The sequence below is a fragment of the Rhinatrema bivittatum genome, chromosome 3 (assembly GCF_901001135.1).
Source record: "Rhinatrema bivittatum chromosome 3, aRhiBiv1.1, whole genome shotgun sequence".
NCBI lineage: Eukaryota > Metazoa > Chordata > Amphibia > Gymnophiona > Rhinatrematidae > Rhinatrema > Rhinatrema bivittatum.
In genome coordinates, this window is record NC_042617.1 from 19,568,303 (window position 1) to 19,640,391 (window position 72,089).

Sequence of the window (72,089 nt, forward strand, 5' to 3'; positions counted from 1 at the left end):
GCGATTCAGTAAGTAAAATGTGCAGCCAAGCTGCACATTTTACTTTCAGAAATTAGCGCCTACCCAAAGGTCGGCGCTAATTTCTTCCGGCGCCGGGGAAGTGCACAGAAAAGCAGTAAAAACTGCTTTTCTGTGCAGCCTCCGACTTAATATCATGGCGATGTTAAGTCGGAGGTCCCGAAGGATAAAAAAAAGTAAAAAAAAAAAAATTGAAGTCGGCCCGCAGCTGTCGGGTCAACAACCGGACGCTCAATTTTGCCGGCGTCCGGTTTCCGAGCCCGTGGCTGTTAGCGGGCTCGAGAACCGACGCCGGAAAAATTGAGCATCGGCTGTCAAACCCGCTGACAGCCGCTGCTCCGGGCCAAAAGGAGGCGCTAGGGACGCGCTAGTGTCCCTAGCGCCTCCTTTTGCCCGTTTATACCACCGGACCTAATTTAAATACTGAATCGCACACACAGACGAGTAGCCTGTGCGCGCGCCGGGAGAGCGGGTGTTCGCCCGCTCTCCGGCGGACTTTACTAAATCAGCCCGAAAGTTAGCAGTGAACACATCACAAAATGTTGATTTCTTTTCTCCAGTGTCATATTATTGCCAACACATATGTTTTATCTGTTTTTAGTATGCACTCAATTTACGTATGTTTTTATTGTACCCTGCCCCAAACATTTTTCTGGAAGGACAAGCAATAAATACTTTGAACAAATAAAATAAACACTTGTGAACCAGACTGGCCACTGTCAGAGACAAGATACTGGATCTGAATCAGCATGGCATATCCAAAAAGGATTATCTCCTTAATCCCTCTCTGAGCTATGGTGCTAAGGAGGGCTTCTCCCTGCTAAGGAAGCTGAGCCTTCTAGGACTTTTATCTGTGAGTAACCATTTCAGACCTTCATTTCCAGGTTTCTGTACCTCTGGCAAGCCTTCAGTATCAATTACCTTTCAACATCCTGCCCTCCTCTGCTCTGGCTTGAGCTGCCTTTTTATAGCCAACTGATCAGTAGCACCACCTGGATTTAGGTAGACTATCTGCCTTTCAAGCATCTAATCCAGGGGTGGCCACCTCCAGCACTTAAGAGCCACAAACAGGCCTGGTTTTCAGGATATCCATAAGATATATTTGCATACAATGAAGGCAGTGCATGCAAATCTATCTCATGTATATTCATTATGGATATCCTGCAGACCAGGCCTGTTTGTAGCTCTTGAGGACCAGTTGCCACCCCAATCTAATCTAATAAGCCATTTGCCTCAGGGATCTGTATTGGGATCCTTACTTTTCAATATATTTATAAATGATCTGGAAAGAAATACGACGAGTGAGGTAATCAAATTTGCAGATGATACAAAATTGTTCAGAGTAGTTAAATCACAAGCAGATTGTGATAAATTGCAGGAAGACCTTGTGAGACTGGAAAATTGGGCATCGAAATGGCAGATGAAATTTAATGTGGATAAGTGCAAGGTGATGCGTATAGGGAAAAATAACCCATGCTATAGTTACACAATGTTAGGCTCCATATTAGGTGCTACCACCCAAGAAAGAGATCTAGGCGTCATAGTGGATAATACATTGAAATCGTCGGTTCAGTGTGCTGCGGCAGTCAAAAAAGCAAACAGAATGTTGGGAATTATTAGAAAGGGAATGGTGAATAAAACGGAAAATGTCATAATGCCTCTATATCGCTCCATGGTGAGACCGCACCTTGAATACTGTGTACAATTCTGGCCGCCGCATGTCAAAAAAGATATAATTGCAATGGAGAAGGTATAGAGAAGGGCGACCAAAATGATAAGGGGAATGGAACAGCTCCTCCATGAGGAAAGACTAAAGAGGTTAGGACTTTTCAGCTTGGAGAAGAGACGGTTGAGGGGGGATATGATAGAGGTGTTTAAAATCATGAGAGGTCTAGAACGGGTAGATGTGAATCGGTTATTTAGTGTTTCAGATAACAGAAAGACTAGGGGGCACTCCATGAAGTTAGCATGGGGCACATTTAAAACTAATTGGAGAAAGTTCTTCACTCAACGAACAGTTAAACTCTGGAATTTGTTGCCAGAGGACGTGGTTAGTTCAGTTAGTATAGCTGTGTTTAAAAAAGGATTGGATATGGATAAGTTCTTGGAGGAGAGGCCCATTACCTGCTATTAATTAAGTTGACTTGGAAAATAGCCACTGCTATTACTAGTAATGGTAACATGGGATAGACTTAGTTTTTGGGTGCTTGCCAGGTTCTTATGGCCTGGATTGGCCACTGTTGGAAACAGGATGCTGGGCTTGATGGACCCTTGGTCTGACCCAGTATGGCATGTTCTTATGTTCTTATTGCCAATGCCATGCTGTTTGTTTGTTTGGTTCCCCCATCCTTCTCTCTTCCATGGAATAAAGTCTTCTTTAGCATTTGGATGACAAACCTGTTTTGCAGGATTCTGTTACATATATAATATAATATTATTGTGATAGCATGGAGTGGTCCTTGGATTCAAGGAGTTTTTTTTAATCCTCTGGCAAACATCTGGACTCCAGTTTTTAACAGAAACACAATTTTATTCTTTACATAAACAGAAAGACAGCAAAAAAAAGCTGCTTACCTCAGCAGTGCTACCTCAACAGTCAAGCAATCAAACATATTGGGTTCTGGCATAATTCTTGGAGCTTCCTCCTCCCTTTAGGGGCCCCATTTGCTCCTTCCTGAGTCTGGGCTGTTATTCTTGTCCCCTGGGAAATGCCCTATGGCCCGGATTCCCACTCTGGATATTTAAAATTGACTGGGCTGGATAGCTCGTCCCAGTCCTTTAAGGTGTTTCAGGGTTTTAGTCTATTCACCCCTTCACAATTATATAAATATCAAGCAATGAAGAAATAGGAAGCCATAGAAGATCTGAAGACCCTACCTTGTTGACTTCTAATTTTCTAATACGCTGATCTTACATGAAATGCATTCCTGTAAGGGATTTTCTTCCTATTTTTAGTGACAGTATGTGTCATAGATTATGAATGACTATCACTCAGTGGCAGAGGGGACATTGGGTGAGTGATTTAGCCAGTTATAACTGGAGATGTGAAAATTAATTGCACCTAGAAGAAGTTTGCATGCATCTAATAAGTGGAAATCCCCCTGGCACCAGATAAATTTCCTTTCATGGCAATACAATGTCCTGGCTGGGCTCAAGGTGAATGCATCTAGTGATTATATCAGCATGACAAAGAGAATATTGCTTTTAGAAAATTTAAATATATATTAAAAACACATTAGTTTTTAATTATTTTTTAAACCAATGCTGTCAATTCTATTAGGACTTCACTGTCAGAAGAGACCCCCCCTGAATTCTAAGCTGACATGTTGGTGGAAATATTCCTTGAGTTATAGTGGATCAATATCTTTTAACTTTTTTAAACATCAACCTTTCCCTCCTAAAATACTGCCAATCTGACCAGCTGATGAGTAGGCACATGATGGATAAAACGTTGTATTTCAATCTGAAAGTTTGGGAACAGGTTGTCTTTTGGCTTCCTGGATGGTGTTTAGGATTAATGCCCACAAGCCAGGACACTGGATAATGATTTTTGTTTTTAGCCTAGGAGGATGGGAAGTATAGCTCAGTTTGTCTGCTCTCTGTGGTGAGCAAATTAATGGAATTGCTAAAGCAGAGGAGATGCTTTAGCAATGGATTGCATGATCTAAGGCAGCATGGTTTTACTAGACGTAAGTCTTGTCAGATGAATCTGATGAATCTCTGATTGGGTAACTAGAGAGTTGGATGAGAGGAAAGTGCCAGATGGAGTGTACCTTGATTTCAGTAAGGACTTTGACACAGTTCCACATAGGTGAATTATAAATAAATTGATTGCCCTTACTATGGGTTCTAAAGTGACTGACTAGATTAGAAACTGGTTGAATGGGAGGCGACAAAGGATAGTGGTGGATGGAGTTCACTCCGAGGAGGAGGGCAATATTATTGGTGTGCTTCAGGGATTGATCCTTGGACTGGTTCTTTACAACATTTTCGTGAGCAACATGGCAGAAGAATTGTCAGGAAATGTTTGTCTTTTTCAGGATGATACCAAAATCTGTTAAATGGTAAACAGTCAGAAAGGTGTAGAAAACATGAGGAGGGATCTAGTGAAGCTCAAGGAATGGTCTAGAGTCTAGCAGTGGAGAAATTAATTACCTGATAATTTCGTTTTCCTTAGTGTAGACAGATGGACTCAGGACCAATGGGTATAGTGTGCTCCTGAAAGCAGTTGGAGACAGAGTCAGATTTCAATCTGACGTCAGCACTATATATACCCATGCAGGAAGCTCTGCTCTTCAGTATTCTCCTCGAAAAGCAATAGTGGATATACGTGTGTTTGGATAACTTGATTAACTTGAACCGGTTGACGTGAATTCTAGCTGGAGACCACCAGTGCACTCAAACAAGAAACGCCGACACCTGGCAATTATAGGTGTCTTAACTACGGGTAAAGTCCGGCTTGCCCGTGCTTGTCTTGCTCTCGAGGTTTCTGAATTTTGGGGCAGCCGTGGGCGGGATGCTGAGTCCATCTGTCTACACTAAGGAAAACAAAATTATCAGGTAAGTAATCTCTCCATTTCCTAGCATTTAGCAGATGGACTCAGGACCAATGGGATGTACAAAAGCTACTCCCGAACTGGGCGGGAGGCTGCCCGTGGCCCACTTAGTACTGCCCTTGCGAATGCTGTATCCTCCCTGGGCTGAACATCCAGGCAGTAGAACCTCGAGAAGGTGTGGGAGGTCAGAAATTCTCCCGGCTGTACCGCCCTTATGACCAAGCGTAGGGTTTCTATGCAGAAGTGCAGCACCCTCAGGTAGCGGTTGACAGACTTGAGGTCCAGGATGGGCCAGTACATTCCCTCTTTCTTGGGAAAGATAAAGTAGATGGAATAGTGCCCAGTATTTTGTTGGTACATGGGACCGGAGTTATTGCCTTTAAGGTGAGCAATTTGGTCAGTGTGGTTTCCTCTGCCGTTCTCTTGGAGGGGGCGTGGCAAGGGGATTTCACAAATTTGTCCGGAGGGATGCTGTGGAAGTCGATAGTATCCCTCTCGAATGATGGTTAGGACCCACTTGTCCGACATTATCTCGACCTATCTTTGGTAGAATAGCTTCTTCCTGAGGATGGGTCGGCTGATTCTCATTGTGGGGTACGGCTGGGGCCTGGGCCTGAGCAGGCTCCCCTTTTGTTGTGTTTGTTCCAAAAGGTCTGGCCCCTGCCTGCGGGGTGAGGTGCTTGATATGTATTTTTGTATGGTCTAAAATGCTGTGATTCTCTGCCCTTAGATGTTCAGGGAGAGGGTAGTTGGCTTCTTTTGTTCTTGTCCTCCGGTAGCCGAGGTACTGGAGATTCGCCCCATTTGTCGGCTAACTTCTCCAGTTTGCTTCCAAAAAGGAAGGCTCCTTTAAAGGGCATTCTCGTGAGTTTTGTCTTGGAAGTCGCATTGGCTGACCAGCTTTGGAGCCAGAGTTGCCTTCTGGCTGCCACAATGGATGAGACGCACCTGGCTGAGGTGCGCACCAGGTCGGAGGTCGAATCCATGAGGAAGGATATTGCTGGTTCTAGTGTTTTGACGGGTGTGGTGGCGTTCCTGGCAAGTGACAAACAGGTGCCTGTCACCACGGCACAGCAGGCAGCAATCTGCAGTGACAAAGCTGATACGTTGAATGACTGTTTAAGGATGGATTCCTGACGTCTGTCCTGGGCATCCTTGAGTGCCACTTCTCCCTCGACTGGAATGGTAGTGAGCTTTGTGACTGCGCAGACCATGGCGTCCACTTTGGGAAACACCAGGAGTTCTTTGGCTGAGGGTTCCAGTGGGTAAAGGGCTTCTAGGGCCCATCCTCCTTTGAAACTGGACTCCGGAGCATCCCATTCCAGGTCGATCAGTTGTTGTACAGCTTGCAGCAATGGGAAATGGCGGGAGGCCTGATGGAGCCCATCTAGAAGAGGGTTCGTCTTTGGTTCCGCTGTGGCGCTTGTGCCTGGGATGGCGAGCTCCTTCAGGCTCAGAGACACGAGGTCTGGTAGCTCGTCTTTGGAGAAGAAGCGCATCTTGGTTCAGTATGGTTCCATTCTTGGAGGGATTTCCCCTTCCTCCAGGGAGTCTTGATCTTCTTCTGATGTGTCCGTGTCCCCTATGTTGAGGCTTTTGGCTGCAGGAGGCACGTCTCTGGCAGGCTGAGAGGGACCTGGGAGGTTAGGGTCCTCTGGTGGAGCCTGTGGCTGTGTCATCGTGGCGCTGGTTGCATCTGGACAAAGGTTTGCAGAACTTGGGTCTATATTGAACCCAGCGGCGTTCCCCGAGGGCCGTGTCTGAGGAAGGGCCGAGTTGGGGATAGAGATGTCGGGGTACTATCGGTGGATCCGGATTCCTGTACTGGCTGGGGAGGGCCTTGCCCTGGTTCTCCCAGAGCCGCCTCGCACTGGAGACACAGGGCTGTAGCCTCTTCCTGCTGTGCAGCTCTTATGTGGAAGGCTGGGCTTGTGCCTTGGCTTTCTTGGCCGGTGATGCCATGGTTTGTGCACGTAGGGTCGCTGAAAACACGGTCTATGTGTTTATGTGCGCGCGCCGGGAGGCTTAGATATGCGCTCTGGGTGCGCCGAAGATGTGCGTGCAAGCAGCGAAGATATGCGTGCAGGCTAGTATGTGCGCCCAAGGGGATGCAAACGATGCTGTGCGCGCAGCCGTAACTTGTGCGCCCAGCACCATTGAGCGGGTAGCTATGCGCCCAGTACCCTCGTGCGCATCGCTGTGCGCACGGCACCTAAGCGCGTGCCACTGTGCACCCAAGTAAGTTTAGCGCCCGGCTCGCCGCTGTGTGCACGGCTCAGTTAGGCGGACAGAACGGTGATCAAGGGGGGAAAATGGTGCTGGCGACCACGTGAGCAAGATGGTGACAACCCCGGAGGGTCTCCACGTGGGAGGACCCTCGAGCCATATCGGGGTCTAGCCCAGACGGGGCTGATCAACTCGATGGGACAGATGCCGGATGCCGATCTGTACAGTTGTCCGAGCCTCGGAGACCGGAGACTTAAGAACGTTTTCTACCTTACCTTGTCTCGGCGTTTCCCGGTCTGGTGCTGGGCGGTCTCCAGCTGTGGGGGTAGAGGGAAGATTACTTTCACCGCCGCGCTCGGTATTGCACCCGCTGCCTCTCAGCCACTCCCGTTCCTGGGAGCTAAGTCCACGCTGGCAACAGGCTACCGGACCGAGGCCTACCTCTGAGGGATCTCGGAAATCACCTCAGGAATTCTCGACTGGGGGAGGGACCCTTAGGTATCACCGCAGGAGAGCGGGGCTCGTTTCTAGAGGTAAGATTCTTTCTTCTTAAATTTTCTCTTTGGTTTGGATTTTCTAATGCTGTGCAAGCGTGTGTATAGTCCTGAACTGCTAAGGAGATGGAGAAATACTGAAGAGCAGAACTTCCTGCATGGGTATATTGTAGTGCTGACGTCAGATTGAAATCTGACTCCATCTCCAACTGCTGTCAGGAGCACACTATACCCATTGGTCCTGAGTCCATCCGCTACATGCTAGGAAACTAAGATTTAATGCAAAAAAAATTCAGAGTCATGCATTTGGGCTGGAAAAACCCAGGGGGGCAGTACAATATAGGGGGTGAAATTCTTCTGAGCATGAAAGAATGGGGGTGACATATCGGCTGATCTTATGTTTCAACAATTTTTATTTGCAATACTAAATAACACCATCCTGCGAGACTTACGCTCTGAGTCTTCTGCAGGGAATAACAATACATGACCTTAATTAAATAAAGAAATATAACAAGCCATCAAACTGCTGAGCTCAGTGCGTTGCCATAACCCTCCCTCCACCCCTCCCTGATCCCCCCTCCCTCTCCCAAAACCACTCCTTCCCAGAACAACAACGGAATGGTGTCATCACCATCCACAGTTCGTCTACGCAGGAACCCACAACAGTCAGTCATTCAGAATCAAACTCCTGGCCCGATGAGGAAGCGTTTGTATGTAGCTGTTCCACACTGACAAAAATTTCCGACGATGGTGCGGGGAGAACCAAGAGGCCATATTATCCATTTGCATCATTCGATGGAACTGATTCCACCACATCCAAAATGATAGAGAGTCTGCTGTAGTCCAGAGTCGAAGAATCGTATGTTTCCCAACCACACTTGCCTTCTTGAGTAGAAGGAGGGGTCCTTGACCCCTAACCTGTAAAGGGGGAATACAATCAAACAGAAACAGTTTGGGGGATAAGGGAAGCGAGACATGAAGTATTCCAGCAAGGTAGGCTGCGATACGGCCCCAGAAACATTTCATCGGGGGACAATCCCAAAACAAATGGGATAGAGAACCCAATGCCCGGTGACATTTGACGCATAGAGATGAGTCTGATAGTTTATATAAATATCTGGTATAAGGGGTTACGTATGCCCAGCTCAAAAATCTAAATTGCATTTCTCTCTCCCTCGGTCTCCCTCGGTCCTTCAGTCTGAAACCAGACTGAAGGACCGAGGGAGTCAAGGTGAACACTCCCTCCCTGTTCCAACGTGCCATCAAAACAGAACAGGGATCCGGGGAAACAATCCTTCGCAAAATTTTATAGTATTTTGATAATGAGGGAGGCTGTGGATTCTCCAGTAAAAGCACGTTATTTATGGCATTGAAGACTCTGGGAGTTCGAGATTCCTGTGATAGAGAGAAAACATTCAAAATGGCAATACGGCCCGAGTGCAGGAGGTCATGACATAGTGAGGGCAAAGGTAGCGCCGGCGCCATTTTGAATATTGGCAATACGGCCCGAGTGCAGGAGGTCGCTCCCAGACCCCCACTGGACTTTTGGCAAGTCTTGTGGGGGTCAGGAGGCCCCCCCAAGCTGGCCAAAAGTCCCTGGGGATCCAGCGGGGGTCCGGGAGTGATCTCCTGCACTCGTGACGTCGGGTGACAGGAACCAAAATGGCGCCAGCGCTACCTTTGCCCTGTCATATGGTAAGGGCAAAGGGCCACCGGCGCCATTTCTATTAACACAGCCGTGGCCCGAGAGCGGGAGATCGCGCCGGGACCCCCCACTCTACCCCAGGTAATTTAAAACATTTTGGGGGGGTTCGGGAGGGTGGGGGATTTGTTTTAAAGGGTCGGGGTGGGTTTTAGGGTTGTTTTGGTGTGCCGGTTTTCCCGCCCTCCCCCAATTTACGATTTTTTGACGATAAATCAGGGGAATTGCTATTGTATTGCGGCTCTAACAATTTTTGACGATTTAAAATATATCTGACGATTGTTTTAAATCGTCAAAAAACGATTCACATCCCTACTGCTTTCAACTGCGCTATTTTTTATTTATTATTTTATTTATTATTTTTATTATACCGAGTTTCATGATATGAATCACATCAACCCGGTTTACAATTAACAATGTGAATAACTGCAGAGAGTAACATGGTAGAAACATTTCCCAATTCGACATCAAATATAATAAGAAACTTAACAAATAAAAACATTGTAACAATTTCTTCCTGTGCGATCTGTAGGCCATCCTGCACGTCAGAGACCCGCTGTTCAACCTGAGTAAAGCGGGCTTCATAAACAGCAAAAGAATCTGCTAACTCATTTAGCTTGGCTGAGATTTTCTTCAGCTCAGGTTCTAGTGCCCCCACCACCGCAGCTTTAATGTCCGCGGCCGCATGACTTACTTCAGTGGGGCCACCGTCTTCCTCAGGCATCGGGTCGGCACTTATTTATTTTATTTATTTATACCGGCATTCATGAAGCGATCACATCATGATGGTTTACAAATAAACAGGGGTGCAATAAATACATCAAAACAGAAATAACGTGTTGAAGAAAGCAGTTACAATTAACAAGGACTATTGAACTGGGATCAGAGGAAATAAAGATAGTTTAGCAGAGACTAAATTATATACAAGGAGATTTGGTACAGCTGCTGTGTTGGATATGTTGATGGCGAGATGCATTAATTTAAGTCCAGGAAAGCTTGCATAAACAGCCAAGTCTTGAGTCTTTTTCTAAAGGTTAGGAGGCAAGGCTCCTGTCTGAGATCGGGAGGGATGGAGTTCCATAACGGTGGGCCAGCTGTGGAGAGGGCTCGATCTCTTAAGGTAATGTGACTAGTGGTTTTAGTAGGGGGTACATGGAGGGATCCTCTGTATGCGTCTCTGGTAGGTCTTGTGGAGTTATGTAAGCAAAGAGGAAATTGTAGGTCAATTGTGGTGTGTTGATGGATGATTTTGTATATCAAGGAGATGGATTTGTAGATGATTCTGAAGTGAATTGGTAGCCAATGAAGTTCTTTTAGAATTGGGGAAATATGGTCTCTTTTCCTGGTGTTTGTTAGTAAACGGGCTGCTGTGTTTTGTGCCATTTGGAGCGGTTTGGTGTAGGAGGAAGGGAGACCAAGTAGGATAGCGTTACACTAATCTAACTTTGAGAAAATAATTGCTTGAAGGATCGTTCTGAAATCTTGGGCGTGGAAGAGAGGTCTTATCCTTTTTAAAACTTGAAGTTTGTGGAAGCAGTCTTTGGTCGTTCTGTTGATGGAGGCTTTGAAGTTCAGCCTGTTGTCAATTACCACTCCTAAATCTCTCACTTGAGTGGTTGGTGGGTTGGTTGGATGAGAAGTGGTGAGATTGCTGTTCTCTGGAGATATGAGTAGTATTTCGGTCTTGGAGGAGTTTAGTTCTAGATTTAGGCTATTGAGGAGACGTTTGATTTCTTGGTGGCAGGATTCCCAGTAGTCGAGGGTTTTCGAGTATGAGCCTTTGATGGGGATCAGGATCTGGATATCGTCTGCGTAGAGAAAGTGTTTTAGGTTGAGGTTGGTGAGGAGTTGGACCCTGCTCTTTACCAGTCTCTTCAACAATCATCCCTCAACAACAATGGTCTGGAAACACTTGAACCCATCTCTATCTTAGAGATACAAACTCTTATAAGAAGAATGAAACCTTCCTCCCATCCTTTGGATACTATCCCCACCAAACTGCTCCTGGCCATCCCTGACTCCATCGCTAAAACCTTGTCGGACATCATAAACTGCTCACTCTCCCAAGGACTATATCCTGACGACCTCAAATTGGCCTCCATCAAACCTCTACTCAAGAAACCCAACTTGGATCCTAAAGACCCCAACAACTTCCGTCCTATCGCCAATCTCCCATTCATAGCCAAGATTCTAGAAAAAGTTGTCAATACTCAACTCTCCGAATACATAGAAGAAAACAAAATCCTATTCCAATCACAATACGGATTTCGCAAGTCACTGAACACAGAATCCCTCCTCATCTCCATGTCTGACTTCATATTAATGGGCCTTGACAAAGGCCAATCCTTCCTCTTAATTCTACTGGACCTATCAGCCGCCTTTGATACGGTCAATCATTCCATTCTCACTTCCATTCTGGCTTCTATAGGTATCTCAGGCACAGCTCTCTCATGGTTTAAATCTTTTCTCGCCAACAGAGGCTTCAAGGTTAAGATACAGAACAAAGAATCTTCACGAATGGACGCATCCATAGGTGTCCCCCAGGGCCCCTCACTGTCACCTACACTCTTTAACATTTATCTTTTACCTATCTGCCAACTCCTCTCCAACCTTAACCTCAAACATTTCCTCTACGCCGACGACATCCAGATCGTGATACCCATTAAAGAATCTTACACAAAAACATTGGTTCACTGGGAAAACTGTCTCTTCGAAATTAAACATCTCCTGGCTAACCTAAACCTAGTTTTAAACTCCTCTAAAACAGAACTGCTTCTCATCTCCCCAGATAATAATGCCATCTCTAATCCTCCAACTATCCCAACTACTACACAGGTGAGAGATCTAGGAGTATTAATTGATAACCGGATGAACCTTAAAGCTTACATCAACAGAACCACCAAGGACTGTTTCCACAAACTCCAAGTTCTGAAAAGAATTAGACCACTCTTCCACACTCAGGACTTCAGAACCATTCTACAAGCTATCATTTTTTCTAAGATCGATTACTGTAACTCTATCCTTCTGGGCCTACCTTCCTCCTATACTAGACCCCTCCAGATGTTACAAAACGCTGCGGCAAGATTACTGACAAACTCCAGGAGGAGGGACCATATATCTCCAATCCTAAAAGATCTCCACTGGTTGCCTGTTCACTTTAGAATCCTCTACAAATCTCTTTCCATAATATACAAAACCATCCATCAACACACCCCACTCGACTTACAAGTCCCATTCCAAATTTATAACTCCTCCAGACCAACAAGAGACACACTCAGAGGATCTCTTCAAGTGCCCCCAGCCAAAACTACCAAACACATTACCTTGAGAGATCGGGCCTTTTCAACAGCCGGCCCCCTTCTATGGAACTCCATCCCACCGGACCTTAGACAGGAGCCCAGCCTCCCAACCTTCAGGAAGAGACTTAAGACCTGGCTGTTTAAAAAAGCTTTCCCGGACACCGATTAATTCTATTCAGCCAGATTCTACCACTTCCACATGTAAAAATGTTATTACTAATGTAAATACCTATACCTAATGTTATTCTCTTTCTTTTCTTCTCTCCTCCCAGTTCTATTACCTTGTTATTTGTAACTGCTTCCTTCTACACAAATAGGTTATTGAATTGTTTACTGTACACCCCTGTTATATGTAAACCGGCATGATGTGTTTGCAACATGAATGCCGGTATATAAAAATTTTAAATAAATAAATAAATAAATAGATGTTAGAGTGTCGGGGATAGAGACACTCTTCAGGCCTTTGCTTCTTCCTTCTCTTTTCTCGCCAACCTTGAGGCCATTTCTGCTGCGATTACCAAAGTTCAATCGAATGCAGCGATAGCGACTGAAACAAGTTGCAGAGAATTAAAAGGCAGCGCTGCAGATGGGGCTGGATTCACGAGAAGGGGGCCCGGGAGGGGAGCTCACGTCTGCTCTCCTCAGTGCATCACGTGATCTCCGTCTCGGCTGATCTTAAAGTAGTCACACAGGTGTTTAAGGTACCAGCAAAATCTAGAAAGATGCTTGGGTGCATAGGGAGAAAAATGGTCAGCAGGAAAAAAAAAAGGAGATGATATTTCTTCTATATACTGTAAGACCCTGTGAGAGCTCATTTGGAATACTGTGTACAATTCTGGAGACCACATCTTCAAAAGGAGAGAAACCGGTTGGAGAGGATTAAAATAGTCAGTGGTCTTCGTTCCAAAGCATATATGCCCTAGAAGAAAGGCAGGATAGGGGATATATGATAGAGACATGTAAATACCTCCAAGGTTTCCATGCAGGTAAAGTGGGCCTCTTTCAACAGAAAGGAGGCTGTAGAATGAGGGGTAGACTCAGGAGTAATCTACGGAAATATTTCTTTACGAAGAGGGTGGTGGATGCATGTGTGCAGAGATGCTGTTGGATCTCTACTAGAAACAGTATACAGAATAGTGCATTTGTGTGGAGAGAAAACAGAGTAAAAATGTGGGTAGGTAGCTCCCCCATGTGGAAGAGAGCGCATGGCGAGTTCCTCCGACTACCATCTTAGGATACGGCTTTTCTGTTTCCCTTCTCAGGTGTAGCCTGCTGTGGCTGTACCCGAATGTTTCTGTTGTTTAAGTTTTAATGGCTCTCTGGAGCCTTTCATTTTGGATATAGGAGTTTGTTTCCACCCTCTCTGTCCCTTTTGTATTTTGATGCTGTTTTAGATAAATGCTGAGTACCCATTAACCAGGGTCTCCATTATTTTCTGTCTTCTGTTCTGAGAAGGAACTCGTCGATCGTCAGTATCCAGATGCAGGAGGACTCGCAGTTATCCAGAGGAGAAGGGGAGAGGGGAGGAAAGAGTAACAGTTGTGTCATTCTGCTAATACTGGAAGGGAGAGGAGGAGGAGAATGCCTGGTGTCAGGATGCGAGTCCAGAGGAGAGGCAGGAGATAAAGGACTGGGTAACAATGGAGTTCACCTTTAATACTCTTCGCTTGCATTGGGAACAGAGAATTAAACTTGCCCTGTGCCAATGGGTGAGCGGGGAAATGCCATATTGAAAACTGAATTAACTGGCTTTACCATCCTAAACTTTGAGAAGTCACACATTTATTGAGAAGCACTTGTAGTATTGAGAGGTGGTACAAATAGCTAGCTATAGAGAATAATTTTATCATTTCACATCTCATTAAAAGTATTGTTGGGAACCATATCAACGTCAAGCGTTTGTTTTTTTTTAAATTTGTTTTGCAATATAGAGACTTTAATGCTTATTCATGCTGTTATCATTACTGCAGTATGAACATAACATAAGACTTGCCATGCTGGGTCAGACCAAGGGTCCATCAAGCCCAGTATCTTGTGTTCAACAGTGGCCAAGCCAGGTCACAAGTAGCTGACAGGATCCCAAGGGGTAGAGAGATTCCAAGCTGCTTATCACTAGTTGTCCTTCACTCTTACCCGGTCTGGCATTTATACTCAAGAACAATGGACTCTGACACTTCCAGATTAAATCACCTATTAAGCTTTTAACCTGTACGCTCTATGGTAACACTTTATATTTATTTCCTGCCTTATCTTCCTTCCAGCTTGTTGCAAGCTTCCAAGTTCTCTTTCCCTGTTGATTGTAACTTTTTGACTTATTCCTACCTATTGTTATCTATCGTTTACTTGAATTGTTACTCCAGCTATTCCCTTGTTAATTGTAAACCGATCCGATATGGTTATTTACTATGAAGGTCGGTATAAAAAAACTGTTAAATAAATAAATAAATTATCCCAGGCACAAACAATGGATTTCTCCACCTTAATAATGATTTATGGACTTTTCTTCCAGGAACTTGTCCAAACCTTTTTTAAACCCAGCTACACTAATAGCTTTTACCATATCATCCAGGAACAAATTCCAGAGCTTAATTATGCATTGAGTAGTAACAAGATTCAAATTATATTTTAAATACTAGCATTTAAGCAAAAGAGAGTTATGGATTTTACATCAACATTCATCAACATGTCTTTAGCAACATCTAATATGCACCAACAGGTATTTTGTGATTCTTGTTGGAACTTGTGATTTAAGTCAGAACCACAGCAAAAGAATTTAGCACCCTGTACGGAAGCAGAGGGGAGATGCCCCTGTAGAAGTATCAAAGAACCTATGTGTTCATATATTCTTTAAGAAATATTCTAGTGGCAGTGGCACCTGCCTGGAGGCCAAGTCTCATTGCCAAGGCCCAGGGCCAGTGCTGGGTGCCAGCCTACAGGCTAGGCCCCAAAACCCGATGCCAGGGCCCAGCCCGGAGGCCAGGTCTCATCACCTGGGCCTCGGCTCGGAAGCCAGATCACAATGCTGAGGCCTTGGCTTAGGCCTAAGCACAGGCCTAAAGCCAGGGTCCTGTTGCCAAGGCCAGGGTCCTGTTGCCGGCTCAAACTCCAAGGCTGGGGTCCTGTCACCAAGGCCTTGGCCCAGGATCATGCCTGGAGACAGGGAACAAAGTCTCCATACATCCTCTTCCATCCAATGTCTTCTTGAAATGACATCCACCTCTTGGAGGATGCACCGGAGTGACTTTACTCTGGCACCTTCCTTCTGAGAGAAGGGTGCCATTTTGAAATATGGAAATTATAATGTAAGGCCATACATCAAAATGGTGTCTTCCGCTCAGGGGTAAGGTGCCGGAGTGAAGTCCCTCTGGTGCATCCTCCAAGCAGAGGGTGTCATTTGAAAGGAATGTTGGACAGAATAGGATGTGTGGAGGCTTGATATTCAGTGAAGTACTGCCTTTAAAAATCCATGCGAGTCTGAAAGGGTTAAATACAATTATAAGTGGAAATCACTGAAACTGAAATGCAGAAACAGAATCCAGGCTAAATTATGCCAATAGGATAAAAACCTTTACAAAACTGTAAACAATGCATCTTACATGTTGGATGACACTGACACGTCTCTGGTTATTGTCACATATTCATCTTAGATCCCAGTGAAGGGTCTGAGCTCAGGATTGGTTTTTCATATACGTTCCATAAACACAGTTGCTATGCTTGTGAGTTTACGTTGCCATTGTTTAGCAAATGGATATGTTACTGCGAGCCAAGGAGGAGGAATAAACTGCTGTTATCTTGGTTCCTGGGAGGCTTGGTGAAAGCTAGGCAGCTAATTAGGCTATGTAAGTGCATAACTGCGGACCAGACAATATGGACTCGAATGAGGACATGTGGGGATGGAGGAAGAGTAAGGCAGAAGAAGGAAATCCTTAATGGTGAGAAGAGCAGTAAACGACATTTCATGAAGCAATTAGTGAGCAGATTATAGAGATGTGTAGCCCCCAGTTTTTCGTTTTGGTTTGCTTTTTCATTTATTTTGTTTGTTTGTTTGTTTTTAGATTTGTTTAATGTTTTTTGAAGTTCGGTTCACTTGCAAACCGAAAAAAAAATGCATTAAATGTGAAAACCCCCCCCCCCTCCAAACAAAAAAAAAAGCAACCCACTAAACAAATCATTACAAAAAAAAAATAAAAATGGGTCTCCTGCAGCCTTAGTAATCCCCTCTCATCCAGCAAAACATGAACCCAGAGCCCGGACCTGCCTGGCTGGGCCCCCAGTTACCTCTCAACCTCATTCCCAACACAAAAACCGAATGTGGCCTGGCTTGGGCCTGCCTGCCCCCTGGCCGGCACCCTTATTATGTACAGCAAAAATGGCGCAGGCTGTGCAGGAGGAAGGTGCAAAAGTGACCCTGTGCCCTTGCTCTCTCCACTCTGGACTCTGTGTTCCTGACTATGCGTAAAATGCAAGGAATGGCTGAGGAGGGTAACTCACTGATAATGTACTGACAGGCTGCTTGGTAACTTTACCGAAAGAAAGGGCGAGGAGAGAGCTATAGAATCCCTGGCCATGCCGCTCCATGCTCGTATGTTAAGGGAAGCCCCCAAAAAGAAGAGTTTAGAATTGCCGACTTCAAAGAGCGCATTTTATGACTCCAAGACCTGTACAGGAGCTCCGGGTGGGCGGGTGTTTTGCATTTGCTCTTTGGGGGGGGGGGGGGGGGGGGGGTGAGGGCAGGGGGAGGGATGTGTGCATATGTGAGGCTCATTGGGGAGGGCATGGTGGAGTGTGTATCGATAGGCTAACAGGGGGGGGGAATGGGAGTGGAGGTAGGTGGGGGATATGTGTTGAGCAGAGAGAGGGCGCGGTTTCCCCCTTGAATTCTATTATTTGTTGTGCTCCTGCTCTCCCTGTCCTCCCCCCATGTGTGCAGGTTTAGGGGTGGTGGTGTAGGTGAGATGTATGTTTGTATTAGAGTAGAGGGGTGGTATTGTGGGTGCATATACAGAATCATTTCTCCTCGCACTCTCCACACTTTCCTGTTCCTCCCCTGTGTGTGTGTGTGTGTGTGTGTGTGTGTGTGTGTGGAGGGGGAGGTGGTGGTGATGTGATGGTGTAGATGGGGTGATGGTGGTTCGGGAAGTGGTGTGAAGGTGGGAGTGATATAGGGTGCACATGGAATAGGGGGTGTGTGGGGGGGGGGAGATGGAGGAGGGTGTGTAGGCATTATTGGCTATGCTGGAGCTGGATTGTATGTGTGCATGCTTTCCCCCTGGACACTCTCCATTTTGTACTCCCACTCCTCACTTCCTCCCCCTCCTCTTTGTGTGTGTAGGGGGATTGGGTTCGATGGTGGTTGTGATGACAGTGGTGTAGATAGGTGGGGTGGATGTGGGGTATATGTGTGGAGTGGATGGGTGTGGGGGGATAGTAGGGGATAGGGTGTATGAGGGGATATAAGTAGTAGAGATGGAAGATTTAAGTGTGCACACACAATTTCCTCATCACACTCGTTACTTGTCCCCTTCCACGTTCCCTCCTCTCCCCCTCTCCTCTAACTCACTCCCTCTCCTCTTCTCTTATCCCCTCCCGTCTCCTCTAACTCTCATGCAGCCCTCTCCTACCATCCCTTCCCCTCTCTTTACTACCTCCAGCCTCATCTTCTTGCCTCTGGTGGGGCCTGGGAAACATCACCAGCTCTTTCTACATCCACCATGCCTCTTTTCTCTTCTGCTGTTGGAGCCCTGGAAATCCCAGCTGCCTTTCTACTTCTGGTCCTCTCAGCACCACTACCACAGTGCTCTGGCCCGGCGCTGCCTGAGGTCTCCTGCATTGGCTTCAGCGGCATGCTAGCCTGGCCCTCGGTATCAGATAAGCATTGCTATGCATGTGCAGATGCTCACCTTAGTTTGAACTTTTGGGAATGGAATGTGGTGTCTCAGATGATTTGTGGTTGGAATTTTAGTTCATTTCATTTATTTATTTATAACCCGCCTATGCGTAAAGCACTAGTAAACACACATAGTAATTAAAATGAGATAAAATATATAAAATTTATAGCATATCCAAAAATTGTAAACAAAACAATCAGCTGGTATCCAATGCATAAAAGTTTCTATAAAAGAATGTGTTTAATAACTCATGAAATTTAGAGGTTTATTTATTTATTTATTTATTTATTTATTATTTATTTAAAATCTTTTCTATACCGTCGCTAAGTTATCTACCATCGCAACGGTTTACAAGTTGGCACATAAATTAATGTGGGGAAATTGTACTATCGTACATTCTAACAGGTGCCATCAAAGGTTCAGTTACAATAAATCATTAAAGACAAATAATTGTTTAGTGAAGTAGGTCATGACCGGGTGTACCAGGAAGGTACTGTTTACGGGTAAAATTCACTGTTCATAGTGTTACAAATATGTTTATAGTGATGTAGAGTTCATGGATCATGCATCAAGGCCAGGGGATGGCAGGAAATTTGAATCAAACAGTTACCAACAAGAGCTCTGAACTTGGTGATTGATGAAACAGATAAGTATGGGAAAATAAGTGTGAAGCTTGCTGGGCAGACTGGATGGGCCGATTGGTCTTTTTCTGCCGTCATTTCTATGCTTCTATGTTTCAGAGAGACAATGATTAAACTTAGACATGCTATCATCAGATGTTAGATCTAGAGAGGCTATCTGTATGTCATCAGCATGAAAACAACAGGAGAAACCAAGACTCTGAATAAGCGTTGCCAGGGGGGGCCAGGTAAAGATTAAATAGATTGGGGAAAGGATAGAGCTCTGTGGGACCCCCCAGAACATGCTATCGGCCTGAGAAGATGACAAGCTCTGTTAGTGAGGAATGAATCAAACCACTTCAATCGCAAATTTCTAATATCAAACATAAGTTTCGGAAGCAACTCAGAGTCAATGGCGTCAAAAGCCGCACTCCTGTCTAATAAGACCAAGAGTACAGCTTTGCCAGCAGCCAAACTAATGTTAATGTTAAGCAAAGAGACTAGTTCAGTCTCTAACTATGGCCTTTTCTAAAACCAGATTGCTTTGGATGAAAGACCAGGGATTTCTCAAGGATATTACAGCCATATAATGAATTATGGTGCAGAGCTGTTACCAGTAGTTTAATACTATTTTTTGGTCTTATTTATGTGATTTTATTTTATTGATCTTAGTAAATACATAAGTTTATTTTTATTATGTATGTCATATTTGTAAACTGCTATGATTTAAGGAATAGTGGTTATAGATGTATTCTTAAAATAAATCAATTTAAAATAGACAATGTTTTCAATCATTTCGGATAGGGCAAAGAAGTTTGATATTGGTCTAGAGTTGTCATTGGAATTAGGGTCTAGATTCTCTTTTTTTTTTTTTAATTTTAGAGAATCAGGTAAACCACCTTGGTCTAGTCTAGAATTAGTGATATTGGCCAAATAAGAAAGTAAGCCGAGACCTGGATTTTTTAATATATTTGAAAGGGAGTGGGTCTAAGGACGAAGATGAAGGTGCTTTCATTTGTTTCAGAATTAACTGCAGGCTGCCAATAGAGACTTTACTAAATGCTGAAAATCTGCTAGTCAGTGCTCCGTTCTCATCTGCTGATGACAGACGTTCAACAAAAGCATAAAGGGTAGTAGGAGAGTCATGAAAAGCCTTAGCGAAACCATCTGCTAAGTGCAATGACACAGGGAATGTCTCTGTGGAGGAGCCCGAGAAACTGGTTGCAAGCTTGAACAAAAGATGAGATCTATTAGAAGCTTACTGAAGTAATTTCTCTTTGCTTGTGTAATTTGACACAGGTAGAACTTAGTTAATGCTTTGAGTTCTGGTTCAGCCTCATAAGATTTGGCCTTATGCCACTTTCTTTCAATTTGACGAAGTCGACGTTTGAATATTGCTAGCCTAGACAGAGTGGAACCGTTCATAGTCTCTGTTGGTGGAAAGAAATCAATAGAAAGGCAGGGCCAATTTGTCTGTGGCCGATTTTAGGGTAAAACTCCAAGTAGAGATGTTTCGGTCTAATGGGAAATCACTGAAATCTTCCAGAAAGATCAATTCCTGTGAACGGGTAGCTAACATCCAAAAGGTTTGCCTGTCCACTTGAATCTTCTGTTTGGCTGCTTTAGAAAAAGAAGCAGAATGGTATAAAAGCGAAGGGAGAAGGGGGGTGAAGGGTGCTTGTGCGGGTGGCCTAGTGGTGCTAGCATGGGCTGAGTCGTTGTGAGGAGGAGGTGATTGTTGTGATATGGTTTAAGTGCTGTGAGTGGCTGTGGGTGGAAATGTGTGGAGGGGGTTGTGGTGTGGGTGATGTGTGGTGATGTGAGGGGATGAATGCCAGAGGTGAGTAGGTGTGCAGGGGAGTTGGGTTTGGGGGGGAGGGCTGTGCAGGGGGGCATGTATGGGTTGTGTGTGATGTGGTATGAAAGGGTGAGTGGATGTGTGGGGGAGGAAGATGAGTGCTGTGTCAGGGTAGGTGGCTGTGGTTAGGGATGTGTGGCGGGTGTGTGTGTGTGAGAGAGAATGTTTTTGGGGTGAGAGTGGGGGGACTCACCAGGGAAAAAGTAGATTTGCAGGGGAGGGGGCTGAGTATTGTGACTAGGTTTCTGGTGGTGTGGGTGGTTGGGTGGTGGTGGCGCTGCTGACAGTGAGGTGATCGCGGCAGGGTTTACGGTGGTGTTGGTGGCTGTGTGGGGGTGGGCAGTGCAGGTTGTGTGGTGGATGGTGCGTGACAGTGGTGGTGTTGGTGGTGTAAGGGGAGTGAGTGGGTAGTGTGTGCTGGTGGTGGTGGGGTCAGTGGTGTATGGTGGGGTGAGTGTTGCGAGTGGCTTTCTGATGGTAGGTGCAGTATGAGTGGCCGTAGGGGGCTGTGTAGGGAATTGAGTCTCAGGATATGGATGTGTCGGGTGAGGTGGCGTCAGTGGCTGGAGTCAGTGATGTTAGGGGGTGAATGGTATTGGGCGGGTCAGAGGCAGGTTTGTGGGCCTGCTTGCTTTGGGAGCGCGGGCGCTCTTCTCATTCCACTCTCCACTCTCGCATGCCTCCTATTATGTGCCTGCTCCCTCACCTTTTCTGCATCCCTCTTGCAGACTCTCTGCACTGGTCCCCCTCTCTCCTCCCTCTGCACCCTTGAGGACCAGACCTGCAGTTACCATGAGGCTCGGGTTTCAGTTTTGTTTGCCGGCTTCTTGTCTGCTACCCGTGCTTCCTTCTCCCAGCTGGCTGGCCTGTCTGTGATCCCCCTGCTGCTGCAGAGTCCTGGCGGAGTCTGTGTTCTGTTTGCCGGCTCCTTCCGCGCAGAGAACGGTGCTAAGGAGGATACCTCAAGGATCGGTTCTGTTCAATATTTTTGTGAGCGACATTGTGGAGGGGTTAGAAGGAAAAGTTTGCCTTTTTGCGGATGATAAAGTAAGATTTGCAACAGAGTGGGCACGCCTGAAGGAGTAGAGAGAACGATAAGGGTTTGAAGAAAACTTGGTGGTCGAAGATTTGGCAGTTGTGGTTCAGTGCCAATAAGTGCAGAGTCGTGCACCAGGGGGTGCGGAAATCTAAAAGAGCCGTACGTGATGGAGGCGAAAGATTATCGTGCACGGAGCAGGACAGGGACCTTGGGGTGATTGAATCTGGTGATCTGAAGGTTGCAAAGCAATGTGATAAGGCGGTAACTAAAGTCAGAAAGATGTAGCGCTGCATAGAGGAATAACTAGCAGAAAAAGGGAAGTGATTATCCCCTGGTACAGATCCTTGGTGAGGCTTCATCGTGGGGTAGATTTTTAAAAACAGCGCGATCGCGTACTTTTGTTTGCGCAGCAGGTGCAAACAAAAGTACGCTGGATTTTATAAGATACGCGCATAGCCGCGCGTATCCTCTAAAATCCTGGATCGGCGCGCGCAAGGCTGCCGATTTTGGGCAGCCGGCGCGCGCCGAGCCGTGCAGCCTGCCTCACCTTCCCCTCCCTTCCTCTACCTAACCCACCCCCCCGGCCCTATCTAAACCCCCCCTTACCTTTTTCCGTAGATTTACGCCTGCGAGAAGCAGACGTAAATCTACGCGCGCCAGCGGACTGCTGGCGCGCCGTCCTCCGACCCGGGGGCTGGTCCGGAGGCCTGGACCACGCCCCCGGGCCGGCGCCACGCCCCCGGTCCCGCCCCCGAAATGCCGTGCCCCGCCCCCGAAACGCCGCGTCATCGGGTCCCGCCCCCGACACGCCCCTTTCCAAAAACCCCGGGACCTACGCGCGTCCTGGGGCTCTGCGTGCGCCGGCGGCCTATGGAAAATAGGCGCGCCGGCGCGCAAGGCCCTGCTCGTGTAAATCCGGGCGGATTTACGCGAGCAAGGCTTTTAAAATCCGCCCGCTAGAGTATTGGGTTCAGTTCTGGAGACCGTATCTCACAAAGGATAGAGACAGGATGCAAATTGTCCAGAGGAAGGCAGCCAAAATGGTGGAGGATCTATTTCAGAAGATCTATGAGGAGAGGCTGGAGGAGAAGAGGTGCAGAGGAGATACGATTATAGACTTTCAAATACCTGATAGGTGTTAATGATGCACAATTTTCAAACCTTTTCCTCTGGAAAGAAAACAGTAGAACTAGGGTTCATGATTTGAAAGTCCAGGGGGGAAGACTCCGAACCAATCTCAGGAAATATTTTTTCGCAAAGAAGGTGGTGGATGCCTGGAATGTTCTCCCAGAAGAGATGGTGAAGATGCAAACAGTTAATAAATTCAAAAGGGCATGGGACAAACACTGCAGATTCCCAAATGCATAAAGAAAGAGTTGGTCTAATATTTCTGCATGGCAGCAGCAGTTACTACCCTTAACAGAACACACGGGGTAACCTGCACGGAGCGGCAGTTACTACCGTTTACAGAACACATGGGGTAACCTGCACGGAGCAGCAGTTACTACCGTTTACAGAACACATGGGGTAACCTGCACGGAGCAGCAGTTACTACCGTTTACAGAACACATGGGTAACCTGCACGGAGCAGCAGTTACTACCGTTTACAGAACACATGGGGTAACCTGCACGGAGCGGCAGATATTACCCTTAACAGAACACATGGGGTAACCTGCACGGAGCGGCAGTTACTACCCTTAACAGAACACACGGGGTAACCTACACGGAGCGGCAGTTACTACCGTTTACAGAACACATGGGGTAACCTGCACGGAGCGGCAGATATTACCCTTAACAGAACACATGGGGTAACCTGCACGGAGCGGCAGTTACTACCCTTAACAGAACATATGGGGTAACCTGCACGGAGCGGCACTTACTACCCTTATCAGAACACATGGGGTAACCTGCACGGAGCGGCAGTTATTACCCTTAACAGAACACATGGGGTAACCTGCACGGAGCGGCAGTTACTACCCTTAACAGAACACATGGGGTAACCTGCACGGAGCGGCAGATATTACACTTAACAGAACACATGGGGGTATCCTGCACGGAGCGGCACTTACTACCCTTAACAGAACACATGGGGTAACCTGCACGGAGCGGCACTTACTATCCTTAACAGAACACATGGGGGTAACCTGCACGGAGCGGCACTTACTACCCTTATCAGAACACATGGGGTAACCTGCACGGAGCGGCACTTACTACCCTTATCAGAACACATGGGGTAACCTGCACGGAGCGGCACTTACTACCCTTATCAGAACACATGGGGTAACCTGCACGGAGCGGCACTTACTACCCTTAACAGAACACATGGGGGTATCCTGCACAGAGCGGCAGTTACTACCCTTAACAGAACACATGGGGTAACTTGCACAGAGCGGCACTTACTACCCTTAACAGAACACATGGGGGTATCCTGCACAGAGCGGCAGTTACTGCCCTTAACAGAACACATGGGGTAACTTGCACAGAGCGGCACTTACTACCCTTAACAGAACACATGGGGGTATCCTGCACAGAGCGGCAGTTACTGCCCTTAACAGAACACATGGGGGTATCCTGCACAGAGCGGCAGTTACTGCCCTTAACAGAACACATGAGGTAACCTCTGGGGCTCTGCATATCTTTCTGCTGCTGGGGCTTGCCCTCCCCCAGTTGTTGCCAGTTCCACGAATGCGATGGTGCATGCACATGCGCTGTGGCACCCTGGAGTGATCATCACCCGGAGCTCCTAAGGTGCTGTTACCTCTTTAGCCACCAAGAGGAGCTGCAGAGCAGAACCTGAGGTGATGCCACAGATAGGAAGAGTTAGTTCTACACTCTTTCAGCTCAAGGCAAGATCTGTTCCCACATGCATTCCTCCTACACTGCCGATTAGGTCTTCTACCAAACAGAGCCTGATAAAGTCCTAGTTAGCTAGGACTACGTTTATCTGGCTAACTTTAGGACTGTCCTCCAGCACAAACAAACTTAACTGGATAACTTATCCAGCCAGCTGTGAATATTGGAGTTAGCCAGAGAGTTAATTCCATCCTGGAACACTTTCAACTTATCCAACTAAATAGCAACCTTAAAATGGAGGTGGTGGGAAATGTGAAACCAGCTGTTTGTCTGCATAAGGCCCAAACCATCTGAATACTGATCCCAGTGTGGACAGCCTTTGCCTGTAAGAAAGACTCAGGTTTGGTACCTGCAGCCCCAAATCCCAGTGGTGGTTACTGGTTATGCCTTTAATCCTCTAAATCTTTCCAGGCTGAAATTCTGCTGGAATCGGTTATTCTTCAACTAGTTTTCTTTTAAGTGAGCACATGAGGAATTAAGCAAGGGTTTATTGAGTCATTCCACTGAGGGATTATCCTGTTTCTTTGCAAATGAAATTTGATGAGAAGTATTAAGCAAATGCACCCAGCTAAATGAGATATTGATACAGTGGCTAAGACAGAGAACAGAAAAAAATGAAGTGTAGTGCAGAGCCTCAACAGATTTAATTAATACCAGGAAGGATGCGCATGTATGCCATTTTTTTTTTGCTGTAATGTTCTCATTCACACAGAGTGGAGAAGTAGCCTAGAGCAGTGCTTCTCAACCTTTTTGCTGTCGGGACACATCTGACAGATGGTTCTCACATGCGTGACACACTGAGCACATGACCGTCACGGGGCTAAATGTAAACATCCACAGGAATCACCCCCCCCCCCCCCCCCCCCCCCCCCCCCCCCCCCCCGCCCCAGCAATGGCTGCAGAGCTCATTCCCTGTACAATTCACCATACAAAAAAAGATGTTTCTGGTGTCGTCTTAGTAACAGCAACATATTCTCTCCCTACAGCCAGGCACAACAGCCCTACTTGCATGTCATAATGAGAAAGCACAACACATAAAAATTGATACAAATGCCTGCATGCTAGAAAAATACCTCACCTTGGTCACACACCCTTCATCAAGAACAGAAACACCACCAATTACAAATATGGAGACAGAAACTCCTAACAGACTCTCAGGATTTGCAATAATGCACACAAACTAACCCGCACAAACTTATACCTGTATTATGGAACATACTCAAACAGTAACAACCCTATCCAAGAAATACAACCATTAAACCAGGCCCTAAACACTAATGCACCTCCCATTAGGAAAACAGAATAAGCCGAGCTGCTATAGATCTCCACACAGAAACTACAAGTTTGCAGAATACCCCTTACCTGGGGTCACACATGCAGAACATGCGCAGACCCTCAACAAATACAGAATAAAGTGACCTTGAAGTTAATGCTTTTGTTTTTCCATTGCAGCACTGTATTCAGTTTGGCTTCTTGCTGTTTCCAGTTCAGTTTTTGTCTGCACACTTCTGTTTATACATTTCTCAAGAAATATAAAATAATAATTCTAAAATTAGAATAATAAACAGAATAAATGCTTCAAAACAACTAAGAATAAAATCCAATCATTAAAAAGTCAGAAAAATTATTAAACAATCACCAATAAAAGATTCCAAACAGCACACACATCACATAATACCCAATAATTAAAATGGCAGTTAATCAAGAAAAATAAACTTGAAAAACCACCTTTACCCACCCATACACAGTTTCTGTCTCTCTCATGTCAGTCATCTCCCCAACCAGTCTCTCTTTCGCTCACACACCAGTCACCTCCCTGACCAGTCTCTCTCTCTCCCACTTACACACACAATCTCAGTCACACACATTCTCTCACACACTAATACATGTGCTGGCTCAATCTATCAGTCTCACTGTCTGCCCCCCCCCCCCCCCCCAAGCACACATGGCAGCGGCAGCACGAGGCTTCCTGGATCTGCACTGGGCAACTGAGAAGGGCAGGCTGTGTGCTACTATTAAAGCTGGGAATTGTAGCAGGAGTGACTCCCTCCGGGCCCACAGTGCTAAGAAGGCAGTGTGCAGCTGTTTTCCTGAGCCACAGTCATCCTGGTGCAGAGCGGGGGGGGGGGGGGGGGGGGGAGTGGCAGTTAGCTGAGAATGCGGCCGTGGGAATGTCCTGCCTCGCTGCGCTTGCGGGGGTGAAGGCGAAGGAAGCACGCCTGCAGCGGTGGGAGGTGGAGGGAGCCTCGGGGCACTTTATTGCTGCAGCGGCGGCAGCGGCATGGCCCTTTCTTCTTCTTCTTCCCGCGCGCCCCGCTGAACATCACTTCCTCGTCCGGCCCGCGAAGGCGGGAAGAAGAAGAAAAGGCCATGTTGCTGTCACCGTTCCCCTTCAGGCTTGAATGTGCTGATAGCCTGGGCAGGAACGGCAGCAGTGTTCATCGAAGAATTATCTGCGTCTCGCTGGGGTGGAGGAGAGAAAGGGAAGAGCAGCGGGAGACCAGGAAGCGTGCGACACACACCTGCTGGTGCTAGGCGTCACGCTGGCTGAGAATCGCTGGGCTAAAGGTTAGAGCAGCGCAGCTTGAGAACCAACAAAGTTGGGGATTCAAATCCTACCGCTGGTCCTTATGTAACCGTCTCTTTTTAGTCAGTAAGGAGGTCCAGACAACTGATCCGTAAAGATAGACTTTTATTGCCAGCAAGATGCAGCTAAGACAAAGGCTCAGTACAACTGCATGCCCCTCCCCTTCAGGAGCAGACTCTTATGCACTTTACAGTTCTTATCTTTTACACATGCGTTCTAAGCATTGCTGAGCAAGCATATTCCGGCTGAAGGGGCTACTGACCCCCTCCCTAGACACCCTGGAACTTTCGTGAAACTTCTCCCATGTTCTGCAGGAGAGGCTGCTGGGACTTGCAGTTCTGGAAAGGAATTCGCGAGTCTGCAGTAATACAGCCCATCACATAATACATCCATTGTTCTAATCTAGGTTACAGCAGTGAAAGCTTATCAGAGAATAAGAACAGCGAAGCCAAAAAAAATGAAAATGTGCAATGTGCTGACAGAGAGTTTCTCAATGTCCTAATTACAGCTGTATTGCAGACTGTAAGTAAACCCGTCATGAAGCAGGGAATTCTGGTACATGAAGTCCTTTGTCAGGTTGAAGCGTTCAGACCCCTTCATTCCCCCCTTTGATACTTATCATTCTTTATGAAAAGTATCACACCATCACAACGCAACTGTGGAGCTGAAAGAAACAGAAACAAGGAAAATTAGCAATTTGAGTTCTCAGGGGGCCCTAATTTCCCAAACAGTCCGATGGTTTCTTCACGGGTTTGAGACGGATGGGCCCTAATGGCTCCACCCCCCTTTGTAGCCCGAACTTGTCATGTATGGGAAGATGGCCCAGGATAAAACATGAGGATGGTTAAACAGGTTCTATAGGCTCAGAGGAATACATGTACAGTGACAGAAGCTGCGTGGCTGTTTTGCGTTCAGCAATGTCCTTCATCACCCGACGAAGGCGGTTTGAGCAAGAAAGGAATAATTCAGGGTCCTAAAAAACAAAACAGAATTAAACTGGCTGGGATAACAAACAAGCTCTTAAATCCACCGATCATGGAAAACCAACCACGGAATCCATTGGTCCAGTCCCAAGCACTATTCCATTGCTGGACAGGGACGTGTGCCATCTTGACCATGCGATCAGTGATGTCTTGGATAACCTTGTTTTGGTCATCTACCTGTAAACAACAATTGGAGAGGTTAAATGTTCCACAAACCCTCCTTCCTGGGCCAGAGGGTAATCTAAAACCAATCTATTCTGGTACACTGCAGTCATAATTTTGGTATTTTGTTTTGCCCAGAGTTTAAGAGCGAAAGCAGTCGTTGGTGATGAGCTCCAGGACTGCCTGAAGCCTGATGATTCGATGCAATTAATACTGCTTGGAAGGGTTCCCGAGTTGCCCCTTTTTGCTGCTTCATCTGCTCTCTGATTTCCTTGACAATAGGGTTTGATTTCCTGGTGTGTGCTTTGCAATGCATTACAGCCACCTTGCGAGGCAGCCAAACTGCGTCTAGTAATTCACGTACTTCTGATGCATTGTTCAATTGTTTTCCCTCTATAATGCTCCATGCACTTGAATTGTAAGGAAGGCATATTTAGAGTCTGTATAGATATTTACAGTTTGTCCTTCTGCCAACTGCAGAGCTCGAGTAAGGGCAATTAGTTCAGCTTTTTGTGCAGACGTTCCTGGGGGAAGAGGTTGAGCCTCAATGATTTCATCTTCGGATACAACAGCATATCCAGCAGAACGTATCTCATGAATGATTTGGCTGCTCCCATCAGTGAATAAAGTCCAAGCTCCTTGCCAGGGTTGATCCCTCAGGTCTGGTCTACTGGAATGTATTGTAGTCATGACTTCTTCACAATCATGGGCAACTGGTTCAGGTGCCGGCATAAGAGTGGCCGGGTTCAAGTTTTTGCTGTCTTGTATTTGAATTTCAGGAGTTTCACATAACAGAGCTTGATACTTTACAAGACGTGAATTAGTCATCCATTTTGGCCCATGAGTTTCTAGTAGTCCTTGGATAGTATGAGGAGTTGTTACGTTCAAGGTTTGTCCAAAAGTTAATTTGACTGCTTCTGGAATTAGTAAGCATGCAGCCGCAATGCTTCGAAGACAACCTGGCCATCCTTTTGTAACATTGTCCATTCCTTTTGACAGATATGCAACAGGTCGTTCCTATGATTCTAGAGTTTGAGTCAATACCCCAATGGCCATTCCTTTCTTTTCATCGACGAATAGATGGAATGGTTTCATTACATCTGGCAATCCTAAAGCAGGTGGTTCAATTAAGGCTTCTTTTAATTGACGTAAGCTTGTTAGCTCATGTCCTTCCCATTGAAAAGTTTGAGACTCTGATTCCTTACCCCGCAACTTGTCGTACAGGGGTTGGGCCATAACAGCATAGTTAGCAATCCACAGCCTACAATATCCTGCAGCTCCAAGGAACGCTCGGAGCTCTTTCTTGCAAGTGGGTACAGGTTGATCTCTTATAGAACTGGTGCGAGAAATCCCCAGACATCGGGTTCCTCCACGTATTTGGAAGCCTAAATACTCTACTTCCAATTCACAGATTTGCGCTTTCTTTTTACTTGCACGATACCCTTTTGAGTACAACGTCTTTAGCAGCTGAAGAGTGGATACCGCACATTCGAGGTACGTCTCTCGAAACAACAGAAGGTCATCCACGTATTGTATGACTGGCCCATACTTTACTTGATACATCTTTAAATCTTTTGCCAGTTGCTCACCGAACAGCGTAGGTGAGTGCCTAAACCCTTGAGGCAACCGTGTCCATGTGTACTGCTGCTTTACTCCAGTATCTGCATCTTCCCATGTGAAAGCAAAAATCTTTGACATTCCTCCGCCACCGGGACGGAGAAGAAGGCATCTTTGAGATCAATGACACTGTACCACTTTGATGCAGGAGAGACTTGAGCCAAGATTGAATATGAATTTGGCACGAGGGCTACTAGATCTTCTACTTGACTATTCACTTTCCGTAGGTCTTGTACTGGTCGATAATCATCAGATCCAGGTTTCTTTACGGGCAACAAAGGGGTGTTCCAAGCAGATCGGATTCGTCGGAGAATGCCCAAGTCGTACAGTCTCTGCAGATGTATCTGGATTCCTTGCCTGGCCATATATGGAATGGGGTATTGAGGTTGATTAATCACCTGTGCATTCTGTTTCATCTCTATCCATATGGGGGTAGCGTCGATAGCTATTCCTCCCGGGTTCTGTTCGGACCATACTTGGGGTACACTATCCATCAGTTGTCTTCGTTTTTCGTTGAGGGGGGTGTTGTTTTCATATCGATGTTCGATGGTTCGTTCGACTATGGGAAGATGTAGTCTCCATTCTTCTTGGAGGGGACAGATGAGTATCACTGGATGGTCCCCGAAGGAGGCTTTAACTTCCCCTGTTGGTTGAAATCTCAATGTGGTCTGAGGCTTACACAGCAGGTTCCATCCGATAAGGGATACCATGGTCCCGCCTACTTGTATAGTTCATTCTTTCTGCAGAGGGGCAGTGAGTACCTGACCTGAGGCACCCACTATAGAAACAGTCTCTTTCGTCGGGGGGGCCGATTGGTGCAGTCATGACAGATCGTTGGCCTCTGAGTCCAACAGGCCCCTGATTTTTGTTGTGTTACCTCGTGGATCTCCACCAGAGGGTCAGTGGGGATTCTTCCCTCCCGGTCTCTTCAGGCTGTATGCTCCTTGTCGCCTCCCCCACCATCTGCCAGTGGGGGTTGTCCGATCTCCTTCCTCCTCGGCCCCTTTGTGTCGGTGCAGGTCCATTTTTGTCGTTAGTATTCACTGCAGGGCTCCCGTATTTCTTTTGCCATTCTTCACAGTCTCTCTTCCAATGGCCTTCATTTTTGCAGTACGCACACTGATTCTTTCCCAAAGGGGGGGTCTTGTTCCCCCTCCTCTTCGCGGTCTGCCATTGTCTTGGCTCCTTCCCGTCCGCGTGTCCTCGAGAGCGGCAGCTAACAGTCACTTTCTCCTTCATGTCTCTACTTGCTTCTCTCTTTTCTCTTCCACTTCTCTATTTCCACATACTTGGTCTGCTATAGCTTTTAACTGGCTGAGGCTCATGCCCTCAAAGCCTTCGGCCTTCTGCAGCTTCTTTCGGATGTCGGGTCTCTATTATTAAGTTCCTGGTTGCAGGGACGGGCCCTTTTCTTCTCTTCCTGATCCCTGTTCCAATACACCTCAAAATATGATGAAAAGATCACAGTCCATCTGGAAATTGAATAGGTGACCTGCGCCTGGAGGCAAATCAGTTCTGACGAGGCTGAGAAGCTGCAAAACATTGCTTCCTTCATACTTGTAAGTTTGGCATTGGGTTAATTCAATAAAGTAAACCTGGATCTGCAGGCAAGGATCCAAGGGGGGCGCTTTAGGTGTGCAGGAGTGATGATCAAACCCTTGGAAGCCTTGTATCAATTACATTGCAAACACTAAGAACATATGGTAATAGCCAGAGCCCAGCCCCCACCAGTGGTCAAAGAACATAATTGCAATATATATATATATATATATATATGTGTGTGTGTGTGTGTGTGTGGGCCACTACTTTATCATTTGGGCCGACTCATATTTGCTCTTGTTCCTAATCTTGCATAGTGGCCCCTTCTCTTGCCCACAACTTCCAATAATCCTTATCTTGCGCCTGCCACTGAATCAAAATTTTTAATATTAAGTCTTTGTTTTCTCCGGTTTTTTTTTTTTTTTTTTTTTTACAAACGGCATCCTGTAATTCTCACAGTCAGCGCTGCACATGCTTGGCTGTCTTATCTTGCCAGTTCCTTAAAACAGGGAGTAGCTCTGCATATTTAACTACTGCTAGCCAAAGAAGCAACAAGAAAAACTTTAACAAAGAACCCATTCTTAATCATTTCTCTAAATTTCCCAGAGACAGCTTCAAAATAAACTGCGTCAGCAAAAGGGAGTTCATACTTTATCATGCGTTCCAATGTAACTTTTAAATAACAGATAATATATAGGAGACAAGTAAGAACAATAATTAACATGGTATTAGAGAATAGAAAGATAAGCATAGGGAGGACACTGGGATAGAAGATATGAGAAAACTGAAAGCTTCTGATTAATAACGTCAGCATTGAAACGCACAGCCATATTGAATGCACTACGCACTGGCTCAACGTCTTTTTTTTTTTTTTTTTCTTTCTGGCTCGATTCCCTCCTCTCTCCTGTAATTATCTCTGCCGTTAACCCTTAACTGCCATCAAGTTCTAAACTTCAACACCAGTAAATGCATTCTCCAGTAATCAAATCAGTATTTTAACTTAACACTGTACATTAATTTGTTGTATAGTAGTCTTGTGCAGCATCTGTAAACCAAAATCTCTCCTTATTAGGGTTTAAAACAATTAAAAACAAAGAATCCCTGGTACATGTGCTTGCAATTCACAGATAGCAGTTACATACATTACAATCCTTAATTAATAATGGGGACTTCCAGTTCCCCATTTTGTACGCCTGAGCCACCATTACGAGGGCGGCTCCCTCCACTAACTTCTTTGCCCACGACGGAGGATTCTCAATGACTGCAATCCAAGCAGTTATGTACGGTATATCCTCAGGGCAACCCGGATTCCCTTCTTCACTAACTATTTTCTGGACCCTCGTGGCCGTTTGGAAATCGAAAGTTCCTACCGGAGGCCAATTTACACACAAACTGGGCCACCTATGGGTGCATCGTTGAATCATTCCGGGTTTAGTACATTTATGTCTATCGAACACTTCCCTATAGTGTTCCGTCATGGCTTTTAATGGAGTCGAACCGCCCCCTCCCATCAGGATAGAATTCACAGACAAAGGAGGGAAGGGAAGACGGATAGGTAAGGGGTCCGTATCCGTCAGACACAAAAGGGTCACAATCGCCCCGACTAGGACGCGGTCAGCCCGGCCTAGAACTGCGAGGCCATTCACTCTCTTTCACACAACAAGAAACCTATTCCCACTATCGTATGCGTTACTTCTTTTTCCTCTTTTTATGCGCGTGGATTTCGGAATGCAATTCCTACCAAACCACCGCTTGGGGTGTGATCAAAGCCCCCTCGGTCCCCTCACGGATGGACCGGTTATTTGCTACTCTTTTAGCTATTCTTCACTTTTCCCATCATTCCCATAACACTTATGACCTTGGGCAAAGTCATTTCACCACCCCTTCACTTCTAGCGGACAGAAAAACATCTACTGTACCTGAATGTAACTTACTTTGAACTACCAATGAAAAGACCGGAGCTAAATAAAAAAATATGCTTCCAGGAGAGATTTAAAAAAAATAATTTAGAGCAGTTGCAGCTTACGCTAAAAAAGTCATCAAATTATGTGAAATTAGGGATGAGAAGAAGGAAAAATTTCATTTTGGGTGGGGGGGTCCCCACAAATTTCATTTAATTTAATATTTATTTTGTTTACAAAATGAAAAAAACGTAACCCACTTCCAAAACCAGAAAAAGAAGAAATGGGGCGTCTTGAGGCCTCCCGTCCCTACCACCCATCCCTCCCACCTGAAAATATGCTGGGGCCAAAATCCACCCCAGCCCCCACTCACCTGGTCTAGGGGGATCCAATGACGAGAACAAGACCTAGGCCTAGGCTGCAGTGGGTTGCCGCATCCTCGGCCTAGGCCCTATGTAAAGCCCAGGCTTCAAGGCCTGGTCCTGACAACTCGACCTAGGCCTGACACCAGGGCCTAGACTGCATGCCAGAGCCTCAGTCTCAGCTTAGACCCTGGTCTGACGCTGGGGCCCAGTCCAGAAGCTGGGACCCGATGCCAGGGCCCAGTCCAGAGGTCGGCCAGGGCCTGGCCCAGAAGCTGGGTCTGAGTGCCGGTGCCTCGACTTGGACCAGGACTGGAGATTGTAGCACCGTTCTCTTCTTTCGTCTTCTTTTTTAAATTGATGGCGTCTGTTTGGGAGATGCCGGAGTTAATTAACTCTGGTCGCCACATCTCAAAAAAGATACAATTGCGATGGAGAAGGTACAGAGAAGCGTGACCAAAATGATAAGGGGAATGGAACAACTCCCCTATGAGGAAAGGCTGAAGAGGTTAGGACTTTTCAGCTTGGAGAAGAGATGGCTGAGGGGGGATAGGATAGAGGTGTTTAAAATCATGAGAGGTCTAGAACGGGTAGATGTGAATCGGTTATTTACTCTTTCGGATAATAGAAATACTAGGGGGCACTCCATGAAGTTAGCATGTGGCACATTTAAAACTAATCGGAGAAAGTTCTTTTTTACTCAACGCACAATTAAACTCTGGAATTTGTTGCCAGAGGATGTGGTTAGTGCAGTTAGTATAGCTGTGTTTAAAAAAGGATTGGCTAAGTTCTTGGAGGAGAAGTCCATTACCTGCTATTAAGTTCACTTAGAGAATAGCCACTGCCATTAGCAATGGTTACATGGAATAGACTTAGTTTTTGGGTACTTGCCAGGTTCTTATGGCCTGGATTGGCCACTGTTGGAAACAGGATGCTGGGCTTGATGGACCCTTGGTCTGACCCAGGATGGCTTGTTCTTATGTTCTTATGTTCCTTATGGTGCCTCCCTATTCAACAAAGGTCACCATTTTGTTGAATGGCAGTTCTTTTAAACTGAGCTTCCCCAGTAGATGACATTTTAAAAAAGAAGAAAAAAAGGACAATACTATGAAGACTGGGGCTCTGGCTTCTGGCCCTGAGCCGAGGCCAAGGCTCTAGTGTCATGCTTGGGTCTGAGCCAAGGCCCAGGCATCAGGTCCCAGCCTCTGGACTGGATGGACCGGACTTCAGTGTCAAGCCTTGCTCTAGGCCGAGACCCTGGTGTCGGGACCTGGCCCCCTGAGCCGAGATGTTGGATCCTCAATGGATCAGGTAAGTGGGGGCTGGATTTCCCAGCCCTGGTAAAATTTTTGGGGTCTCTGACAAGGGCCTAGCATCGGAGCCAGGTCTAGGCCATGACCTCGGCATCGTGCTTGGGCCTAGGACATGGCCCCTGCTTCGGGCCGCAGCCCATACATAAGTGAGGCCCTGGCCTCGGGCCTAGGCCCGAGGCCTCAGCATCGTGTTCAGGCTTAGGTCAAGGCCCTGGCTTTGGGCCTTGCCTATTCCCTAGGTAAGGCCCTGGTGGTTGACATGTTTTATTTTTTTGATTTCAAAACGATACATGAAACCCAATGAAATTTCATAGGATTATTATTATTTTTTTTTTATTTATGCACTTTTTACAATATTAATCAAGATTACACTTGAAAAGGAAAAGATTAGAGAGGGTTTTACACAAATAAGTATTCCAATTTGATTATACATCCTGAAAAGAGAAACAAAATCTCTAAAATAACCTACTCTCTAACAAAACAAGTCCCCTAATAGGATTTTTAATCATTTTGTTTTCAAAACAAAATGAGACGAAATAGGAAATTTTATTTTATTTCCTATTTCGTTTCTCCCAAATGCCCATACCTAAGGTGTATATTTATAAAAATAACTTGTAAAGATAAGATTTTTCAGTTGTATACAGTAAGGATGTGCATAATTAGAGCCAATATACAAAGTTCTGTGAAATTTAAACCACACACTGCAACGTTCCTGGTTAAATCTCGGACTTAGCTGGACAAACTCTTTTGAATATTAATCTGATTCTGCAGAATGCATGAATTCAAAAGCTTCAAAAGTCAAATAATTCACTCTTGAAATAAAAAATAACTTTGTTTCTACCTTTGTTGATTCTCGTCTACCTTCATCTTCTGCTTGTCTGTCTTCTCCTGGCTCTCTCCCTTTTTGTCTTTCCTCTTTTCTACAACTCTTCCTCCATCTTATCTGGGCCCTCCCTCTCTCATTCTCTCAGTTTCCATCTCCCCTTGCCTCTTTCCAGCCTCTTACCCTCCAACTCCTCCTTTCTCTTCCTAGCTTCTTGCCCTCCACCCCTTCTTCTTCCCATCTCACTCATATCCTCTTCCCCCTTCTTTTTCTCCAGCCCCTCATTTCAGTCTCTCACTCCACTCCCTTGACCTTCTCCTCTTAACCCAATCCCTCTCAAATTACTCAACCTCCATCTTTTTCCGCAGTTCTCCCTCAGTCTGCGTCTGCCACCCCCCTCCAAGCCATCTGCCTCTCCTCCCTCTGCCTGTGTCCTCCCCTGAGCTCTCCCTCTGTCCCCACCAGGCTCTTCCCTGGAGAACCTCCATCTTTCTCCGCCCCCAGCTCCTCCTACAGTGCTGCTGGGGGCTGGAACGAGCATCAGGCTGCATCAGTCATGTGCATTCATGGGAGGTGGGAGATCAGCCCCCCTCCCCCCCGCTTCGGTGGCAGATGGGATCCAGCGATGGGAGCAGGAGAAGAAGACCCTTGGGTCAGCGGTGAAAGGATACGGAGGAACCCTGGTAGGTGACGGAGCAGGCGGTGCAGGGCCTCACCTGCAGCACTAGGGGTGGCGGTGGGGGGCAGAGGAGTAGTGGATACGGGAAGCTGAAGCCTGGCTTCATTCACTCTGTCTCTGTCATACTGCAGCTTGAAGGTGAGTGATAGCAGGGGGAGGGGGGAAGGGAGCATCTCAGACGTCAGAAACACATGCCGGCTTTCTCAATGCTGCCAAACACCTCCTTCGTTTTCCTATTATTTTCCGTCTATGCTCCATTCCTTTGTCTTCTTAATGACGGACGGTTCATATTTGCTTACTTTGCTAGTCCTGTCAGTTATTGCACAGTCAGCGAAACCCAAGCGCTGCCACCTGACGCCATCAGATACCGTCGACAGACGGGTAAAATCGTGAGCAGAAAATGCAGAGCAAGGCAGGAAGCGGGCACAAGGGGCACAGGCGGAGGCTGGGGGCAGGACTCTGGGCAGTGGATGCCCCGTCGCCACCATTCTCCCTGCTTTTGGGTCCGACGGTAAAGAGAAGGCCATGGGGGGGGGGGGGGGCATGTGAACGCAACATATTCTTATGGTCTATCCTCTCCCCTTCTTTGCAGACCTCAGCGTGCTGCCCGCTCCGCGCAGTTTGGAAGGCGTGGGTTCCTTGCAGCTCTCCAGGGACGCTGCTGCTGCTGCTGCTGCTGCGTGGGATCCTCAGGATTCAAAGGGGCTCCCTCAGCTTAACGTTTGGAGTCAGCCCAGCACTGAGGTCTGAACATCCCCCCCCCCTCCCCGCCCCCACCTCCAGCTAAATCGTCGCCCAAAGAAAATTTATCCAGGCAAAAATGAGGCGGTGCCAGGTGCCTTCTGGGGGGGGCAAAGGTTTCGCTTTGTCCAGGTAACGCGGAATGTCAGCACTAGAGATGCGAATCGTTTTTTGTGTTCGTGTCCTTCTTCGTTTTTCGGCCCCGCTGAAAATGTGTTTTTTTTGCGGTTCGTGGGTTTTTTTTTTTTGTGAAAAATCGTTTTTTGAGTTAGTGCCCGCTAACTCCCCGTTAGCGGGCACTAACAAAAACTGATAGATTTTGTTATTTTTTGTTACTTTTTGTTAGTTTGTGTTAGTGCGCATTAACTCCTGTTAGTGCGCACTAATCCAAAAAACACATTTTCGTGAAAAAATGGGAAAATCCGATCATTTTTCGGGGTCCCCGAAACGTGCCGAATTGGACAGTTTCGTTGAAATTTTCCAATTCGGAAAAAACGAATGCACATCTGTAATCAGCACTGCCTGGAGAGAATTACCCAGGTAACTGGTCGGGCAAACAGCAGGCCTCAAATTACCTGGACGACTCTCCCTCCCTCCCAGAAGTCCCTCCTCCTCCTGATCTAACCAAAGTCCTATGGCTGAAGGTCTCCCTCCCGATTCCCCCTTCTTAAATAAAAAAAAAAAAAGAAAGTATTGTAGCCCACAGTCCTTCTTATTCTCAGATTTAAAACTATGCACTGCAGCCCAAAGGCCCCTTCCCATCCCCCTTCTTCTTTAAAGATACAATACATGCACCCCCATCCCCGAGAACCCCCCAAACACCAACCCAAGCCAAATGGGAACAGGACCCGGTCTTGCCTCCTCTTCCCGCTCAGCTAAATATTAAGTGCATGCAGCTCTGCCCGCCACCAGCACTTAGTATTCCTTTATTCACTGCCATTTCCAGGGTTCAGAACTTAGCGATGGTCTTCGCACAAGGGATCAAAAGGTCCCTTCGGGAACCGTGAAGAGAGCAAGTCCCCGTTCAGGACTGAGTGAAGCGGAGAAATGAGCCCTACCTGCCGGTACCTACGATGGGGCTTAGTATTTACCCGGGGGGGGGGGGGGGGGGGAGAGCCTGTTCTCCTTTCTCTTGGATTGAGGGGAGCGTTTGAAGGGAATTGTGGAAGAGGGTAGAAAACCTGGGAAACTGGAGGCTCTAGCCTGTCAGGGAAGGGGGGAATTGGTGTGCCACCGTGGGACAGGGAAGGATGAGTGCTCCATGAAGACATATCTTTCCTAAAAAAGACAGGGAATGGAGAGGAGGGAGGGGGAGGGGACCCGCTGCCCTGGGGAGAGAGAGTCCTGCAGGAGGGAAGTATTGCTGATGTTCAGGGCTTTTTTTTTTTTTTTTTTTAAAAGGATTGAGCCAGTTATTTATTTATTTATTTGTTTATTTATTTAGCATTTTTATATACCGAAGTTCATGTAACAGGTTACAAATCACCTCAGTTAGTGCCTGATTTAAAGCACTAACCAGCAAAGTTTAGCCACGGGAACGCAACTGCACCAAATATAACTTATTAGCTTTTACCCAGCAAGATTCAAGGGAATTTATTCAGCTGAAAACTGAGCGTCTTTCTTTATTCATACAAGCATTTCCACTCTGATTATCCAAAAGTTCTACGTGCATTACAACAACTCAAACATAAAATAGATGCAAACCCATGAAAACATGAGAGTGCACACCAAAAAGGGCATACAAGTAATAAGATAGGAGATAACTGGCTAAAGTGAGTGGGTTATGTAACCAGCGGAGCGGGTCTTTGAATACTGGCTTCTCAAATGCAAAGCTCCTTCCCCTGCCAGCTGAGCTGTCACAACTCTGCAGCCCCCCCAATACTGCAGTCCCCATACACGTGATGTTGTTTCAAAGCCCTCCTGAAAGATGACCTTTTCGGAGAGAAAGTGGGAGCTCTCTTTATTAGTTACCAAGCTTGGGAAGAAGCGAGTCTAACGAGAGAGAGCATTTTCAGTCTCCCCGCTCAACAGGGGGAGTTGGAGACTCTGCTCTCTGAGTGGTTCAGCCCAGTTGGGCAGATTACGCTCCAAACACCGGTGCTCCCTCAGCAGGTGACATGAAAAGCCTGAACATGTAATTCAGATTGGGAAGCCAGGAGTTCTGGATTTCTGCCCCAGAGCTCTAGGCCTCACTTCACCTTTCCTCTCTTTGAAGGGAAAACAATCACAAGAAAGACAGCATGGGTCCTGTGCAAATGCCGACTCGACTCGTCAGTCGTCCTCTCTGTCTCTGGGCTTTCCGCCTCATGGAGGAAACCCTGCCTTGACGCCCAGGAGTCTGCACAACGGAGTCCTTCCAAATCAAGACACAAAATGCCATCTTTTGAAAAGGGCTTTTGGCCAGCTGGCCTACGGGCTTCCCTTGTCCGTACCACTGTTGTCATTTTGAATTGTGAGGCACGGCATGGAAAAAGTAAATAAATCCCAGGGGACGAACATTTGCGATTAATATTCAAAATAACCTCCAAGCTTCTCATTTTGTTTTCCCAAGCATCTTAATAAAACATGATTTTGTTGTACGTTTTGTAAGGAAAATTAAATAAACGTTAGCGGGTTCATGTTTAATACATCACATCTACTTCACTTCTTCTGCTGTTATTTGTTGTTTGGGATGACTGAGTGGCCTCAGATCTACAATTCAGCACCAGCGCTCCTGTGCCCCTTCTCTCCCAAACGCACAAACCCTGTCCTGAACCCCTCTCACCGTCAGCCACAGGCTGAATGTTTGCAATCAAATGTATAAGGCAAAAGTCATTTTATTTTTCCAGCCAGCCAGAAAGCAAAGGATAATGTAACAAAAGCAAGAACATTCCCTTCACTGCAAGATCAAACTCAGCCCCTGGTTTTGAGCTGAGCCTGCCTCTCGCCGTCTGACACGTCTGCAGTAAGTGGCAGTACAACCTCTGCCTTCTGTTTCAACGATTAGATCTGATGATCCGCATGCCTGCTGATGTATAATTCAGAATTCCTGCTCGGGCTGAATTAGGCCGGCATGTGGAGCAATAACGTATGCAAATTGCAGTGGCAGAGTACTTTCTTGAGTGAATCCAACATCCATGGATTCCGCTGCATGGGCCTTGACACTCGGTGATTATGATCATAATAGATTGTAGCAACTTTGCTCCGTGCATGTTTGCCATGTTTTGATATTAGTTGTCAAGGAGGCTGCCATGGAAAAAAAAAAGAGAGAAACATCTCGCTGAAAATGAGCCCAGTCTTGTCTGATGCATAATTCAGGATTTAATGGCAGCGCTGATACCATCCTTCATATTATTTTCCGACCTGCGGGCAAATAGCAATCACTGACACCGTATCCACCACAAATGTTTGTTTGGGATGACCAATACTGCCCTGTAGCCGCCATCTTATCCAAGAGTGCACATATTCCTAATATATTCCTAATAGGATATAAAATAGTTAAGGTTGCAGCTTACCAGTCAGCATTTAAAGTTTCTCATGGACATGCCACAAACTTGTCAAAAATCGTGTCAGTGGTAAGCAGATAGGTCTTCCTTGTAGCACGGAGGTGGCATGGACTCTTGGAAATCTGAATACCATGAGGGGAGAGATATTTGTGAGACAGATGCCAACACCTTGGTAATGCAGGTGTCAAAGCACTTGCCCAAAACGAGTATATCTGTTATAATGGGGACAAAACAACTTCATGTTTAACCATTAATTCTGCTACGCTGGCACATCTTACTGGGAGTGCGCTGCCATTTGCTTCATTTTTAAGATCTAGCCCCCCACCTGCATTAAAAATAGGAAGCCTCCGGATCTGGGTCTGTCTTTCTGCCCCCCCAAGCCAATTAACGTAAGGCACCACTTCCAGCCTCCAGGACACCTCTGACCTCCACCCATCCCAGCCCTCACCTCATCAGCAGGTCTGAAGGTCTTCCAGGGGCAGGAGCAACCTCCATTCATTCCTGCCCCGCAGCTCTGGCTTTTCAGAATGACTGCCGGTCAACCCGAAAGTGGTGCCATTAAGTGCTATGGCAGATCCACTGGATTGTAGATAGTCCGCTAGCCTTTCCTTCAGTAGAATCTCCATCAGTTTTCCCACCACTGAGGTAGGGTTAACCAGTCTATAATTTCCAACCTCCTCTCTGTTACCACTTTTATGAAGAGGGGCACAACAGTCGTTCTGCAGTCCTTGTCTCCAAAGATCTATTGAACAGTTCCTTCAGTGGTCCTGCCAGAACCTCTCTGAGCTTCTCCATCTGGCCCCATGGCTTTGTCGACATTTAACTTTTCTAGTTGCACAGTGTTGTATCTACCCTGATCCCATATATATCCTTGGCAAATATTAGCGGTACTTCTCCAACTCCTTCTTGAAAACTGAATAAAAATGTAAGATTCATGGATCTTTGTTCTTGTGGTGAGGTTGGCTCAACCTACAGGAAGGGCACTGTAGGTCCTCACCAACAGCTGGCAGACCTGGACGAGAGAGAGACTGGTCAGGAGCATCACTTATACGAGCCCCTTTCCCCTTGGCTTAAGCCCTCAGATTCTGGGGGCCAGCAGGTCTTAGGTGAAAATCTCTTAGCAGGAGGCTAGAATGTAGGTCTAGAGTCAAGCTAGAGTCAGAGGCAGGTGGCAGGCAAGAGTGGTTGATGTTCAGGTTGCAGTTGGAGGCAGGCAGAAGGCAAGAGTGGTCAGTGTCCAAGCTGAGATCAAGTCCGGAAGTCAGTCAAAGGACAGGTATGGAGAGTGAGGAGAAGGACAGACAGGGACTGGAGGGGACAAGGCAAGCTGGTCTGGACAGAAGAGGCAGGAACTGGATAAGAAGCAGGAGCAGGAGAGTAGGAATGAAGCAGCAGCTCACTCTACAACCCGTTGCTGAGGAAGTCCTGGGAGGCCCTTCATAGGGCTGAAGTGATGAGATCATCAGTGGAAGCCGTGAGCAGTTTCCCCACCATGGTCTGGCGCGCTTGCGTCTGGAAGAGCATCAGAGAGGAGTGGCAATGGCAGCATCCTGCTGCAAAGAGACAGGCTGGCTGCTTGCAGCGTCGGGTGAGTGGTGCAGCTCGCGGGGCCTACCCTCGAGCAGCGAAACGTAACAAGAAATCCTTATCTTGCCTTCTGCTTTTTCTTTCTCTCTCCCCACACTCAGCTCCTCCTCTCCTCTCAGACCTGCCTTCTTTCACCGACTATGCTTTGAATATGCATTTTTTCATTTTTACTGTGGCACCCCTAGCATCCTCTAAGTCAGCTACAAGGTCTAGCACAGCTCAGCCTCCTCCAGAGGCTGCCTGAGTGGGTGGACCTGTCTTGTATAAGTAAGGATTAGGACAAGAGAAGAATAGCATTTGAGTTCAGCTTTTGAGGAGGGAGGGGCTCTAGTAGTTTTGTTTCAGAGTGAGGCTTAGCCCCCCTCCCTGAGTGCATATTTTGGAGATATTTCTTTTCTGTGCCTCTTGCCAGTCTAGATCTGCCTCTACTTAGAATAAAATGCTTTCTTTATGATTTTTGCTTTTTTTCAAGAGAAGATCACCGAGGTGGACGCCTGGTCATTTTGGTGACGGCAGTTTCCCCTGATCCGGGTGCCGGGACACTGAAGGCCTGACAGAACCCTGTCCAGGAGAGAGACAGATCTGCAGGACAGCGACTCCACTGCACAGAAGATTTTTGCCTGTAAGAGATTTATACTATTTTGGTTTGGCAGGAGGTTCTCCTTGTCCACCTCCTCCTTGCCTGGAGCTGGACTGGAAGGTGCAGTTCCAAACTTTACCACCTGACCCCTCCTTCTGAGAGGTCCATTAACTATAAGGAAGAAGGTGAAGAAATCTGAAGCGCCTCAACAGGATCTTCATCGCCAGGGACACAGGCACAGGCTGCGGACTCGGGAGTTTTCTATGTTCTACGGGGACTCCTGCACAGAGTAGGATTTCCCCCCAAATACTGGACTCTTAGACACTCAGAGCAGGAGTGGTTAGATTTGCATCAGGAACCTGAGCTGGAGACACTTACCCAGCAGAAAGAGAGTCAGCTGTAATTTCATTTACTCAGAACTGGACATTGATTTAACTTCTGGAACAATCATTAAACTATTATTTGAAACCCCCAGTTCTGGGTCCAGTGTATTCGTCCCTGCAGCACTACAGCATCAAAGGCTACGGAGGGAATTACACACAAGTTCTTAAAAAAGCACAGCACCTCCTGGGCCGTAAGCATCAGTTCCCCTCCCCCACACAGAAAGGCCCCACACTCTGGGGATAAAAGGAGGGGAGTGAGGAAAACCAGCGTAGCAGCCCCCGAACTATCAATTGCTTTGTGTGCCCTTGAAGAAAGAGGCCAAGTCCAAGAAAAGGGCTACATTACAATTTTTGAGTGTGAGTTGTATTATGGTTGGGCATTTGATGACGATATAACAGCATGGTATGTAAAGAAACACATTCAGAGCATAAACCGAAACCTAATCCCCAAGAAAGACAAATTACCTTTGTCCAAATGCCCATGATCTCACAGCATGATCCCAAAACCCAATCAGTAAAGTCCTTATAACAAGTCCCATACAGAAAAGCTCCGCAGCAATCAAACCACAGCAGCTGATACACCAGCTACCAAGCAATATCATCATCATCATACAAATATAGCCCGTTCCACCCTCACATTCAAACGAACAACTAGTATTCAGCTGGAAGATCCACCCTTGGTTTCTTACTGAGAAGAACATGCTAACTGGCTGGGGAGGCTCAGAGAGACTTAGCACAATCATAGTAACATATAGGCAGATAAAGATACACGCGTACCCCCCGAAAACCTGCCCCAAGCCCCCCCTGCGCACGCCGAGCCTATGTTGAATAGGCTCGGCGGCACGCGCAAGCCCTGGGACGCGCGTAAGTCCCGAGGCTTTCCTGGGTGGCATGTTGCGGCCGGCGCATCATCGGGGGGTGTTCTGGGGCGGGGCCGTGGGTGTTGTTCCAACCCAGGGGCGTTTCGGGGGCCTGGCCTCCCAAACTGCTCCCGTGCCGGGGAATCGCGCGCGAGTTACGCCTGCCTCGGGCAGGCGTGACTTTTATAAGATTTTATAAGATACGCGCGGCTACGTGCGTATCTTATAAAATTGCGCGAACAAAAGTATGCGCGCGCTGTTTTTGAAAATGTACCCCTCAGTGTGTAAATAGGAAAACTATAGTTATTGTGTCCCAAGGGGACTTAGTGCACACTAACTATAGTTTTCCTATTTATGGACTTAATGAACACTAACTAATTTCCCTAATCTCGGAGTTACTGTGCGCTAACAGGACTTAGCGCGCACTAACTAGAAATGTTAAAAAAGTGTCAATTGGGGAGCAGTTCGTTAGCTAGTGGTATGGTTCTCCTTTCCCATTGGCTGTCTCCTTAGTTACTTGTTTGTGTTGCCAAGGTTGCAAGGTGGTGTTTGTGGGGGGATGGCCAGAGCCTGGTAACAAATGTAAGCAAACAAGTGATTATAATAATACTATCAAGTTCTAGTCAGAATAATAATATGTTTTTCTACCCTTCCTGTCTCTGCTTTGTTTTCTCTCCTTCTCTTTGGATCTGAGTGCTCTTGGTACCAGGGAATCAGTTTCTAATCCACTGGGAGGAAGAGGTGTCTTTCACCTGAGAAGAGCCTGAGGCGTGGAGTCATCTGAGAGGAACGGATCCCTGTCCATTGCCAGAGGAAAGGAGATGAAGGTGTTGTTGAAGAGCTGTTTTTTTTCTAGTGACTCAAGTGTGCTGCACTGAGAGGGCAGCTCCCACTGATACTTTCAGAAGGAGGTCTAAGATATTTAAGAAGACCACAGGAAAGGTATGAGAATTGGAATTTGCTATTTTCTGATTAGACACTTGGGATTGCATTCTAACCATTCCACAGCAGGAGAAGATTGATATATATTTGGGCATTGAAAGAAGGATTATGCTTTATTTAATCTGAGTAATTGAAAGGAGAAGGAGATTGCTTGTTAAGGAATTGGCTTTCATAAATTCAGAGACTTTTACTAGAAGAGTGAGGTCACAATTTATTCATCTTTTTCATTATTGTTCATCAACTTTATTTTAAGTCTAAGTGCTATACAGATTCTTCATTCAGTTTATCAACTATCAGTAAAGGAGCTGAAACCACATTGCCTCTCAGTGTGGAGATTATCAGTGCTTTTTACAGGGACTAGAAAAAGGCTGTATAGGATGGTTAATGCAAAAGGGCCTTGAAGCTATGCCTCCCCCCACAGGGAGCCCTGGGCCTCAGACGTGAAAAGTGTAAGAATAACCAGCACAAAACTACACCTAGTAGATTGATAGCCAGCACACATGACACTAGCACTATGAAGAACTATGAAAATGAAACCTACTGGAAGACCAGCCAGAACAGATGACATCATACTTCAGGAAACGAAATTTAACTGGACTTATTCCCTGCAAATAATAACAAGAGGCTTCTGTCCATAGCAACCAGGCACGTACATACATGCATAAATTTAATGATTGGTCATATGGTAAGAGGCGGGCAAATGCAGACACCTGTTGATTGGCTGAAGGTAACCCTTAAATTACTGTGCAAGCACGTTAGATCTTTGTGCAGGTTTGAGAGTACAACCCTTGCTTTGTATATCTTGCTGCTCCAAAGAAACCACACATTTCTTTTATTAAAACTTCTCACTGATTAGATTACTCAAGCTAGTCTCTACTAGTCTTATTCAGTCCGAGGTTTTACAAAAGCTATTTGTGGAGAGCTGGTTGCAGAATTGGGTCTGTTTTAATTCTATGGGCTTTTGGGGGCAGCATCAGGGTTATATCCCTCCATGTTTGCTAACTGAGACATTGTAACTCACAAATACAGAAGATCGTTGATGTTATATGTTTTATCTATCTAATATTGACTTAAAGATGCATTGATACGACTCCTGTAGATGTTACAAATGGTTCATGTGATTTTTGAAAATGATGCCATCAGTTCGTGGGCAATTTTGTGCAACCCCCTTTTTGAAAGCAGATTGTTCTTTCAGGGCACATGTAAAGGGGTAAACAGAATAAAATAAATAAATACATAAACTGAAATAATAGTTAGAAAACTTACCTGTCCTGTAGCTCCACAAGTAGAGTCCAGAAGGTTCAGTTTTTCTAGTGGCCAGAGTTGTGCCAGAGACAGTGACAGTGGCAGGACGGAGACTGAGGACAACACCCAGTCTTTCTACGAGGGACTGCCAGCCAGGCGGAACTGAAGAAAGAAAAAGAACCCGTGAAAGAAGATGAGGACTGCAGCTACCCAGAAGCAGTGTTGTGTTACCAGTGATCAGCTACTGTTAGTGCTTCTGGCAATGAGCAGAAACTGCACTCAGAATGTAAAGGACTCTGGACTAAGATGGGTGACACCTAATGATGGAAAATATTTCAGGAAGTGACAACAAGCAATGGAGAGAAAGGCAGAGGATGGCAGGAAAAGAATAAACAAATGAAGAAATAAACTGGGAGGATTGAGCCACTATCAATGGTCAGCTGAAATGATTGAGAAAGAGAGAGACTGACACTGCTGACAGAGATCTCCTCCTGAGATGAGAGCTGTATATAAAAAGAAAAAAAAGAAGAAGTTGCTGACCTCCTGCTGCTGTCATTGCTGAGGGTGTCTTATGGCTGATTTAGGTTTTTTTTTTTATCTCTTAGTTTGTTCTGGAAACTGGCGTGGAGCTGCTGGATAGAGGAAGGCAGGTTAGAAAGGAGGGGGGCAGGAACTTCAGTGACGTCATCACTGAGACAAGGATTGCAAGTACTGTGAGGGGGGGGGGGGGGAAGGTTAACAAGTTTAAGTAAAAAGAAGAAAAATAGAAGCTAATAAGCACAAACAGGAAATAATATTCAGGATAAAAAAAGGATACCTATATAATTAAATACAATGAAACTTCTCAGGAAGGAATTTTAGGTTCCTCATTAAACTACACTATTTTAAAACATAAGAAAGTTGATTGGAATCACCCAGCGCATCATCATCAACAAAGTTGCATGCGCACTGGATGATCAGGTTAGGCAGAGATAGCGTTTCCTAGGAGACGCATCACTGGCTTCCCTGGTTACCAGTGAGGAGGCTGGCAAAGGTGTACAGGAGGGAGACAAAGCACAGTGTAGGAATTTAAATTTCACAAAGATTTAAAAGACATTCAGATTAAACAAAAATCAACTGAAGTCAGATACTGCAGGGAAAAATAAAAAGAGAAAGAATAAGCATAGTATAAAGACAAAAATAATCAGCTCTGAGGACTATTTAGCGCTATGATGTCATCAAGTATTGAGACCAAGCAGACAGAAAGGAAAGAGACAAGTTACAGAATCAGAGCAGTTAGTGCCTGAGCATTGACGGAGAAGGACCTGTTAAGCCAGTCTTCTCATATCCAGGCCTAACAAATACAGATAAGTGTAGTTAAAGTACAGTTATAGTGAATGTATGATTGTTAGTAAGTGTAAAGGTGTGTATGATATACATTGTCTGTTTTGAAGCAGTAGTGCAAGGGTTATGAATTATATTTTTTTTTATTATTAGTTAGAATATAAAGTTGAAATAAAACAACAAGTAACATACTTGTAATATGCAGAAGATCCTGAAACAGTGAAGGGAGTCAGTTTTGCTTCCTTTTAAGTTGTTTAAGATTAAGTTTAGGAAGAAGATTTCAAGATAAAAGAAAAGAAAGAAGAACTGGCCAGCAACGAAAAAAAGCAACAATAAAGATAAAAGAAAAGAAGGAAGAAAAACAGATAAGTGACTGTTGCATTGATGAACTCTGATGAACTCTCACATTTAATAGTAATTTCATATTTGGGTTAATTAAAAAATATATAAGTAAAGTGGTAAATATATATATAAAGAGAGTAATAATAATACAATTCTTATTTGTGATTGTATTTTAATACTTCATGGAATTTTAATAATATAAGGAAATAACATATATTAATTATATATAAAGCAAATAATTTCTTTTAAAATAGAAAATATAAATAAAATTGAGAATTGGAATTGTTTTGAATTGGTTATTCCAATTATTTTTAAGCGGTAAATAGTATTTCTGTATTTAACATCTGACTACCTTGCTGCCACACGACTACACTACTCGGCCACAGGAGTCTTCTAACAGAAGTACATTTGCCCGGCTTACACACACAACTAATTTATTACTCTTCGGGGCCGCTCTGGCTAGCACTCCTCCCAGATCCTGAGCTCTCTAACCCGAGGGGGATTCTTTTTATGGGGGGAGACTCCCGTCTGTGGCCTAGACAGTGGCGTGATTTATCCCTTGTGTGTGTTGGTAGCTGAGGCAAGTCCTGGAGAGAGTTGCTGTAATAAAACAGGCAGGGCCAGGCGCTGGGTGTTAAATAATAATTTACTGGTTAGGTAAAGCCAACTTACAAAGTCCCTCTTTAAAGAAGTGTGTGGTTACAGCTGAATGTATTACAGTTAGGATGTCTCATCTTGGGAAGATGTCCTTTTCTTCAGCAGATTGGTCAAGCTTGCCATGGTGATGTAAAATGTGCTTTAAAGCTCTCCCAGTGCCTTACCCGGGATTCCTATGATGGGGTCCCCTTCTAGCATAGCAAAAACCCATCCTACCTCAATCTCCAGTGCAAATCCAAACACAGCCCAGGGTCCTGGTCCCACGTAGGAGGAGATCCGGATGGGGTCTCAATCTTCTTACCAGCTTCCTTTACTTATTTCTGAAAGGTGACTCCTTGGGTTGAAGAATCTGTGGTTCAGGAACCTGCTATACCAGCCTGGATCTCAGTGAGGAGGGGGAGGACTTAAAAAAACTCTCTCACAACAAAAAGGGATAATACTTTCTTTAGATAAAAATCTTCCCAGACTGGAGTTCTGCTGTCTCAGGTGCTTGCCACATTCAAGAGATGAATAGGTCACTGGTCTTCAGCCTCTGTTCCCTGAGTCCAGCCAGTGAGGATGACCTTCTTCAAAGGAGCAGGATTAAACACAGTCCCTTCCAAAATAGGATTCTTCTAGCCTTCAAGCGCCTCACATAGCCAAGCCTGTCACAGGTGCTTGCCTCATTCAGGGGGTGAATGGGCTCACTGGTCTTCAGTCCTGGAGTGGGAGTCCTGCAGGGGCTCAGCACAAAGAGGTCCTTACTGTAACTAAACTCCCAGAGACCCTCTGGCAGGGGGTGCACAGAGAGACTCCCCTCAAAAAGCAAAAACCTGACAAGGCAGGGAGGGAAGAACAGACATCTTTACTGCTCTGTGTCTGCACTGGACTGAAACTAGCCACACCCTAAATCACAAAATGGCTGCTTATGAGCACAAGGAGCGACCAATCCCAGCTCTCCTAGGGTGGGAGGAGGGCGAGGGGGATGGAAAGCTTGAGCAGTGTTAATATCTAGAATGGAATTAAGGGCATATAGTGGCAGACTGGGGGGGGGGGGGCTGCCACATGTGTAAATTTGGATATTCGATGTGGAATATCATGGCATTAGCCTGTGTGGGGAGAAAGATGCCAAGCATATTATTGTGGTGTTGATGTTCTTCTGTATTTGATTCATATCCTTTGGGAGGTTTACTATACTGTAATTGTAACTCAGTTTATTCTGGGCTTTCTGATGGCCAAACCCACACCCAATGTGCATTACAATAGGCCTAATGCCGTATGGGTTTCAACTGCTTTTTTGCAGGATTTACTGAATGGCACCACAGTGCATGAAAATATATTTTTACCTCAGACTGTACTTTGAATATCCTTTTTCATGTAAAATTTATTATTAAATGTATACTGTTTGGTTTTTTTTAATTGGAAATTTTTTATTGAATTTTCAAAAACTATTAACATCGTCAACAGTGTTTAGAAAAATACAGGGAAAAAAAAAGATCAAAATACCAACAGATACCATTATATCTTGTTCAGAAGCGGACACATACTTCTTTTCATGACGACGATAAAACTAGATAACAACATATCTTGTTCACAAGAAAAGAAAAAATTACAGCTCTGAATATCATAAGATAAATAGCGAAGAGCAAGGTTATAATGAGGCAGATTTGAAGAAAATACTTAAAGATATACATAAACCCACTGTTATTCTAAATTAGCCTATCCCCCCTGGGGCACAGTTAGGAGTGTGAGTTTAGATACTCTCGGAGATATGTTGGCTCCACAAAAACATATTTAGCATTCTGATAAATGACAATACATTTACAAGGGTAGCGCAGATTGAATTTAGCGCCCCTTGTTACCACTTCACTTCTCATACTCAAGAACTTTTTTCTTCTTTCCTGGGTAGATTTTACTATATCAGGAAAAACTCTCACTGCCTGACCATGGAATTTCTGAGATACATTTCTGAAGTAAAATCTTAGCACAGTCTCTTTCTGATACGAAAGTAAAAGTTACTAGGAGAGTTGCTCTTGATTCAATTGACATTTCCATAGATTTATCCAGAATCTCAGATAAGTTTAAAGATGAAGGTTGATCTTCCTCGTTTCCTTGTGCCCCTTTTTCCCTGGGATTTCTTACAGATGGTAAATAATAAATTTTAGAAATCGCAGGGATGGCAGCTTCCGGAAATTTCAAAACATTTATCAGGTAACTTTTAAACAGCTCTTTAGGTGGCAGCAATCGTGATTTAGGAAAGATCAGAAATCTTAAGTTGGATCTTCTCATCGCATTTTCCAAAATTTCCATTTTGTTTGTAAATATGGACTCAGATTTAATTAAATTTGTCTGAACTTCTTTTACCACAGTCAATTCCTTTTCAAACTCTTTCATAGAAATTTCCACTGTTGTTATCTTATTCTCAAGAATTTGAGTCTTATTTATATTTTCCTTTAATAACATCGTTAAAGATTTGATGGACTTGTCCATATTCAACAACAACTTCCAAATTTCTTGCAATGTTATTTTTTCTGGTGCAGTTGCCAAACAAATCTCACTAGTATCCAAAACTGTTACTCCTACCTCCAGGGGTTCTCTCTCGGCCTCGTCTGGTTGCAACCTCCTCTGTTCCTCAGCTGTCCGACCCACGGAGCCCTGGATCGAGCTCACCGAATCACTCAGCATATTGCTGGTAATTCTCTGGGCGGCCGTGGTCAGTGGGGTAGTTGGGGCGGGTGGTCTTCCCCAAGAATCCTCTGTTGGTATTGAGGGTCCAGACGGCGGGCTTGGAGTTCTAGGCGCTCCAGGGCTGAGGGATGTCTCCTCGGCCAGGGCAGTCGGCGTCTGCCTCTCGTCGATCCTGCCAGCGGCCCCTCCCTCCGGTCTCAATACAGCGGGTCTCATGAGGACTTCCTCAATCCGCGTTTGTCTTGTTTATGAAGTCGGCGTTGAGGTAACAATTTCTCGGACCCGAGCTTTTCTTTTTGTGTGAGGCATCCCTTTTTTTTTTCCCAGGAAATTTCAAATCTAAGAAAAGCTAGAGCCAATATTTAACGCGGAGCTGAGGAGTTCCGTGAGCTTATGCTAAATGTATACTCTTTAATTGTGTGTGGAGAGAGTTCTGGGGAAGGGTATGGAGCAAGGCTGGAAGGTTTGCCTACGGCATCTAATACCCTATCACTGGCCCAGACTGGAAAAACAATAAAAATGTGTTAAAAATAGAATGAGGAGGGGCGTAACACAATAAATTATTCACATTGGACAGCAAAAAAAAAAAAATCTAGCACCGATCCTGGGTGGAGTTTGAGTGAGAAGAGAGGAAGAGAAGGGGAAGGGAAGGTGGGGTGTGAGAGTGAAGCAAGCGGAGTGGGCGTGTGAGAGGGAAGGGGATAGGAGTGAAAGAGTTAAGAAAGGAAGGCAGGGTGAGTGAGAGGGAATGGGGGTGAGCAAGAAGGGAGGGAAGGAATTGGGGATACGAGTGGGAAGGGAAGGGGGCATGAGCGATGTGGAAGAATGGGAGTGAGAAGAAATGAGGGAAACGGGAGGAAACAGAAGGAGCCAGTGTGTTTGGAGGGTGTGTGAGTGGGAGAGAGTGCGCGCCCCCCCCCCCCCCCCCCCCACACACATCCCTACCATTATTCCCAGATCTCAAGGGGGCAGATGCTGGGAAAGGGTAGGAGGCAGAAGGTAGGGCTCCCAGGAGTGTGGCAGGCTTGCCAGCTTCCTAGAAACGTTATTCCTGACACTTTATCTGCCACACCCACCCCTAGCATTTCGAATCACTGAAAGGACCGGACCCCATCACTCAGCAGAACTCCAAGAGGGACCTCCCCCACCCATTAGTCCTCTCAGGGGCTGATCCAATAAGACGCGCGCCGAAAATGGGCGCTCGTATTGAACGATCATTTCCCTAATGCGCACGCACCCACCTCCCCTGGGTGCCCTATGTAGTATTTAAATGAGGGGGCTGCGTAAAAAAAAGGTGCGTTAGGGGACAATTGTGTGTCCATTGTGCGTCCATAGCACTCGAATGCATCGGGCGCCCGTAATTGCAACGTGTGATCACTACGCGCGTCTGTGTTTATCCCGCTTCTGGCCGATTTTGCTGAGGTTGCTGAAAACGTCCATAGCTAAGCGCTCCTTGCTATGGGCATCTAAATTGTGAAGCCAGAAGAATTATTTTTTTAATCAAGGCAATATACATTTATTTTTCAACACCTCAAGCAGTAAATTAAGCTGTCACAATGATACTAAGTAGGAGGAACCACAGAGGACTGTGTTTTTTAATTTCTCATGAGTCCTTGACTCGCAGATTGACTTTACGACATCTCCGGGGCTGGAGTTAAACGTGCCGCGTTAAAAAGCGTGCGATGGGCGCCTACTGGTTTCCTGCATCAGGGGGTAATAGCTAATAGCCTCATCTAGATGGGATTTACATGGGATGGGCGCTATTGGCTACGAGTTTTGGACGTGCTAATGTCCTTATTGCATCGGGTGATAATCTAGCGCCTCCAAAATGCATGCCCGACCATAAGTAGACCTGTGCGTTAGGTGGGGCACACTTTATTGCTTCGGCCCCTCAGTGGTTTCACCTGTGCCATGCCACGGGGGAGGGGCGCCATCTCATACCCCCCCCCCCCCCTTCAGGCAGCAGATTGCCTTGAGCTGCCCCTGGGCATTTTCCATCTGTTCAACGAGGGACTCTTCATCCAAAGATCCATCTGGAAAGGAGAACAGATGTACCTCGGGTATTTTTGGTAAGGGAATTCTGTCCATGTCTAGAAGTCCACTGCCCACCTGGGATTCCTCCTTTCCCATGCCCTGGAGAGTGAGATATCTTGAGATCCAAAACACATGCGCCTAGACAAAGAGGAGTTTTGGAAATCTGAGTGTGGAGACGGAGGTCAAAGAATAAGTGTGTTTGGTCCCTGTTTCTTTCAATGCAAGATCTTCGACAGTAAAGTTTAATTTTGGAACCTCCGTCCGGAGCCTGCAGTCTGTTTCTCCTGGCCCCTACGCTCATCCGGCATGAACCTACTGAGATAGCACCACTGAAAGACTTACCCTGCCCCTGGGGCTCTGCAGGGCTTCTACCTCCCTTTCCAGAGAATCTGCACTCCTGGGCTACTGGAACTGTGCAACGACTTAGCCCTGGGATTAAATCTGACCCCTGCCTTCACAGGTATAAGCACCAGAAGAGGGGCTACACCCACCTAACGTTTTATTCTGCAAAACTCCCCAACTGCGAGGAGGCTTCCGAAGAGAGGTGGTGCACGTAAGTGTGCTCCTCATGGTTTTTACTGCAATAACCTGGTAAAAGACAGAGGAGGTACGGGGAGGGAGGGATGGGAGAGTGGCAGGCACAGAGGAGGGCAGGGAGAGGGACGAGAAGGAGAAGGATGGAAGAACTAGGGAAGAGGAGAGGGAACGAGGATGAGAAAAGACAGAGCAGGTGGGACAGAGGGAGGGATAGGAGTGGGAATGAGATGGGACACAGGAGAGGGAGGGGAGTGAACCAGAAGGCTGTTGGGAGATACAGGCAGATGGAAGCGGAGAAAGGGGGAGACACTGGCTGGAGATGGGAGGATGGGAGAAGAAATGAAAGAAAGGTAGGTGGGAGAGAGATACCAGAAATGGAAAGCTGACATAGTGTGATGGAGGGATAACATGGGATAAGAGGTGAGAGAGAAACATTAGATGAGATGCAAGAGAATGAGCGGTATGAAACAGATGATGAAGAAAGAGAGAACAGGCTGAGAGACAAGGAGAAGTGACATGGAAGGGGAATGAGAGAACTGGAGAAAGGAGGAGAGGCATTGAGAGAAAAGCAGGCAAAGAAGGCCGAAGATGAAAACAGGGGGGAGAGAATGTGGGGGGGAAAAAAAAAAACGAACGGTAAAAACGGTTTGGGTTTCAGTGTAAATGTCTGATTAAGTGATTTTGGAGCCCTTTACATTCTCCCTGTACTCCCTATCAGTGGTGGCATTCTGCTGCTGGTACCTCCAGCTCCTGCAGTTCTGGTGGTGGGGGGGAGGGGGGGGAGGGGGCGTTGTGCACAGTGCATGTTCCTTCTCTTCCCTGGGTCCCTGATGCCCGTCTTCCAGACTCTGAATGTGCGGTGCAGACTTTCTTCCCAGGGCTGGCCTGACCCAGGGGCACAGCAGCGAAGGGAGGTAAAAATCGCCTCCTCCTCCTTCTCTTTCCTGCCCCTAGCTCCTCACTGATGCCCCCCTCTAAGCCACGGATTAGGCTGTGGGCTGCAGCGTGCTCACCATCTGTGGCACTTCCAGCCCCTCCCGGGGCCACCATGTGACGAGTCGCCTCGTTTCTGTTTGCCCTTTTCTTGAATCTTGTTTATTTTACTTTTGTTTCTAGACCACGTACGTACAAGACCGTAATCCGCTTCGGACCTCTAATGCCTGAGAGCGACATCCCCACAGGGACTGTGCACATTCAGGCTCTTTTGTGACCGCCTGTTATCATTTGAGAAGCTGAGCAGGTGCACTATCTGTGGGGGAAGCGAGGCGGGAGGCATCGGCAGCCAGGGTGAGGTGCAATGGGAGGGGGGGAGTATATCAGTGGGGAGGGAGGAGGCATCATCACACATGGTGCTGGGGTAGGGATGCAAAATGTTAAAGCCACACAGGACAGCCAAAAACCTTGGCCCGGCTCTGCTCCTCCTTATGTGACGCTGGTGCCAAATGGCCTGTACTTAACCTCTACCTAAACCTTACTTAACCTCTACCTATAGAGAGCATTCGGCTGTATTTGTCTCGGCAGTAGAGTGTGCATCCTGGGTTTGTACCTTTTAAGCACTGATGAGCTCATCAGTAATATCTAGGGGCATTGCGGTTGAGACTTGCAGTGAGCCTGTCCCCTTTTGTCTGTCCTTTTTCTCAGTTTGTAGTTGAGCTGTTTGCTTGCTTTTTGCTCTCTTTGTTCAATACCGGGGTGGTCAAGCACCCACAGAGCTGGGACCTGTTATCTTTACAGTGCATTCCGTATTACTAAAATCTTTCTATTTACCAGTTCCTAGTAAAGGATAAATGTCCCACTTGTTTATGATGCAGTCAGGATGAAACCTGGCCATCTCTGTCTTGGGAAGCGTTCTGTCTACCACTTGACCTAAGGGAAGCTCTCTCTTATAACTTGTCCCTGCTTTTCTTCCAAGCCAAAGCCTGCATAGAGGCCCTATTGTTGTCTCTTTTCAGCATCTCTTGGTTTTAATTAGCTGCCCTGAGAATGCCACATACAGTTATATTAAAAAACAAAAACAAAAACAAAAAAAAACCCCCGCAACCTTCAGCTAGTTTCCAAAACTACTAGTTTGCTAACAAAACAGGACAAAAATAGTAGTGGAGACATTATTCCCTAAATTCAGAATGTTCTCTATAAAAGAAAAGAAGACTCAATAGATTAAGCAAAGCGGAATCCAGCCTCCTGCCTCACCCGTCTCTGACCTCTGCAGGAATAAGCACGCCAGGCACAGCCTACTGGGGGAAGCTTTGCACCCACAAGAGCAGGTTCTCCCCTAACACCCCCCCCCCCCCCCCCCCCCATGTCTGCACAGAATAGCGCCAGAAGAAATAAGAACTCTCTCTATGCTACTCGTGCACTACATAATTCTCTGTGCTGGGGGCTGCACAGCTGGAGCCGGGCTGAGTGAGAAGAGCTTTAGAGGAGCCTGAGAGAATCAGATTTTCATGTACTGGCCCTCAAGAAGCATCACAGGAGTCGACGGTAACGGGGGCTCCATTGTAGTAGTGCAAGCTGGGGGCAGGCGTCCCCGGGCGGGACGTGCCACAGAGCGCCACGTGAAGGGGTCTGCCTGGGTCTGTGACTCACGATGCAGAGCAGGCCTGCTGCAAACGGACCTGGCTGGCTGAGCCCGCTCGTTCTCTCTCTGGCGTGGAGGGGTGGGAGGAGCACCGGTTCTGATTTGAGGGGCTCGCCACAAATACCTAACGTGAGGAGGTGGGGATCCAAAGGGAGGAGGTGGGGGGAAAGGAGGGAGGGGTCACAAGAAAGGGACCAAGATTTATCTGGAGGGAACCCACTCAGCTCCCGAACCCTGTCCGGATAGGCAGATGTGTACGGCCCTGCAATTCAGGCATGATTCTCATATCACAGACCTTTCCACTGATGGCTCAAGGTGCGTTACAATGTGTTAAAATGAGGTGGAACTGTAAATATTAAAATAATAATGGCACCAGCCACGCTGGAGGAAAGCGCTGAAGTGATGTCACTTTGGCGCTGGTCGGCACCATTTTTAAAGTTCTGGGACGCAGGCCGGAGCGAGTGCCCTTTAGTAATCAGGATCTGGGAAAGGGGGTAAGTGGAGCTCCCTGGCCCCTCCCAGATTTTAGCGTTGGGGAGGGATCTGGAAAGTCCTGGTTGGGGCCGGGTTCACTGGGGTTCACTTTTTGCATAGCTGAAGGGCGTTTCCAGGGTAGTGGAAACCAATTTGTTTGTTTTGTGGGGTTTTTGGTTTTTTTTTTAATTGCCACAAATTTGAAAATACCTGAAAATCTTGGGGTCTTTTTCATAGGAGGCCATTTTTGCTTCCTTGCATTCGGAAAGAACTGAAAAATGGCCTAATTTGTTCCATGTATTTTTGCTGCACCTCCCCAGTGTTGACAGTGTACAAGGAGAGGAGCCCGCGTGCACCGCAGGGAGCTCGGAGTAAGGCACGTCAGAGAGGAAAGCTGATGGCGAGGAGCTAATTCACTGATTAGCTCACTGTTTAGCTGCAGTGGCCCTGGAAGCAGGTTCTTAGCTCTCTCTGGCACAGCTCAGCTGTACTGAGGGGGTCCCATGCATCTCTGCAGAAGGAATTGAAGTGTGAGGTGGGAGTAACTCTGCTGGGCCTTGCAGACCCCTTGCCTCTCTCATGAAGGCATATTCCCCCCCCAGGCGCACGTGCTCTGCCCACCAGCGCCGCGTCACGCTATCACGCAGGGCCGCCCGTCCCAGCTGAAGTATTAATTAAAGCGCACAGCGCGGGATGAATGTTCTCGGCCTCTCTCTGCATCCCCCCTCCTGCCCGTTTTTCTTATCACAAGTGCCCGGAGGTTCTGTTCAGTGCAGTCTCACAAGACTGATAGCTTTTCTCCTTGCTAGGGGGTTGAGTGCATTTCTCCTGCGAGCGGGGGATTAGCTTGTCTGGGATCCCCTGGGGACTGCGGTATTATTAAGTTGCATTACTACATCTTGGCATTTCTCACGCTGCATGAATTTTGTGCCCATTTATTATTTGTGCCTGTTCTCAGTAATAAAAGAAATAATAATAAGACCACAAAAACGCAAGTGGGGACATAAAGTAAATGTTTAATCTATGGGAAAGCGTATGAATAAATATTGTGAGACTGTAAAGTTTTATATATCAAAATGACGCTCTCTTTGTAGGGTGTACTGTGTATGGCTGAGGAGTGCAACAGGAAGCTGGTAAGTCCAGGAAGGGGAGCGTGCATTAAGTGTTTTAATACTGCTAGCGTGGGGGCATCTTCAGTGCTGTAAATGTGCATTCATGAAAGGAGTTATCCTTCTGGCGATGTCACTGTTAAATTACTGTTAACCATTTTTCTATCTGGAATCGTAAGATGCTTCCTTATGTTTTTAACAATTCACCATGGTAGATACGAGCGAACCATTGACGCCAACAGGCCTAGATTTCTGCACAAGCTCGCTAGACCTCTGCCTAGAGTGGGAAAGTTCTCGGGTGGGGGGGAGAGGCAAAGTTGCACAGGAAGCAGGGCCTGTAAGCGCACTGGCTCGGTCCTCATGCTCCCCCAGTCGTGAGAGCTGAGGGGTTGGGATTGGCTGGCCAGGAAGGAAGGGAAGTGACTGGCATTCTGGAGGGGGGGAGACAGAACAGGAGGCACCAACAGTACTTAGGGGAAGCAATAAACCAAATCTGTCACCGGACCTCACGCAAATGATAACCATATCAAGCCCTGTACAATTTGTTATAGAGACAAATCTACCTTTCTCTCCCAGCTCTTCCCCCCTCCCCCTCCTCTGTATCTCACCTTTTCTAAGTCCCTCCATTTCCTCTGCCTCCACACACCCCACCTTAGGACAGGAGCAGCAAAGCGGGCCACCGCCATCCCTCCTCCTCCTCCTCTACCAGCAACGTGTGCTTCTGCTGTAGGGAGAGGAGGTGGAAGAGGGGGAACAGGGCTCTCTCTCTCTCTCGGGCTTCATGTACTAACTATTTTTCCCATGAGCAAAAAAATGGGAGAAACTCCTTCATACATTTGGTCATCCATGGCAGTGGTCCCCAAACCTGTCCTGGGGGCCCACCAGCCAGTCGGGTTTTCAGGATAGCCACCATGAATATGCATGAGAGAAAATTTGCATGCACTGCCTCCATGACATGCAAATTTTCTCTCATGCATATTCATGGTGGCTATCCTGAAAACCCGACTGGCTGGTGGGCCCCCAGGACAGGGTTGGAGACCACTGCTCTAAGGAGTATGATGCAGTAAAACAGATTTTTAAATCCATGCACATTTTTAGAGTGGTTATTTTTTAGGAATTGCTTGAAGCCATAGCACTAAGCAGTGTGAAAGATAAAACATTTATAAAAATACAAGCAGACTCTCACGGTTCTGCCTGTTGTGCAGTCTCCCTGTGCCAAGGCTTCACCCGCTGCACAACCTTCCTTCCACCAGGGGTCCTCAGCGAGCCTCGCTCCTAGTTCTGCCAGTTACCTAACCACTGGCCACACCAAGCCTCAGCCTTACTTAACCCAGCCTGCTCAATGCCTCATTGCCTCTTCATCAAGTCACATCCGTTCTCTGACCTGGCCACTCCTACCTGGTTATCCTGTTTTGCCTTGCAGCCTTCTCATGCCTCCTACCTTGCCTTGTGGCCTCCAGACCTTCTGCCTTGCCTAGTATTGTGGCCTCCGGGTCCCCTGCCTTGTTCTGTGGCCTCTCTTGGCCTCTTGCCTTGCTCTGGGCCCTTCTGGCCTTGCTCTATGGCATCTCAGGCCTCCCTGCCATGCTCTGTGCCCTTCTGGACCTTTCTGTCTTACCTTACGGCCTCCGCAACTTCTAGGATTACTTTGCCCAGTCTCATTCCCTATTGGACTTTCTTGTTCCCTGTTACCTGTCTAGTCCAGTCCTGTCCTTGTCCAGTTCAGTCCCTTGTCTATTCCCCTGGCTCTTGTCCTTTGCCTCAGATCTAGCCCCAGCTTAGCCCTAGCGAGTACCCGTATCCAGCCCTCAGCCAGTACCTGTATCCAGCTCCAGTCTGTGTCTGTCCTCAGCCTCCAGCCTGCCTTGCCTCCTCCAGCCAGCTTTGCCTCCTCCAGGCTACGCCTGACCTTATCTCATTCAGCTTCCAGTCTGTGCCCTGACGTTCCACAGAAGACAAGTCCTACCAGCCCCAGAGCCCCAAGCCCTCCCCTAACCTGCGGGGAGGGCTTGGTCAGGGAGAAGACCAGCTCCAGTCCTGTCCTGCAGCCCTGTACTGCCTCTATGGGGGGTGGCTTCCTGGCTCCAGCCTGCCAGTCTATGACACAGGCAATACAGTATCAACCCAAATATTTCCTGACTTCTTCTACATCAAACTCACTCAGAACAACCACAAGGAAAATTTAAGAGACCCTAAGATTAGCTAGGACAAGATGAAAAAAAAGTCCTAACATAAATCAGCCGTGACCTGGGTACCTATAAATTAAACTGTTAGTAAGTTATTGGCATGTAAATGAACCTTCAGGGCCGGCCTTTGGGTGGAGTGAGCATGGCGGTCACCTGGGGCACCATGAGCTGAGTGGTGCCTTGGGAGCCGGTGTCCAGGCAGCAGCAGTGATCACAGGCAACGAGTATAAGATGAGGCTTGAAAAGACTAAGCCTAGCTTCCGCAAAGGCTAGTGGGCCAGGTGGGCCTCTATGCCCCACCGGCCATGCCTGGCTGTCAGGAAGAGCGGCGCTTACTAGCACGTCAGTTTTCTCTAGCACCCTAAGCCAGTCTCACGCGATGAGCTGTGAGATTCTGGGAACCAGGGGCGGATTGGCCGATCGGGGGATCGGGCATCCCCCGGTGGGCTGGTCGCTCTAGTCATGTGATCTGCTGAGCGCGGCCACGTGGTATCTCTTGTGTCTTCATCCGGAATCCGCCCCTGCTGGGATCTCACGACTCAAACCATAAGACTGGCCCCGTGCTGCAGAAAACGGTGATATGCTATTAAGTGCCGTTCCTGCTAACCACCGAGAGCCCAGAGAAGACAAAGGAGATGGAACAATTCCCCTATGAAGAAAGGCTAAAGAGGTAGGGAGATATGATAGAGGTCTATAAAATAATGAGTGGAATGGAACAAGTAAATGTTAAGCGGTTATTTACTCTTTCAAAAAGTACAATGACCAGGGGACACACAATAAAGGTACTAGATGATACATTTAAAAGTAATAAGAGAACAGATTGTTTTAATCAGGCCATCATCCTCGCTTCAGGTAAACCTATCTCTACCAATAAATCCTCATACTCAAGAACTTCCTATGCCCCTTTACTCACACTAAAATGAAATCTTCGCAGACTAGAAAAACAATATGGAGAAATAATAAATCTCCCCACAATCTGACTTTATACCTCTCTGAACTGTCTATCACTCCTATTTAATACAGCAAAAAATGAAATTTCAGACCTATTAGTAAAAATTTGTAACTTATCATTACAATCATCCATTGTACCTGAAGACTGGAGGATAGCAAATGTAACCCCAATATTTAAAAAGGGCTCCAGGGGCGATCCGGGAAACTACAGACCGGTTAGCCTGACTTCAGTGCCAGGAAAAATAGTGGAAAGTGTTCTAAACATCAAAATCACAGAACATATAGAAAGACATGGTTTAATGGAACAAAGTCAGCATGGCTTTACCCAGGGCAAGTCTTGCCTCACAAATCTGCTTCACTTTTTTGAAGGAGTTAATAAACATGTGGATAAAGATGAACCGGTAGATATAGTATACTTGGATTTTCAGAAGGCGTTTGACAAAGTTCCTCATGAGAGGCTTCTAGGAAAAGTAAAAAGTCATGGGATAGGTGGTGATGTCCTTTCGTGGATTGCAAACTGGCTAAAAGACAGGAAACAGAGAGTAGGATTAAATGGGCAATTTTCTCAGTGGAAGGGAGTGGACAGTGGAGTGCCTCAGGGATCTGTATTGGGACCCTTACTTTTCAATATATTTATAAATGATCTGGAAAGAAATAAGACGAGTGAGATAATCAAATTTATAGGGCTCATTTGCATACATTGTTTCTACACAATAAAGTTGTATAAGATCGGACATTTGGTTGCTTATTGTGTACTTTTGCTCTCACGGCTTTATTAAGCAACCTTCCTTGCTGCTTTTTTAGTCCCTCGCTGTTTTGTGTAAGCAATTTTAAGCAATTTTTAAACTTCTATTACCTGTCACAGGTGTGACCTATATGTAATGTAAGTGTATAAAATCCTTCCCGTATGGAAAGTGAATGTTGTGTGCAAATTTGAACGCATTCAGTTAAGCGGTTGGCGAGATTAGTGACGACGTACAAACTATTTAACATTTTTATTTATATAGATAGCGTGTGTTGCTTTTACGTCCAACAGATGGCGCTGTTTTTCCAAAAAAAGCATGTTTTTACCTGTATATACCTATATAGGTATATAAAAACACGCGCGTATTCGAATGCAACGTTGTGTCAAAATTTCAAAGCAATCGGTGAAGAACTTTCGGAGATTTAAGGTTTTGAACAAACAAACATTTACATTTTTATTTATATTGATGTATATTCCATTGTAAACCACCCCAAACCATGGAGGGCACAGTATATAAGGACGTTTAAATAAATAAATAAGCAAGCAAGCAAGTTCTGCAATCTGTTGCCAGAGGATGTGGTGAAAGCTGTTAGTGTAGCTGTGTTTAAAAAAGGTTTGTTCAAGTTCCTGAAGGAAAAGTCCAGAAACCCTTATTAAGGTAGAATTGCAGAAATCCAAGTCTTATCCCTGGGATCCTGCCAAGTACTAATGAGTCGAATTGACCACTGCTGGAAACAGGATGCTGGTCTTGATGGACCTTTAGTCTGACCCAGTATATCAAGTCTTATTTAAGAGCTGCAGATAGAGCTGGGGGGGGGGGGGGGGGCAGAAGAAAGACTAAACGTATTGAGAATTGGGAAACTTACATCATATGTAGTGTGGGGGCAGGGAGAAGGAGACTGTTCAGGAAGTGTTGGGGGAGTAGGGAAACCTACTTGGAGATTTAGTGGGAGGACAAGGAGACTGTAAATGGGGTGGGTGACAGGAAGCAGGTACTTAAAAAATTTGGGGGGGGGGTCGGGGATGCGAAAGAATTAAATTTAAAGGGTCGGGGTGGGTTTGGGGGTTTATTTTTATTTTAAGTGCCCTTTCTTCCTGCCCCCCCTCCTCGAAAACGTGTTCGGGGGCCCCCTGAATTCTGATGCGTTTGAAAATATCTTCTGATATTTTCAATCGTCAGAAAAACGATTCATATCCCTCTTTCTTATGTTAGGTTCTAAGTAAGCATGCGAAGCCCAGAACCGTACACCTTCTCCATCTTTGATTATGTGCCTATTACTGCGAAGAGTAAAGTATATTTCCTCTTTGGCAAGCAGTAAATGCTAAGACTGCTGAGAGAACGCCACCCATATATGCTACAAACGTAGGAAATGTAGAGGACACAGTGCAAGGCTATGGGAGTGAGTGAAAGCACTAGCACACTGTTCTTTCTCCTAAGCTAGGGCCAAATTAATTATTGTTTTCTTTTGAAATAGATAGTTGAACAGTTACCAATAAGACATGGAGGGAAGCACACTGAGGGAACATTCATAGTCTAATCTGCGGAAGATTGAACGGTGCCGGAGACAAGACTCTCTTTTTGATTTTGTTAAGTAATAGGCAGTAGAAAGAAGGAAGAAAGCATTATCGGGACCAGTGTCAGTTTGCAGGATAAAAGCTAAGTGTGTGTACACACCAACACCAACATCAACACCAACACTGGCAATTAAGTAATAGCTAATAGTTACATGAAAGAAAAACAAGTAAAGAAAAAATCAACACAAGCAAAAGTAAACATGGAGAAAGGAGAGAAAAAGATAGTAACTATATATATATATATATATATATATATATATATATATGAAAGGAGAGACAAGAAAAGGAGAACTAAGATAAAAAGAAACAAAACACTAATTTATTGACTTATCTGGAATACCGGGAGACAAGAGAAACGTGGTTTCAGGTTCCACATTTCAGCTACCTGAAAAACACAAGTAGACACAAAGACTCAATTCTTAAAATAATAAACTTCAATCAATACAGAATAAATATTTTAATGGTTATGAAATAGATATGTAGGGAAATATATTTACCTAAGAGAATTCTTGCAAGTAGTAAAGCTCTAGAAATCGGTTACATCCTATAAGAAATTAAGATTATTAGTTTACATTGCATTTTTATGAGAGTTATTTTATAATTTATTGGTTAAAAATTGAATTTAGAAAAGCAATTAAATATGGTGATTTCACCTTATTTTTCATCCAAAAACTCTGCCTTTCCCCTGTACCCTGAGGGACTGTTCCGGTGGGTGTTATTCCTCATAGTCTTAGCTACCCCTCCTTGTGAGCACCTAGTGACTTCCAACTGGAAACACAAGAAAAATATTGTATTATTAAACTCAGCCTCCGAAAGCGGGAGAGTAGTCACGCTGGAAGTGAGATGCAAGAAATAGATCCGGACTGATGGGTACTTGTGATCCGGACTGAGCAGTGTCAGAGACAGGATGCTGAGCTTGGTGGACTTCTTTGCTCTGACCCAGCATGGCACTTCTTAAGTTCTTGTGACCCTAAGCTGATGCCACCACTGCTCTGAGGTCAGGAGACCAATCCGGGGGGGGGGATTCAGGTGTTACCACTGCGAATTGGGCTTGCTTGTGCTGGTGCTGTCTCTCTGCTGGAGTTACCTTTGCCTACTACCTGGATTATCTTGGATTCCTCTTGCTTGCTGCCCGCCTACGTCCCGGGCTGGATTGGCATCTCTACCCCTCCTCTTCAGCATCCGACATTGGCTTGAGCTCAGGAGGGGCTGTCTTTCTATCCTTGGGTTCACGCAAACATAACATCAGGCAGGGAATAGACAGCCTGGGAATCACCTGGAAGCTCCGGGATGTTTCCCAGTCTTGCTTACAGAGACATTATGAATCATATTTCTGTAAATGTGTGTGTGTGTGTGTGTGTCAGAAAACAGTGCTCTATAGATGTGTCTCCTGCTTTGTGCATGAAATCTGTTGATGTCTTTGCTCTCTTGGTGATATCAGTCACATGGGATTGGCTGAACACAGTCTATTTCCTAATTTTGTGTTTTTATTTTTTTGTATTTTGATGTTTCCTGTGTCTGGATGATTATTGATGTATGTACTGTAATCCGCCTAGAATAAGACTATTGCATTTGTATGGAATAAAATAAATATAGCCCCTCCTGAAGGGAGCGGCCTGCGTAGAACGGGATTCCCCCTCTGTGAATAAATTGCCGAGGGGAACTGTCCCTGTGCACCAGCAAAAACACTGAAATAAGTAATTCTGTTTTTATTATTGCAGCAACAAACTGCATTAAAAGCGACGCGTAAAGAAGAAAAAGGTTAAAGCAGAGCTATAAACAGCAGCAACCGTTAATAATACCAACTCATTTCAGAGCAGCGTTCTTCCCTCCCTTGAAATAAGTAAGCATGGAGTTTGTATATCTTTATGCTTCCCAGTCCCCAGGCCTGGTATACTTTAGAATTACCAGTGAGCTCGATATATCCCTCCTGGGGGTATATTACCATGTCAATCACTGGGCCCGGTATTATTCATGCGTAAGCCTCTCACACCACAAAATGTAATGTTATTTATATTCCACTTTTCAGCACGAAGTGGATTACATTCAGGAATTGTACATTTGGCACACTCACATTCTAAGGACCGATTTTCAAAAGCCTTTACACACATAAAATCGTATTCTAGACGTATAAAAGCACTTTACCTCTGTAAGTAGGCTTTTGAAAATTGCTATGATAGTATGTTATATTTACATGTGTAACTCCTAAGGGGCCGATGCAATAAAGTCGCGTAGAAAGCGGGGCGCCATGCAATATTTAAATGACCAGGTCGAGATAAGCAAGGAGGCGCAACCCTAGCGCCTCCTTGCCAACGTGAACCCAATCGGTTTTCGTGGCTGTTCGCCGGTAAGGAAAACAAACGCCAATAAACTCGGAGTCGGTTTTCGTGATGGGTCCAACTCAATTTATTTTACTTTTGTTTCTTTTATTTTTCATCCTACTTAATATCACAACGATAATAAGTCGGAGGCAGTACAGAAAAGCAGTTTTTTCTGCTTTTCTGTCCTTTTTTTTGATGCGCTCGGCTATTAATGCCTGCTCCTGGCAGGCGTTAATAGATGACAGTTAAATGTGTGTCCGAGATGCACATTTTGTTTTTTTTTTGCATCGGGTGTGAATGCCTAATAGCCTCATTCACATGCATTTGCATGTAATGAGCGCTATTAGATTCACTCTGCATTGGACACTCGTTGAATATGCGCTAATCCCCTTATTGCATTAGGGGATTGATTAGCGCCTATTCTACCCACGTCCGACTGCAGGTTAACAGTGCGCTCGGCTCAGCGCACCGTATTGCATCGGCCCCTAAGTTTGTACCTGAGGCAATGGAGGATAAAGTGACTCGCCTAAGGGCTCACAAGAAGTGGCAGTGGGATTTGAACCCTGGTTTCCAGCCCACTACTGTAACCATTAGGCTACTCCCTTGAAGCCAGGAGTCAGCAGCCATGTGATGTGCCCTTGACTTCTGGGAGAGCAGATTTGCTAAAAGGGATTGTCCCTTCACCCCTAGGGTGTGGTGACGGGGGCCGGAGAATGGAGTGTTAACAGTTAAACAACTTAGACTTGAATTTGCTTGTAATCCAATAGTTTTTAGGTGCTGCAGATATTTAGCTTTCTTTAACATAATAAGGAAAGCCACAAGAGGGAAGGAAAAACTCAGAAATGAGCACAAGGCCCTGTGATAAGAATCTATTTCTCTGTATCAGGCAGAACTCACACCTCCCATGACCAGATCCTGGAAGCTTTATTCAGCTCCTTCTGGTGGGAGATTCAGCAAATGCCCTCAGGAATTGCAGCTATTCTTTTGCAGTTGTCCGGTTTCCTTTTGTTTACCTGCACAAGATGGGCAGGAAACCCACTAGCAAGATTCCTTGTAGAGTCTAGCAGATCCCTCCATGCACAGACAGAGGTAGCCTGGTTTAACTGTCAAACTTCAGCTGCTCATCCGAGCAAGGGACTCTCGGCAAGCAAACTCTGCTGCCTTCAGTCTCTCCTCCAATCAGACCCTGTTGTTTCAAAATGTCTCCCTTCTTCCACTGGCTTAGTCAGGTGCCCGGAAGCATGGTGCAGTAATATGATGCAACGGCAGATGAAAGCAGCCATGTTGAGGAGGTCTGCAGCAGTTAATCACCAGTTCTTCTGTGACATACTACATACATACAGTATATAGATTTCAATGTCAAAGCAGTGCTTACTTGTCTACAAACAGAAAAAGAAATGCATGTGATGCTCCCCTGAACATGCATTAAGTGTCTCTTGGAAGCCCACTTAATTATTGCTCAGATAAATGAAGGCGTTAGGTGAAGGTTACTGAGACAACTTCTAGGGCGTATATAGCATTAATGGTACTATAGTGCAAAGCATATTTCCATGAGAAAGTTCACACCTAATGTGTTATTTCACACCTGTACAGATGTGGTGTAGCAGACAGTTGCACTGTCGAAACATCATGGTGTTGATGCATTCAATTCAAGATAAGTCATACAGACATATGGTTTTGAGTTATTTTTTGAATAAGCAATTTTGTATAAAGTGTTTTGAATACAGTATAGCATTTTGTGAGGTAGTAAATGATAGATGCCACCCATGGCTCACCTAAAGCCCATTGTGGCACAAGGCTGTAGATTAGAGCTTAGGCAATAAAAGGTCGCTGAGACCACCTTTATATAGGAAATTGAAATCATTCATACTAAGGACTGGTTCCTTGTCTTCTATATAGAGGGACCTTCGTTTTCAGTTGTTTATTTTATTTTGTCTGGGAAGTGCAATGTTTGAACAACAAAGAAATCAGTCAGAAATTACTTTTCTACTGATTTTTCTCTTGTGTGTTATGTCAAAATCATTTTTCCACTGATGTTTTTTGTTATAACATTGAAATAGAATAAAAACTGAAAACAAAGGTCCCTAACTATACAGTGAGTATTAGGCTTTTGTGAAGGTTGTCTAGATCCTTCTATATAGTATTATTTTCTATGTCTGACATATGCCATAGAGATGTGCATTCGTTTTTCACGATTTAGGCAATATCAACAATATTGTGCAATGATATGTGCAGCCAAGCTGCACATTTAACTTTCAGAAATTAGTGCCTACCCAAAGGTAGGCGTCAATTTCTCCGGGCACCGGGAAAGTGCACAGAAAACCAGCAAAAACTGCTTTTCTGTGCACCCTCCAACTTAATATCATGGCGATATTAAGTCGGAGGTCCTGAAAGTTAAAAAAAAAGTTTAAAAAAAAAATAAATTTGAAATCAGCCCATGGCTCGCAGGTTGAAAACCGGACGCTCGATTTTGCTGGCATCCGGTTTCCGAACCCGTGGCTTTTACTGTATCGGCCCGTTAGTGCGCTGTAAGGTTCTATTAGGGTGCACTAACGGGCCTTAATGCACATTAACATCTAGCTAGTACGCACTATCTTGTTCGGTGTACTGCGCACTAAAGCGGAGATAGTGTGCACTAACTGTGAATCGGTTATTTACTCTTTCGGATAGTAGAAAGACTAGGGGGCACTCCATGAAGTTAGCATGGAGCACATTTAAAACAATTTGGAGAAAGTTCTTTTTCACTCAACGCACAATTAAACTCTGGAATTTGTTGCCAGAGGATGTGGTTAGTGCAGTTAGTTTAGCTGTGTTTAAAAAAGGATTGGATAAGTTCTTGGAGAAGAAGTCCATTACCTGCTATTAAGTTCACTTAGAGAATAGCCACTGCCATTAGCAATGGTAACATGTAGGGATGTGAATCGTTTTAGGACGATTAAAATTATCGTCCGATAATTTTAATATCGTCTTAAACCGTTATGGAACACAATACAATAGAGATTCTAACGATTTATCGTTATAAATCGTTAGAATCGTGAGCCGGCACACTAAAACCCCCTAAAACCCACCCCCGACCCTTTAAATTAAATCCCCCACCCTCCCGAACCCCCCCCAAATGAGTTAAATAACCTGCGGGTCCAGCGGCGGTCCGGAACGGCAGCGGTCCGGAACGGGCTCCTGCTCCTGAATCTTGTTGTCTTCAGCCGGCGCCATTTTCCAAAATGGCGCCGAAAAATGGCGGCGGCCATAGACGAACACGATTGGACGGCAGGAGGTCCTTCCGGACCCCCGCTGGACTTTTGGCAAGTCTCGTGGGGGTCAGGAGGCCCCCCACAAGCTGGCCAAAAGTTCCTGGAGGTCCAGCGGGGGTCAGGGAGCGATTTCCCGCCGCGAATCGTTTTCGTACGGAAAATGGCGCCGGCAGGAGATCGACTGCAGGAGGTCGTTCAGCGAGGCGCCGGAACCCTCGCTGAACGACCTCCTGCAGTCGATCTCCTGCCGGCGCCATTTTCCGTACGAAAACGATTCGCGGCGGGAAATCGCTCCCTGACCCCCGCTGGACCTCCAGGAACTTTTGGCCAGCTTGTGGGGGGCCTCCTGACCCCCACGAGACTTGCCAAAAGTCCAGCGGGGGTCCGGAAGGATCTCCTGCCGTCCAATCGGTTCGTCTATGGCCGCCGCCATTTTTCGGCGCCATTTTGGAAAATGGCGCCGGCTGAAGACAACAAGATTCAGGAGCAGGAGCCCGTTCCGGACCGCTGCCGTTCCGGACCGCCGCTGGACCCGCAGGTTATTTAACTCATTTGGGGGGGGTTCGGGAGGGTGGGGGATTTAATTTAAAGGGTCGGGGGTGGGTTTTAGGGGGTTTTAATGTGCCGGTTTTGCGATTTTTAGATTTTTAGATTTTTCACGATTTTTCACGATTTTTCACGATATTTTACCCCCCCAAACGGCAACAATACGATTCCCTCCCCCTCCCAGCCGAAATCGATCGTTAAGACGATCGAGGACACGATTCACATCCCTAGTAACATGGAATAGACTTAGTTTTTGGGTACTTCCCAGGTTCTTATGGCCTGGATTGGCCACTGTTGGAAACAGGATGCTGGGCTTGATGGACCCTTGCTCTGACCCAGTATGGCATTTTCTTATGTTCTTATGTTCTTAACTGGTTGTTAGTGCGCAGTAAGGCCCATTAGTGCACCCTAACGCACTTCGTTGAAAATAGCCGAGAAAACCCCCTGAACCTTGGGAAACCGAAATTTCCCGCGGAGCGCCCGATCCTAAGCCTAAACCGAAATGTTTAAATGAAGCACATCTCTAGTATGCCATGGGTTTAGTTTAATGTTATTACAGAGGAAGTTAAGTTACTGAATAGTAAAGGCACCACTTGTGAATACCAATGTGCCATGATTGTATTTCTCTCTGCCCCTTCCTTCCCCACAGTCTCACGTCTCACCTTCCACCTCCCTGCCCACTGCTCCTCAATAGTGCCACAACACCCAGGTCCTCCAGTGGAGTCGCTGAAGCACCTGACCCTGTCCACCATCTCTGCAGGGAGTGAGAGCACAGAATACGACGTAAATCAAAGATCCTCATCCCACTTACAGAACTACAGAAAGGTCCCGGAGAAACCGTCAGCCGCTGACGAATGTCACAGCTTAGCGTTTGTAAGCATCTATAAAAGAGGTCTAGCCCTCTTTTTCCGTGGAAAAGAAGGAATCGGGACTTGGGAGCACTTTCTGGTGGAACAGTGTATTTTTTCCCCTCATTTTGGCACGCCAGAGAGACGCTCAGTTTCTGCTTGCACTGAGAAACGCGTTCCCACGTCCCTGCTTAGGAAGGGCAATAGAAAGTCAACAGGAGGCTCACTTCAAGGTGTCTGCTCGCATCACAGCACGTGAACCATAAACAGGACCTGAATCAGCAGCAACTACGCTGCTCTGTGTATCCTAATTTATTCAGAAGAAAATTATTACCAAGCTACTGGGGTTCGGGGAGTTCCTCAGACATTTGTACCAGGCAGATATTCCCTAAGTGGGTCTGTGGCATGGGTCCCCCTCACTTGCTGGTTATTTCTGTTTTCCATCATGAAATGTTTGACAGCTCAGCGAACAGCGTAACTCAGAGGTCGTGCACAGGGAATGCGGGCAGATAATGGGTTTTCCCCCCGGAAGGCTGCAGCATTTTGTGTGCTCCCAGCCTGTCTTAATCAGGTTAACGCAGGCACCCCAGATCCCGTTGGAATAGACGATACTGCCTGTGACGGTTCCTGCCCTTAGCTGTAAGATCTTTCCAGAGTACAGCACCGTCCAGGCTGTTACCAAAATGTCCCTTGCTAGAGATATCGGACTCTACCGACACTGAAATAGGAAGCTAAGAGTAGGCGCGTTGTAGTTTTCCTTGACACTTTCCTGTTATCCAGATAAAGGTGTTTCATAAAATTCACGAGTCCACTTTGTTCCTCCCTTTCATCCATTTCTAGCCAGGACTGTGCTGAGGTTCAAGGGAAGAGTTCTGGAGCATCCAGAATTTAGGGAGGATCTCGGGGTCCTAAAGGATCCTAAGACTGAGAAGACCAAAGAGGTGCAGAGTGGTGAAAGGTGGAGCTAGACCCAAATTCCTGGATTTTTTGTTGGGAGACTACTCTTCAGGGATAAAGTCTAGAGTTGCTCTTTGAAAGGGAATCATCTGTTTTCCTTCAAGAGAAGTGATCAGGTACCAATAAGAGGAAAACTCCAGGGATGATCCCTCTACAAAGGGGGGGGGGGGGGGGGGGTCCTCGCTTTTTGTACTGTTGCTACAGAGTGGTTGGTGAAGAAGCCCCCAGTGTGTGCAGATTGGTACTGACTAGCTTAATTAGTTAGGGGTAGTAACCGCCGTAATAAGCAAGCTACACCCAGTTTCTACCCTTAAGGGAAACATGAGGGTAACGTGCACGGAGCGGCAGTTACTACCCTTAAGAGAAACATGGGGATAACCTGCACGGAGCGGGAGTGTTATGGCCGCCGGCCGTGGCAAGCCGCGACCGGGGCCGCCTGCCATGGTTGCAGGCTGTGGAGGTCCGCGGCCGGGACCAAATACTCACCCACGGCATTGGGTTGGTTCGGAGGCCCTGCAGAAGCAGGGCGCCTCATCCGGCGTTCTCCCCGCAGCCATGGCCGCTGCTAGGCTGGCCTTTGAGCCCTATTGGGCTGAGCTGACTCCTCCCCCTTCCTGGCTGCCTTAGAGCCGCACACGCGGCTGAA

At 46.2% G+C, this 72,089-nt stretch overlaps 1 long non-coding RNA gene across 1 annotated transcript; it reads right to left on the reverse strand.

The window, feature by feature from the left end:
• Window positions 1-8,498: 8,498 nt before the first annotated feature.
• LOC115088480 lies at window positions 8,499-49,509 on the reverse strand. Its single transcript, XR_003855783.1, has 3 exons — window positions 48,881-49,509; window positions 46,364-46,504; window positions 8,499-8,689 (listed from the first exon to the last, which is right to left on the reverse strand). It is a non-coding gene; the product is annotated as an uncharacterized LOC115088480 (long non-coding RNA).
• Window positions 49,510-72,089: the final 22,580 nt, after the last annotated feature.